Genomic DNA, 72,089 nt, shown 5'->3' on the forward strand with positions numbered 1-72,089 from the left:
GAAGGGAAGTTATAGCCAGGTGGGGGCTGGTCTCTTCTCCCAGGCACTCAGCAATAGAACAAGGGGGCACGGGCTTAAGCTCTGCCAGGGGAAATTTAAGTTGGATATCAGAAAAAAATTTTTTACAGAGAGAGTAATCAGGCATTGGAATGGGCTGCCCAGAGAGGTGGTGGATTCACCATCCCTAGAGATTTTTAAACACAGATTGGACGTGGCACTGGGTGCCATGATCTAGTAAATGAACTAGAGTTGGACCAAGGGTTGGACTCGATGATCTTGGAGGTCTTTTCCAACCCAATCGATTCTATGATTCTATGATTCTATGATTATTACATTTATTTGGCTTATTTTCTGAAGTTTCCATCCTAAAGACTCAGGTTACAGGCTGAACAAAATCAGTATAAAGATACACAAGAATATTTCATTAAAATCGAACTTGGATCAGTGATATTTCTTCAGAGGTTTATAGAAAAAATGTACCCCAATTTGATATACTGACAGAGATTGTGAAAGTAGTCAATGGAAACAGGTAACTCTTGGCTCTCCAAATATCAACAGGAGATTTCCTATTCTTTAATGCAATATTTTTGTGCTTCATTAAAAATTACCTTCTAAAAGGAGAATCACAAACACTGAAAGTGGATATGGCTTGCACAAGTAAAAGGTGGCGTTGATCACATTCAAAGAATTGGCCATAATTGTAGTCCGGTGTTGCTCTGAGGGTCCTGAACTTACAAGTCTCTGAAATGAGTAGAATGTGACAGAGTGTTTTGACAGAACACCACTGAAGTGACAAACCCATCACTGTGTGAGTAGTTCACAGATACTTTGCATGTTTATTCTTTGAGAAAATTTTCTTCTTCTTGGGTGGAAAAAGGACTTGAACAGCCTTGCTACAGTACGCATAAGCCAAGGTTATGCCTTGACATTTGGCAAGGAGTAAACAACAACAAAAGAGAAATTATTTAATAGATTCTTTAGGTGCCATTTATAATGGTCTGTTGACAGGAAAACAAGGAGAAAAGGAATACTGAGTTAGGATGGCTCCTCAGATTATTCATAATGATTCATACCTGAATTCAGTGCCTGGAGGAAACGTCAGGATAAAGGTTACATCGAAAAGGTAAACATAGTTCTGTAAGACATCCATAAATCTTCTCCCATGCTAAAAAGAGGATGACAATAGTAAACATAGCTCTGTAAGACATCCATAAATCTTCTCCCATGCTAAAAAGAGGATGACAATAAAGTAAGTGAACAAAATTCAATGCAAGTGCATGAGATCTAGCAGAAGGCTGAAAGGGAAGACAGAATGAACTAGCTTAGCAGTCCTCAATCTTTACTCACGCATAGGCTTAATAAACTTTGATGGAGAGTTTGGTGAAAACAGACCTGCTTGTTACAGTTAATAAAACTAAAACCAAAACCTGCAAAAGAAATAACTAGAAATGTTGAAATTGCCATCTTTATCTCAAACTAAGTTTCTTACATTTTGGACCAAGGCTTGGATCTGGTTTTTGTTCCATGTCTAATAGGTACAAGAGAGATGATTTAATCTATCAGCAGAGCTGATGTCTGATGGTAAAATAAGTCATATTATGGCCAATACGACATTTTGGGGCTGATTTTTTTGATTATTTTTTATTATTATTATTTTATCATAGATCAAAAACTTGTCTGCTTGAAGTACAAGTTTTTCTAATTTAAATAGCTCTGCTGGTGTGTGATCCCTCCTACATGTTTTTGCATGCATAAACCCAGTTGGTTTTGCAAACTGATATTGTGAACAGATGAGTTTCTGTGCATGCATTTATTAGTCAACCTGGGATTTATGTTTTGTGCTTATTATGTGAGTTTAGGTGTTTTGGGGGGTGTTTGTTTGTTTAGTTAGTTGGTTTACTTTGTTTTTCTCTCCTTTTAACTTGATAGGTGGAAGAAAGTCCCTGATAAGATTATTTCTTCCTAGCATCTTCGTAGAAGGTATACCTGGTAGTTGCTTGCTGGGTAAATAAAGAACTTTAAACATATGTTCTTAATGATAAGTGTACTGATTTAATGGATAGCAAAGTCTAGTAGGTAGAATTGATTTACATTTTTAGCTCCAGATAACTGTTAAGCCACAGGAGTTCATTGTGTTAAATCGTCAGTTTTTATGAGTGCATACTTTAAGAATAAGCTCCCTCTGGGAAGGAAAGCCCTATCTCTTTGAAGCTCTGGCATGCTGCTGAGCAACATTTAACAGACTGTTTTTTCCGATCAGGAAGCTTAATGATCTACCCTTTGGGGAAGAGCTGAAGTAAATTTCTGTATTCTTACTGGAGAGCAATTTTGTTACACTCAGAAGAAGAAAAATGAAATCTTTCATTGTCTCTTCTGTTGTTCGAAAGATGTTGACAGACACTCGGCAAATGGAACAAGTTTGAATTCTGGAGAGAAATGAGGGAAAATGCGCTCCCACTCTTTCACATATGCACGATCACATGTTTCTTTATAATTATTTGTGTTTCTATGTTGTGTGAAAGACCAGGACTCTGCAACATTAGGCACAGCATGCACCAAGGAAAATAAAAGGCATTTTTAGTCAGGGAAAAAATATAAACAGATCTGTAGGAGAGAAATAAGAAGACCTTACATGTTAATGTGATATGTTGTGGCATCAGCACACAGCAAGCTAAGCAATCCCAATACTTCAACTGGCTTTGAAGCAGAAGTAGTAGGCTTTTAGGAGGAAGGGAAAGGGAAATGATATAGATTTATGTATGATTACTCGAAGCTGTTCCCAGGGCTAAGGATTAGATTGGAGAAATCTGAAAATGTTTGCTTGAAAGTTTGCAACTGGGCAGTGAAGACTGACAGAAATGAAAGGATGTCATACCTGATGAAGTGAATATGATGGATTGGATGGAGTTAAACCATTAAGGTCTTCAAGAGTGAAGATGAGTCACTTGAATAATTTCAATGCAGTAGTTGTATGAACTTGTGTCAATCCCTGTATCTCACGCATGGCATCACAAAACCACTCACTTTTGTCGGCTTTAACAGACCAGTGCTTTTAAGTTGCAGTTTGGAGACTTGTGGTTTATGAGTCATCGATCACAGTACTGCAGAGGTCCTAGGGATAATGCTTTCCTCCATAAACACCCCAGAAATATTCCTGAACCTACTGATTTGCTATAGCCTTTACTAAATAGCCTTTGCTATAAAAGAAAGAAGCAATATTTCCAGTCCCCAGGAAACATGCTGAGTTGAGGCCTGTCTACCCTCACAAATACCAGCACAGGCAGCTGTGAGAATATACTTCTGCATCATTTATGCTACCAGTCTCCTTCCCATGCTCTAATTCTCAGGGACTTTTCTTTCTACGTGGGAAAAATGCTAACTTTCCACAGCTAACTCCTGATAGACACATTCACACATTACCATCCTTATCCTCCCCTCAATTCCTCTCATCACACCCTAGGGCATACACATGCACAGGTCCCAGAAGAGAAATAGATAAATTAATCTTGAGGTTTTAGATACATTTCTTTACTTTATCATATTAGCATTGAGTTATTCTCTGTTTTATTTTCATTCTGCCATGTCAATGACTTCTTCACAACTGCGAATAAAAGAGTTGTAGACACTGTTTTTGGCCTCTAAAACTATTTTAGATTTGGAATTGAAAACAAAATCAGTCGTGTGTCCAGCTGTCTGGTTCAAAGCCTATGGACAGCATATACTTTCCATTCAAGGCTGTCTGATACAGCTCTTCTATTTAAAGCTGATTGTCCATCATCAAATACTGTTCCAGCCAAAACCACAAGGAGGAGAAAGTGAGATGACACAGCCTAACCAGGGGCTCTTCACATGCTGTGTTTACACAGATGGGATGATTGCACAAGTCTTTGGATCAAAAGAAGGGGTGAGTGAGTAACCAAGAGAATAGAGGTGGTCTTCTGCCCAAATGTCCCTACATATTTGCATTGAGATGTCTCTGTCTTTCTGTCAGCAGTAGATTTTTCCTTACTTGGCTCTTGAGGAGGTGCTAAATCCTGGAAAATTTTATGAGATTTATCATTTGGATGCAAACTTCATTCTAATGGGGAGAATAGGTGGAGTGATAAAGCATTCAGAGCTGGAAAAGAGAGCTAAGTCAAGAAAGCCCCATAGCACACCATTTGTGATGCAGAAAACAGACACAGAATGATGTAGGAGGGGTTGCCATGGACTAGATTTTCTTTTTCTTGAGGGACCCACAAGGATGTTGTAGTCAGTGCTGAGTGGAAAGTGAGCAAGCAGAGGCCTAAAAATTATTCTCTGAGGACTGATCGAGGGGGAGGCAGGTCTGAGTGCTGATGACTTCAGCTAGAAATCTAGCTAAGGTTTTGGAGCCTCTAGGCTGACTGACATAGATTTCTATCCCAGCCTTGCTCTTAAATCCTTTCTGTGCAATCTGAGACTATTCATGATATGCAAAAGCGGAAGGCCTGGGTCTGTGTGTTGTAACTAAAAGGTAAGACATGATTTTACTGTGAGTCTTAAACACATCCTGGAAAACAAGATAAAAAAAGTGTGGTAAGAAACTAAGAGAAGTTTTGGAGCTAGCATGAGGACTGAATGAATCAGTTATAAACTTTGCATCTGGTCTCTGCAATATGCTGACCTTCAAGTTTAAAAAATTCGAACTTACTGCGTGGAGTATCATGAAAGACTGAATTGAGCACAAAGTCAGTTGGGAGGCTAATTTACCCTGTTTAACAGGTAAGATTGAATTGTTAACTCTTGAGCTCTTTGGGGGGCTTTGGCACTAGTATAGTTAAAATTGGGCTGGATGAAATTACAACATACAGAGCCAGAGTTGTCTAAACATAAGCAATTTATTATCCTAGTGTGTCAATGAGGAATACAACACAACAAACCAAAACCCTAACAGTATCTGAGTAATTTTTTGGCAAAATTTTTTGGGGGAGGTAGGATTGAAGATTACAAGAAATGTGACTCTCAGATTGAGGAAAAGGTGCAGTTGTTAACAGCCATGAAGAAAAGCAAAAGGAGGGTGAATTTTTAAATGGAGGAGAGGTTCAAATAAGATGAACAGTATCTGTCAGCAGACAGTCAAAAAACAGTGTATTGGACAATAACATTATAATTCGGAGGTGGGGAAGGGAATGGACAGCATGGGGTTTGTTGACATTCCATTCCCTGGGGAAACAGCCTGGAAGGATAAAAAGACTTTGGTGAAAATGGAACTTCTTACTGTGACAGTGGCAAGGTTCATAAAAACAAATGTGGGAAGACTATTGCCCCCTGGCTCAGAGAAAAATGCTCTGAGAGATCTTTATGCTTTTTCAAACTGGGGGTATAATCTGAAGAGGGTTTACAGCTGTGCTTGAAAGTTTGCCCAAGTAATAGGAAAGTCATGTCCTTTTTGGAAACTTGAAATTTTTTCCCAAACTAAAAAATCTGGCAGCACTCCCCAGTTACAGTGCAGTACTATCTCATTGGCAGGTAGGATGGAAACTCTGCAACAACTTTTGAGCAGAAAACTTTGCTTTTCACTGTGTCTCTATTGGACTTGGATCAAGTCTGAGAACATAGATTTAATTTCCTTAGCCAATAAATGGCCTGTAATATTAGTTTTACTCAATACTTCAGTGGTTTGAAGTAGGACTTTCTCTGGCTCCTCTGTCCATCTTTGGCTTGATTTCACTAGAGGAGCAGCATCACAAACCCCTTTACTTCAAGAACTGTGTTGCCAAATGGTAAGATAATAGGATATTGTGAGATGGGAAGGGGAAACACTATTAGCTTTGCAAGTGGATATGCTTGAAGTGTTTTGGTGGAGGCATGAGGCAGAATTATTTGTAACCATTCACATCTTCTCACCCCACTTTAATGACCTGAAGTAGAGACTCAGGTACCAGCAGTACTAACAGCTGGATGTGTCTTAGGTATCACAAGTGACAGCCAAGGTACATTTGGTACTGCTCCCCTTATAGTCTGATCATGTGCTATGCAGTCATATAGACATATTTTAAATATTCAAGGAAAGTTATTCAGAGTTTGGATGCAACAGGTGGTGGCTGACAGATGGAAAACTGATCAAGTAAGAAGTTTTAGGTCACACTTTTTCCAACTTTTCATTCAACAATCAAGGCTCAGATGTTTGACTTAAAATCCTAGCATATGAACTACCTTAGCACTCTATCCAAATAAAATTCTGAAGGGCTGCTTTTAGAAGAAATACTCTGGAAATTTCAACACCACATATTGACTAATCTCTAATTCATTCAACTGCATTTTTATCTGAGCCAAAAATTAAGTTTCAAGGATGATCAGCAGAAAGCCTGTATCCAGCACTTCACTTGTCTCCCTGGAAACACAGTGTTCCAGACAAAGGGAGTGCTGGGTCAGAAATCATTTTTTCTGTGAGATCCTGTTCAGCAAGATAGTTCAGTCCATGTAAATTGTACTGAAGTTTCTAATTTTCTTTATGGCAGGCATTCTGCAAAAATCCCTGATACAGAACCTTTGTTGAGATGAAGTTGTGGTGGTTGGTGGTCACTGGCCCCCATCCTCCTCTTTATCCTCCTTCTTCCATTTGCAGCCTGTGGAAGAGCCCCTGCTAAGCTGAGCGAAAGCTCTCAAAGCATTAACTTTCCCAACTTCCTCACCTTTCTTAAGTGAGTTTTTACATCTTCAGCCTTGAGCTGTGATCCAAGACCCTCTGTGCAGCTCTGTCTCCAGTTCTAAGTCAGCTTTTAGGTGCCAGAGGAAAGTACTGTTGCCCAATCCAGATGTGCAATCAACCTCACTGGAGACACTGGACAGGCAAAACTTTATTCTAAGGTCATCAACCACCTGGCTGATCTCTGTATTGATGTTAACAGTCTCTATAATCTTCCATGACAAAACATTTTTCATTCATCTTTTGTATAATATACTTGGGAAAAGCTTGGAACTTAGAGTTCTGCTTCCCTGGAAATAGATGTTAGGGATAGAAAGCAGGTCAGGATTAATTCCAGCTCACATGCAGGTGCTTACACATCCATACCATATGTAAACTTCAATATCTCTGTCTGAGGATGAGCATCACCTTAAGTATGAAAAACCCGTATACCTTTATGTCTGATTACTAAATAAATTTAGGGTTAGTGAAAATGAGGGCCATCGTTGATAAAAACAGAAAAATATTATTTAAAATCTATTGAACGTGGACATAGTGATACTCCAGTGTCTCAGCGAAACAGAGCAGATTAGAAGTGGGGTTTAAGGGAGCAACTCTTCTTTGTGCCTAAGTAATGATTCCCAAGAAACTGCTTTGTAGTCCAGGATCATACAACAGGTTTCTAAGGATAGAAACTTTAGGAATATGTTCCCTGAACTGCTGCATATGAGCAATAGAATTTCCATATGAAATCCTGTATGCAATGTGGTATGTCTTCTAGGAAAACATTCAAATATAATCAGACAGTTACTGTAGAATGAATTACAACAGTTGATGAGGTGTTTGTGATGGACTGAATGATATTAATGTCTTAAACATTGTCAAAATCATAGAAGGACTTTTGTCAAACTGCAAGGAAGCAACTGCCTACTGTGACCACAGAAACACCCCCCCTACCCCAATGCCTACTGATTGGAATTTGGACTGTGACTGGGAATTTGAAATACGACTATCGTTTAATCATTCCAGGTCTGAGCAGAGGTAAACAAGGATCAGGGAAGAATGTCTCTGTTTTAAGAGTCCACCCTAGCTGAGCTCAGTGGGTGGTGGGGGAGAAGGGTTTTGAGTGTGTGATGGTGAAATCTCTCCTCACCAAACCAAAGGAGTAAGCCCCTGGCCCCCAGGAAGACCACATGAACAGAGGACATGTACATGAGAGGTGGCTGAGAAGAGGTCATAAACCACCAAAGACCCCCAGAGTGTCCCCTGACTAGTTCCTGGGGCTTTCTACCACCAGAAGACTACATATGATCCAAGTGAGACAACAAACCTGGGGCCTGTTACAAGAGACTGCAAAGCTTCCCCCTCAAGGGGAGGTGCCAGGCATCTCCTGAATGTATATTAATCTATTGTACTCTATGTTCTTTGGGACACTGTCACTATGAAGAAGACAAGAAGAACCAGACTGAAGGGATGCCGCTGGGTACTATGGAGGGGTAATACGTTTTCTATTTTAATCTCTCTCTGTCACTCTTCTTCTCTCCTCCTTGCCCCCCACCCCTTTTTCCTTTCTCTCTCTCTGTCTCACATTTGCCATTAAAAAACCACCACACTATTGACTTTGGTGTCTGGTCTTTTTTGCACCTTCATTTGGGCAGAGGCATTTCTAATAATTTTAATAACCGGATCATAACAGATGTTGTAATCATGAATTACCTTCTTACATCAATGAGTAAAGCATTTTTCCTGAAAGCTTCTTTGTTTGCAACTTTCAGCCACTTGGTCTTTGCTGACCTAGTTGGAAAAGACCTCCAATATCATCAAGTCCAACCTTTGACCAAATACCACTATATCAACTAAACCATAGCGCTAAGGGACCACACCAAGTTGTTTCTTGAACACTCCCGAGGAAAGTGACTCTGCCACTCTCCTGAGCAACCTTTCAGTGAAGAAGTTCTTCCAGACATCCAACCTGAACCTCCCCTGGTACAGCTTGAGGCCATTTCCTCCTGTCATGCTGCTGGTTGCCTGAGAGAAGAGACTAACTCCCATTTTGCTACAACTTCCTTTCAGGTAATTGTAGAGAATGATAAGGTCACCTCTGAGCCTGCTTTTGTCCAGGCTGGACACCCCCAGCTTCCTCAGCTGCTCCTCAACATACACTCTAGACACTTCACCAGCTTCACTGCCTTCTCTAGACACACTCCAACACCTTAATGTCTTTCTTTAAGTGAGGGGCCCAGAACTGGACACAGTTTCAAGGTGTGGGAAAAAGTATTTGGTTTTTCATCACTTTTTTTAAATCCAGGTCTATGACTCATTTGTGATCATGTCACATGTTTCTTACCAGACTGGTCCTTTTGAGTGTGGTTCCTAGTAAAAAGATGCTCACATTCTTCAGTTTTTATCGTGAATCTCATGAACTTTTTTGGATATCTCTTGTCTTTGAAATTTCCACCTTGACTTCTGAAAACTGAACATAACATTCCTGTGGTAGATTTACTGCCCAAAGCAAACCTAACCCTACCCTCCTACCACGCCCAATCCCAGTATTTTTTTTATGACTCAACAGTTCTACAACAAAGGGTAAAATCATATTAATCTCAGAGAAAATCATCTGATAAGAAAAGATTTCAGTACTTGAATGGAAGAGTTTTATGATAAATAATACTTATGTTTAAGCTCCTTCAGTGCTACTGAGGTGGAAGTCAGACTACTGATGTACCGTGACAGTGCAAGGCCTTGTTTGACTTTAAATGTGAGTAATGTGAGCGAGGCCTTGTGGAGGTTTCCAAATTCGTTCCCCTTTTGGATTGATGGATACATATGTAGACGAGGTGGCATGAGAAACTACCTTCTCAGAAACTCCACTCAGGAAAGCCAAAAGACAGGTACTGTGTGAGCAGACGCACCCATGTGGGTGAATGCATTTACAGAGCCCTGTGTGAAGATGCCAACATACCATCATACAGTTGTATCCTACTGAAGCCACAGGGGAATACTAAGTGGGATATTCTCTCTTTAATAGGCTAGCAGGTGACTATTATATTTCCACTTTCTTTTACACATCTGGGACTTCTGTACACTAATGTTGTTCTGGTATGTAAGATAATAGAGAAGTCTTACATGGGATTTAAGTGCGTTGACTTAATGGTACCATTATAAAAAAAGGTATTTCTTTCCTCTAGACTTTTTTATTTTATGAACTATGTAATTCTAGGGACAAGTGTCTTGTTAAAGAAGACAAAAGAATTATGCTGTCATGTTAAACTATGTAACCTAGCTGAAAGGTGCTTTTGATCACTGACCATTATTAATTGACTCATTTGTAATGCTAACAAAGCATATCATCAGACCATAGTGTTTTCCATGTGGACAGTTCAAGCAGACACATTAGAAAAATAACACCAGTAATAGCAGAAGAATTTAGCCTACAGTGCAAAACATAGTCAGAGGTGGGAACATGCTGAAACCTATAACATAATATGTAAATGTCAGCACATAGTTGGAGTGGAAATGATTACCAAAAAAATACAGAATGGAATAATTGTAATGTAAAGCCTTGAAGCAATCCTTCCTATTTCAAGCATTCAGGAGGAAAAATAACTGCTGGATTTTAATCTTACTTCTCTGAAACCAAAACTGTTTAGGTAGCGATATAATTGCTTTCTAACTATTTCGGTCAATCAATAATATGTTGGGGTTTTTTTAATGGAAATGTATAACTGATAAATACTTTTTTTTTTTTTAGTTCAATGACAATCTCTGCAGAGATGGTTCAGAAATCAAAACACTAGTAGAGATCTTCTGGTCAAGGATCCAGAACAAATACCAAATACTAAAGAATTAAGCTGTAAAAATGGCAAGCACTATGGTTATGTCTTTGGTTTATAGATAAAGAAATAAATACCAAAGTCCATGCTTTTGATCCCTGGTTTGGCTCTGTCACCTGTACCTAACCCCACTGGTACCTCGGTGTTTGAAGTGGTGCCTGTATTTATATGTAGAGTTATTGCTCCAGGAATGAAAAGAACACTCAAATTGCACCAGGCAAGGTTTACAATGTATGCTAGGAAAACTTTCATCACCAAAAGGCCTGTGAAGCACTGGAACAGGCTGCCCAGGAAGGTGCTTGAATCACCATCCCTGGAGGTATTTGAAAGATGTGTGGATGTGGTGCTTAAGGACAAGGTTTGGTGGTGGACTTGGCAGTGCTGGATTAATGGACTCAATCTTAGAAGTTCTTTCAAACCTAGACAATTCTATGATTCTAGCCTTACAAGTTCACAGAAAGCCTCTGTCAGCAGTGCACCCAGGTTTGATTCCTCAGCCTCTGCTTTCACTGCAAAAACATTCTCAACCACTCTTACTATAAATATTTAGGTGCTGTTGAATCTAAATGGAAATCTCCCTGTCAAAGCATTGCTCTTCTCAGCCTTCCTGGATCCCTCTGAAGACTGTAGAGAGCTGTCAGCACAAGAACCCATGCAGACCCTCAGAGCATGTGGCAATTACAGCTCAATGCGGCTCGGGGCACAGACCTCTTAAGTCAGAGAGGGGCTTCAGCTGGGAAGGTACAGACCCAAGCTGAGTGTCCTTGTGCTGTTACACCTGCCAAATTTGTTTCAGTGCTCCTGTTTTGTTTTTTTTTTTTTTTGTTCTTGGCAGCACAGACAGGACACTGCTGAGAGCACTTTCAGAAGTATCAGGAGTTAAAACAAAGTAACTCTCAAAAGAAACTGGATGGCTAAGTGGAAAATAGCTTAGTCACTTGGAAAATTGTGGCTGATAGTTAGACAAAGAGATAGGAAAGTATATAACAATTTCAGAAACTAACTACTTAATTATAATTGTATGGATGTAAATAACTTAGCTGTCATAAATATTCCATTTTTTCTACTCTTCTGGAGTAAAATGACAAAAATTCAGTATTTAAAATGCACAGTTTCAACAGATGTGTATAATCTGTTTTCATCTGACAAAAGTTTTGCTAATTCTTAACCTCCCCTAGCAATACATATCCCCTACACAGGAAGTCTCATCTGCCTTATATCTACAGATACTGAAATTGCTTTATAGTATGCTAAAAGGCAGGTTAAATGCAATTTTCATTTTAAGGAGCAATGTTATTCAGACCCATGCTGAAATGCAAAAAATGTATTTTAGAGCTTCAATATCCTCAAGCATTTATAATGTAAGAAGAAATTACATTCTCTGTTACCAGAGGATCCAGGTCCCCCGGGCTGTTACGAATCAGAAAAGAAGCAGGACTATCAATCCAAGTTTTCTGAATTTATGTAATTTAAAAATCTTATCCACAGACTTTTATCTTAACAGACTGTATGGTTTGTGGTTTTATGTATTCCTGTCCTTTTTATAGAAGTACTCATGTCTTTTCCTAACAGAAATAAATACAGACATAACAGGGAAAACCCTGAAAACAAAAAATTGCAGTACAACAAATCAAATTGGTCTCTAAGTTCAACAACAAGTTTAAAAGTGCAGGTTTGCCTTTGTAACATATTATTATTCAGTTTTGAAATTCGCAGGTAAGCCTACAGCTGTAGAAGAGAATTAGGGTACAACCCCTGCATTGCTGAGTGATCTTCTGTTTGTTGCTGCATCTCACATGCATCCCCTGCAGAGATCAAGGCCAGTCTCTTGGGTAGGAGTATCACTACTGACTTCCAAGGACAGCCCAGCAGGCCATCTTTCCCAGCTTCTCCATGGACAGGCAAAGGCACCTTCCAACTGGCAGAAGTATAAGTCACAAATTGAAGAAGAAGAGAAGAATCCCTAACATTCCTTCTAGCAAATGGAAGAAAATGGAAGAGTTGAAAGAAAAAATACAGAAAAAAACCCATGTGTGGTGCAAAAGCTATTAAAACAGCACAAAGCAAAGATGAGGAGCTCAGAAACAAACAGTGAGCTAGCAAAGGGAGTGAAAGTCAGAATAATAATTTTTTTTTAAAAAGCGCAATAATGGCATAACAATGTGGAAGATGAGATGATCAGAACACAGCTCTTTTTGATGACTCTTGCCCTCTACAATGTGCTTGCTTTGGCAATTGAATTCTCCAGATGTTGTCTGGTCAAATTCTGAGTGTTAGTTGTTTAAAAATAATTATCATAAGGTATCGAGCTACACATGATGATGTATGGGAGACAGTCATAGGCAAGTAATGGTCATACCATAGAATATAAATAATTAGAGGCACATTTATATAAAGTTCCTTTGTGGTTATCCATCACATGCATGTGATTACCAAATGAACAAGTTGTACATCAGTGTACATCAGCATACATCAAATCATGAGTTATTAATTTAGCCTTTCTTGAAATAAAAAAAATGAAAATGTAGAAAACAGATGCTCAGAGAAGACATTAGAGAGCAATACTGGTGTCAGAGTATACGTCACAGACCTTTAAACAAGAGGAGAAAATCAACTCAAAATAGAAACAAGATATGTAACCCTGGGGAGCTTAGTTTATAAAAGATATTGAGGAGAGAGAACTAGTGCTCTAGCTATAAATGGTAACAACTCTATATTTGTATTACTGATGCAGAGAAATAGGTGACAATATATCTATTACAGCTATTATTACAGCAATATAACTGCTATAGACTATTAGAAAGGAATTTCACTGTTCTCATCTTATTTTCAGAGTGCTTTATTTCTCAGGCAAAAGGCTGTGAGATATTCCTGAAGGAATCCCTTTTAGTGCTAGATATTTAGGACTTATGAGGAGCAGGACAAATTTCATCCAGCTGGATCTGTTGAAGGAATATTTGTCACCATGTTTCTCAGTTCTGAAGGACAAGCAACTCAGTAGTGGAGCTATAAAAGCAGCCTATGAAGGTTTGCAAAGGCTCATGTGTCTTTGTGTACTTGACAATAATCTTAAGAGCATTGCAGCAGATGTGCTTTGGTGGAGCAGCGGCACCTAAAGTGTTGCAGAGATAGTTTTGGCTCAGTACAGGAACCTGGAAGCACTGAGCCTTCCCAGTAGCAGGTTAATCCACCACTGCTTTCTCAAAGTATGGCTTCATTCCATATCATCTCTGCACATGATGAAGACGTACTTCAGTCAACTAAGGTGCATTCATTCCCTCTCTTCTACCACTTGCCCTTAGGGAATTATATTTAACATCCAGTAAAATATCAGTAATTCCTAGTGATGTCTTCAGTGAGCTGTCAGAGCTAGAAAAGCTTGATCTCAGTCACAATAAAATTACTGAGAAGGGCATTATTAAAGCAGCTTTTGGCAATCTAATTAAAATGGAAAACTTGAGCTTGGCAGAGTATTTGTTCACTGGAGTACCTCAGAATTTGCACTCATCTTGGAAAGAGATCAGGCTTGACAAAAGTAGAGGAATTTAGGGAGGCAAGAGGTATTTCTGAAATTAGGAAAGCTCAGATTGATCTCTGAAATAAAAGAATATTCTACATAGTATGTGGAACATTTAAGGGCTTGCAAGGACCATTTCCCTTAGATTTAAGTCATAAAATGTCATCAGAAATTTTTTACCAACTTGCTGTCTCATCATAGTCCCTTTTTCTCTTTAAAACTTATATTAAGTCTATGCCACAGGAGTCTTTCTATGCAAGTCCCTATGTTGAGAGCCATCTTCTGGCATGGTTTAGTGAATAAGCAAATAACCTTGGATAGTGCTGGGGTATGTGCACTTAGAGGCCCTTAAGGCTCCCAGGAAATCCACTTTTATTAAAAATATAATGAGGATGGAAAGCAAATAGAGACATCAGAGTGGAATTTCCTTTAGGTTGGAAGAATGGATAGATGTTAGCTTTTGACCTCTGCTGATGCAATAATAAACAGTTTAAATAAATATATTTAATCAGGGGTACAAGACTAGGAGAATAACAGATTTATTTTAAAATATTGAGCAGTGCTGGTTGGAGTTTTTAAAAAAAATCTCTATACTCAGTCTCCTTGAGGTAACTAAAATAAAAATACTTTGATCTTTTAATTGTTCAGTGAAAACTCCATCATATTTACCATTCATGTTATGCAACTCACAGTTTTCTTCATATTTGCAGTTAAATATGACCTGTTTTTTTTAAGAAATCCTGAACATGTCAAAAAGGGAATTCCCATCATACCTAGATTGAGAGTCACTAGTAAATTCAGTGCTGTATTATGTCATTTCAGGGATTCATCAGAGTTTTTAAGTGGTCTATAATTTCTGTGTAATGTTGCAGCTTTTCTATTACAAAAATCCACTGCTAGGAAAAGGATAATATTAGTAAATATTTCAGACCTTTCCTGTGTTCACTTAGTGCTTATAAAAATTCAGATATATTTTTAGGTATTAGTTTCATATTCATTTTACACACATAACAACTTCAACACACATGTGTTCTCTCTGATCCTGTAGTCATTTAAGGTGCTAATAGTGATATAGCCTCCAGCCTCTGAGCACTTGAATGGGAGCACTGCACAGGGGCACCTACATTTAAAACAATGCTCTTTTCCAGCCAATCCAGAACTAGATTAGTACTTAAAAACTGATCACTTTCTAGAAGTCCCTGGAGTTAGTCAAGGTGAACATTGGCTAAGGTGTTTGTGAATCAGCATTTAAGGAAAACAATCCTTGTTTGATCCATATATCAGCTATCAGGTGGATATAAAGCCTTCCCCACCCAACTCCAATGGCTGTTGTTGCAAACTACATTCACAGTGCATTCCTGCTGCAGAGGTAGGTACAGACAAAAACCTGAAAATAGGACTCCAACCCGTGTGTCTGATATTTACTTCTCTGCCTTGCCTAGGTTTCCTCCATAGTGGTGGGGCAGGATGGATCCTGTGTGCCTGCTCCCCCATCTCTGGAGCCACCCTTCTGGTCCAACTCCAAACTGAAGTACCTTCAGCTCTGTTGAAACAGAGGAAGCACTTTTTCAGTTTTGTAGAAAGGAAAAAAGGATAAATCAACCAATTCAACAAACAAACAAACAAACAAAAAAGAAAAAGCCAGTAACAAAAAATCTTCTCTACTTTTAAAATTGCTATCAGCTCTTTTAATAGTTTAATAGATGGAGGAATTAGGGAAGGCAGAAATTGCAAACTGACAGTCTTCTGTGGTCTGGATGATCTGAGGTAGTTAGACTATGCTGTGCTTCATACAACAGCTCTAGGATTGCAGACCAGGAGAGGGAAAAAATGTAACCTGCATCTACCTGATAATATGCTTAGTGCTTATAAGGTTCTACAACTTCCAGGTGTGCACTGGCATGCAAATTAAGTAAAATCCCATCACCTCAACTTAGTAGCTGAATGGAACCAGAAAGCAGAAAGAAAAGCCTTAAAGTATGAAAGACTTCTTTGGTGAGGGGAAGAAACAGTAGCAAAAACCCCAACAACAAATAATACACACACCCCTGAAACACTTACCTCTTTTGACTAAATGAAAATTGTGGACACCACAGCCAGACCCTCAAGTTTCATGGGTCTTATACCACAGAAATGCAAATGGTCAACAAAGTTCACTGACAGTACTGATTAGCAGATGGGGGATATTTCATTATCTGTAAAGAATTGCACCATTTGTCATTAATCAATGACATGCCCTTTTAAACATGCTCTGTGCCTGTCTGCACAAGATATAGGACAGAGCATTGGTCATCGGAAGAACTGGTTAAACAGATACACCAAACTAGAGATTTACCAGTCTAAAGGGAAAACTAGTGGAAAAAGAAAACCAGGTAGCTTTTGGGTTGTAATTTAACAGCCTGAATGGAGTGTGGTTCCCCCTCAGATGTTCCCATCAGTTGGAATTTGGTTATTCCTGCAGTGTGGAGTCAGGTCAAACTCAAGTGCAGCTGACAGAGCTTTCAGCTGCCTCTTTGGATAGAGGCAGCATAATGGTATTGAATATCTTCTTTTGGCTTTCTTAGGGCCTCCCTAGCTACAATTTTCTTTCTTTTTGGTCCATTACTCATGGCCAGGCTTTGTGTATGAAAATTTGGGAAGAGCTCTACCCACATGGGTGTGTCCTTCGAGCCTGCACAGTGGATTTTTTAGGTGAGGCTCAGTGTGCATGAAACTGGCCCCAGCCTTTAACTCCTAAGTTTCATCTGCCAAGGCTGAGTGAGCTTGGACAGTGACAGTGAAGTCCTAAGGACTAGAACCTACAGCCCCTGGTATTCCCAGGAGGTCTCATCCAAGTACTAACTGGGGCTGACCCTGCTTGTCTTCCAAGATCTGACGGGATAGGGTGTCAGGGTGGCGTTTGACACAGATTCTCCTTTCTATCACACACATTAGAAGGAATGAGGAACTTCCTTACCAGTTTTTTTGAAAGAAAAACTTTGGGCCTTATTGTGTTTGATGTTTATAAACCTGAGAGGCTAATATGCAACTGACCTTCCCCATGAAAGCATCATGCAAGGAAGTTTCAACAGCCCTCATAGGCAGAAGTGCGAAAAAACAGGGAACATATGCTATTTTTCTAGTAAACTGCAGGATTTGGGGGAAGTCAGGGAGCACATTTGAGGCAACTCACATGCAGTGCCAGAGTCTATAAAGATTTTGTGGGTAGCCCAAGCCAAGAGAGCAGAAGCAGCATGCTATTTCAGCTGTTGTGAACAGCTAAACTTCTTCACCCCATTTCTGAGGAAGGACCTCTCTGTGGTTTAAATGGGCAGAGCTGCCTCTCCAAGGCACTGCTGTGGGTGATGGGAGTTTGCTTTATTTTGTTTTGTTGTTTGCTTATCCTCCTTCTCATCTTTGCATGTTTGAAATGGATAATTTCTCTTTGCCTGCATGGTACTGGAGAGTTAATGTGCAAGACAAGGGAAATCAAATCCTCCTTCCCAAACAGCAGGTGGTGGTACTGGGTTATACAGACTGCTTGAGAAACTGCTTACAGTTGTTGCTTCATTGTTGAATAACAGGCTGAAAAGGGATGCTAAGCAAATTTTTCTCCGTTTTTTCCCCTCCTTATTGAAAGGTGTTATTAATCCTCCAAAATTTTGCTGTCTGTCATATTTTTCTGAAAACTGATGAAGTAGCTTTGTGCTTCTTAACTTCTGTAGTAATTTGATTACATTTTTCAGTAATTTTCCAGGCCAGTGTTGTGGGGTGTGTATTTGATCTTCTCCAAGGTTCAAAATGTAATTATTTTCTCTATTTCTTTTTGTCTTTGTTTAAGTTCAGTTCAATTCTACTCTTTCTCTTGGTAATTAGAAATCCTGTGCTGTGTGGCTTATTTGTCAATGGCTGTTTCATGTAATTTGCAATACCAATCCTTTCAATATGAAACTTTGTACTAAATATTAAGGTAATAAACCAAATTCAAAAAGAGATTACTTTGTATTATTCAGTTACTTTTGAGTGACTGTTGCCATTACCTTTCTCACCAGTACCATTGTCTGAAATCATCACTGTAACATGAACGTGGTAAACAGTTAACATTGTATCATTTTGAAGCTATTCCTGAAGTATCACAGTAACCCAAACATTCAGAGCCTGCATGTGAACACTTCACCTTTCTTTTCCCCCCAATATGTGCAGGCTTTGCCCGAGTATATATTTTTTGGAAACCAATTTGTATAATATTTAAGTTTTTTAGGTTAGGATTTGGGTTTTGTTTTGTGTTTGCTTTTGGTTTTTGTTTGTTTTGTTTTATTTTATTTCTGACCTGGATCAGTAGCTAAATAAATATTTCTGTGGGTACAATAGCTGCACCAGTTACAAAGTAATCATGCTTTAATAGCCTAATAAAATAAAGTACATGTGACTTTATTCTGACCTTTTTTATTTCCAAAAGTTCCCTCTTGCCTGGGTAAAAGATGGTGAGGGAAATACATATATGCCAGTGCTATGCTGACATACCCTTGATGATAACAAAGCATACACAGGGAAACACCTCTGCAGTTCCATGTTCGTCCTCAGCTACTCATATCCAGTATGGCACAAGACTGAGGCAAAAAGGAAACACAGATCCCATTTTGTAAGATTTTGACAGACTCTTCCCCCATGTTGGACTGAAAAGTCCCTCTGCTGTGTTTCTGTTTAGAATATGACTGCAAATACAATAATCCAATATTTTATATAGTTTTGGCTTACCTGTATAAAATAGTATCATGCACAAAATAATCACAGAAAGTGGTTTTGTTAACAGCATAAGCTAACCCCAGCTTTCCCTGGGCTCAGTCATTCAAACAATTTCATTATTGCTTTGCCAAGAGGTTAGCAAAAAAAAAAAAAAGTTTGTGGAGGCTTCTGCGTAGTAGAGGGATATTTGCAAACGTTATGGGCAGGAAGGATGATCTTGTGACTCAGGCCCTGGAGTGTCCCAGATGTGCCACAGATTTCTCACACAGACTACTTAATCTTCTGGGGCCATATGTTGTGCTGGTATAAATCAGCACAGCTCCAATAAAGTTAGCTTAGCTTTCAGATTTTCTGCAGCCAGGCTCCTGACCCCTTGCAGATCAGTTGTCTCTGTAAAGTAGAGATATTAACACTTCCCTGCCTAGTACACTGCAAGAGGATCAGCTTAATAAAGCTCATTTTCCTTGCATGTAAATGGGTTTGTGAAGCTGCAGAAATGCCCTGGCAAAGAAGCTTGGCATTCCAAGTAGGTCTTAAAATGATTTGCTACAGAAATATTTTTTCTAGCAAGCCCTTGTTGAGTAGGACTTTGTCTGCAAAGATAATAAACCCCAAACCTCCCAACGTTGTCAATTGTTCATCATTCAAAGCAGGAAAGCAATCGTAGTTTGGTGGTCCTGCCTAAAGTGCTGCTGAGTGTGGACCACAACAGGAGGTACATTGTGGACTGAAATAGGGCAGAAATTTAGCAAGAAGCAGCCCTTCTGCAAGGCTGCTTTGGCTCCTCACTTTATCCATTTGGTTTGGGTTCCTCCAGTATATTAAGCTGGCAAAGCTCTTTTTAATATTAAGTAATACAAAGGAAACTCGATGTCTTTTTTGCAGCAGTTACTGAGCAATTAAGGACTTACTTCTTCAAAGGATTGTAAGCCTGTGGGTGGTCTCATTGATTTTGGAGCTACTTGTGTGTTTAAAACTGCGCATGCACTTGTGCATGTGCAGCTGAGCGCTCCTAGAACTGCTGCTGAGATTTCCATTTTAGAGTCACTTTACAGTCTCTAAAATTATTACTGGAACTGCGTCCTCCTCTGGGCATCACACACATTGGCTGTCTGCCTCTGTCTTCTGACTGATTTAGTGCCACGGCATAAGTGTAGAATCATGGCAATGTTTCCATTCAATCCACACCATACTGCACATTTTTCAGTATTTAACTGCTGCATCCTTTCCAGATTATGAAAAGAAATACTGAGATCAACTTTAAAAAATGCTTATTTAACATCAAGCAGGACAAAGGCATGAAAATATGTAGGCATTGAGTAAAACAAATGATCTAACAAGCCTTCCCTCAAAACAGAATTCCTCTGTGTGGTAAATGTCTTTAAATCAGAGCACATGGAATAGGCTGAACTGCAAGCAATGACAAAATTGTGGTTACACATTTTCAGCTGGTAATATCTGGTTTTATGCTTTCCAATGCCATGCTGGGGTTCTAAGAAAATATTTACAAGATGCAAATAAAATGTAAATGGTATCATGTTTCCATGAAGAAAAATGAATGAACAACATCCATGCAGCTCATACAGTTTTACATATTGCACCAATGTAGCCTTATGATCCTCTAGGACCATTTTTTTGCACAGAAAACCAATTACCTGAAACATACCACTGTTTCTTCTTCCCTTTTTTTTTAGAAGCAACATTCTGTTCAAAATTATTTTCCCTTGCAACACATGCCTTCAGATTTTATCTCTTTATCATCTAAACAAAACCTGTTTTCTGGGATGACTTTCCATTTCCACAGGTGTTTGTTATCTGTTCCACATTTTCTTCTGACAACATGGAAAAAAAAATCATATATGCTTGCTTAGTAGCTGTTGCCTGACCCAATACTAAAGCTTTTCTGAATGCAGAAATGTGTTGTGTGGCTGCTGTAATATCTCTATACCCCAAGGGTCTGCTGCTGCTTTCTTTTTTTACAGCCATGAAAAGTCACATGCTTGGCAGTCAGCACAGAGGAAAATTCAATTCAGAGTCAGATGAAAGATGTGACCTATTTAAAAAAAAAAGTGAAAAAAGTGCAATTATTAGGCATTGTACCTCATTATCTGGCCAATCCAATTATTTGTTTGCCATGTGCTGGCTTGTGGATTATTAGTGCTTTATTACTGTTTCTCCTAAATGGAAGCACACATTGTACACAGGTAATAAAACAGGTCTCAGAGCAGCCACATGGACTCAGTGGTACTTTTCTTGATTTAAGGTTTGTCTTCCTGCAAATGATAGATACCTATCCTTCACCTTTTGGCACCTCAAATCTGCTCCTCCCATCCCACCACCGCTACTAGAAAAGAAGGTCAGTTCATGCAAGTGAATTGATATATTCTAGGTTCTGACACAGCCACTACAGCAAGCACACAAGTGCCAACAGTGTGTGAATTTGTTCATCTTACTTTACCTTTATTAATGTAGAAATGGAAAACTACACACTGGGAATATGCAGGCCTTCAAATTATGTATACAGTGTACTTGTATATCTGTCTACCTGAGCTGTCTTAAAAGCATGATTTTACAGAGACACCTAAAATTTCTTGAGACATTTCAAATCTTTGATAGTGCTTTGTGTACTTATTAAAATACTTGTCATTTATGAACCCAGACAGTAATAATAATTCATAATACTTTTGGAGCAATATGTGTAATTAGATAGGAAGATTTTCAGGGCAAACACTGTGTTTTACTGCTGGTTATAATTACGTAGCAGGCTTTGATTGCCTTATCTATTGAAATAGATCATCTGTCTCTTGACCCTTCTGCAATCAAAGTCAGATAAACAGCGTGCTACATTTCTGCTGTGCTTGCAGTGCCCAGGCAGTTGTGCACATCTAGGGGTGTGCTGGCAGTAGCCAGACCAACACTGGCCCCACCATGCATTCCCACTTGGACACCCCATGTATTCCCACTCTGAGACACAGTTGGTGAAGCCTGAGCAGCATAGCCCTCTGGAGGTTGCATGGCCACTAGAATAAGTTCATATCATTGTGCTGAAGGGGTTTCTGTAGCCAACTACAGGTTTCTAAGATATTTTAAACAACTTCTAGAGGGTTTTTTGTTGTTTTTATGGTTTTGTTTGTTTTTAAATCAAAAAAGATATTTTTTCATTAATGTATTCATAAAATCAGTGACAACAATGGGAGGGACAACAAGGGAAGCAGCAGGCTGGTGTTCAGCTGAGTCATGGAGATTGTCAGGCTTCAACACAACTAACATGCTTTATGAGTTCATCTGGTTTCTGTACATCTGCACTTTGAGTCTTGCAAACAAGTCTGTGTAGCTATCCAAAAAGATGGCTCTTGTGAACAATCCACATTGTTTAGAACACAAGAAGCACATTGTTTCTATTGGTTGTACTTTCTTTGTCCACATATTAGTGTAATAGTCTCCTAATACACTCTGGAAAACAGCAAAACTTTTCTTCCCTATCAGTAAAGATGACTATTGAGAGAGCTTGCCTGACCTCAATAATAGCTCTGTTTTGTTCTCCATTTCATGCTTGTACTATTTTAAAGGTAAGGTTAGAGGGGAACACCCTCCTGGTCTTGTTTTGTCTCAGCCTCTTGTGACCAGTGAAAGAATAGTCCTACAGACCGGGGCCAAAAAACCTTTTCACACAGTGTGATGAGTACCCAAGCTCCAGTGGTGCCAGCCAAGGATGATAACACACGGTGTCGCACCTCTGGGTACTTGGCAGCACCCCAGGGATTCAAAGCTATAGGAAACCCCAGCTCCACCACAACTTTGCTTCTCCAGTGTCATGAGGCACTCGGAGTACAGCTGACCCTATGGCCTCTTCCTTCATCCATGGCATTGCCAAGTGCAAACAGGAAGCTCGGATAGTGTTTCTGGTCTAATCTTTGTACAAGTGTGTTATATCGAGCCTCCTGTGTGTGCTGTTGGTCAGAAGGGAGGAAGAAGTGAGATCTTATAATACCACTGATCTAATCCTGCAGCCTTTACACCAGTGGGATTGCAAGTTTGCAGGTGTGGGAACTGAGCAAGGCTGGTTCAGATTTAGAGCAGACAGGAGAAAGACAGTGAAAGACCATATTTTGTGAGGGCAGTTTAGCTGCCAGTGGCAACTTGGGTCTCCCCTCTGTAAAGCACATCAGGAAAACTTCCATTTCATCCTGCAACAGCAGTGTCAGTCTCTCAAAATGCAATGCTTTTTTCAAATGTGTTTTGTTTGCTTGTTCCCTTACAAAACTCCCGTATTTTCCAGAGCTTGTTTTTACATCTGTAGAAACCAGGCACAGACACTGACTTGCAGACTTTAGGAAAGTCTCGCTGCTGAGTAGCCTGTACATACAGCACACTCTCCGATGGCCCAGATAAATAACAGGAGGGTTTTGCCGTGCAAAAGGAGCTGTGAAACACTCCAACTCAGCCATATCCATCCCGTCTGGGAGTGAGGAGGCGCCTGTGCAGCCCTGCTCCCTCCCGCGCCCTGTCGCAGAGCCAGGGGAGCCAGGCGGACCCAGGGGCTGAGCCAGCACTGATGAGGAGAGCCAGGAGCCGAGCAGCCCTCTGCCAGCTTACGTGGCTATGGAAAATGGAAAGTCCTGTTTACTTTTGGCTGTGATGGGGCTTTCATGTTTCTAATGAGACAAATTTTGCCTTGCTTTAACTTTCTTGATAAGTCCACATGGACATGTTTTTCATCCTAAAAATAAACAATTTAAGAAAGCTAAACAAACAGAAGGGAGAGAAAGAACTCCTTCCTGTTCTCACAGCTAATCTCTGCAAAATTTAAACATGCTTATCAGCCAGCTGTGCTTCATTATTATCTTTTGCTTCCATCTTTTGTCCCAGTCTGCAGCGGATGCAGGCTGTCTGGTTTGTGTCATCCAGCAGTTTGCACTGACTGATTCTGATAAAGTAGCCATGAGCTTCTTAGGAGCTAGGGAGTGGGGAAGGAAAGTAGAAGGTTTGGAAAAGGAACCATGATAACAAACGGCCTGCTGCTGAGAGCAGAGACATCATAAAACACATCCTCACTTTGGCACTGAGGATCAAGAGGTATTCCTACCTAGGTGAAAAAAACCAATGCCTTTCAGCTTTGCTCAAGTATTAGTCCTGTCATTAGGCTAAAAATGGATGATCTATGATATGCAAGGGTCTTGGAGACTGGCCACATCTGGTTATATGAGTCATGCCAAAGTGTTTTGAGTTTCAATGGAGAAATGAAATCCCAAACAAGTGATTGATTGCTCGGTGTTTCTACCAGCCTGGCAGTGGCTGGTGGGGTTCCTTGGTGGTTCACATGTGAATTGATGAAAAGAAAATGGGGCACTAGGCAGGGATGTGTGGGAAAAATGGCTCTTTTCCACACTCTAGCAATATTCAGGTGGGGATTGGGTGATGATCTCACTGTGACTGTAAGCTGACTGTGTGTTGATTATTCTTGCTTGCTGCAAAAAGCAGAATAGACCAATTCTGTAAGTGGTTTAACGTATAACATGGTCCTGTCAAGAATGTGAGGAGGTACAACGGTGTGCCATAGCACTTTTGTTCCGCTCTATCACTGCCTCTACCCAAGACTCACACACATGTGCACTGATTCTGCTGTGCCATGCTTGCTTGGAAGAGAAAGTAGTTGCACACATAAGCAGACTCTTGATTTTCAGAGAACAAAACAAAGCCGATAAAATTTCATAAAAGAGTTATGTGACCAGCTGGAGTTCAGGACTATGCCTTGGATGCAGGGTGGTGTAGGTGAAGTCTGTTTTGGAGGAGGACATAAAACCTACATAGTCTGGTCTGCTCAGACTGGAATTTAGTGGGAGAGGGCAGGATTGTAGGGGGAGCCCACCTCTATCTATAAACACACCAGTGTTTTTCAGTTTCAGTGTGCAAGGCAGCACCGCTGGTGGAGCCACTGGCCCAGCCACAGGACAGCTCCAGCCACAAAGGGGCGATGTTGAGGCTCGCAACGGCATCGGTGGCACTGGTAGCTAATTTGGGGGGCTCCTGGGGGAAAATTGGCAGACCAGTTCAGACTTTCTCAAGCCACAGGGCAGTTCACAGGCATGCTGAAGGTTTCATGTGCACTAGCCTAGCATTTTAGTAAAGTCGGGCCAGTTTGTGGCTTTGAACAGAAAAACCGCATCCTGGTTTGCAGCTGCAGGAGTGTCTGAAGATGGAATGGGGAGGGGGTTCTTTGTTATGTTGTTGTTGTTGTTGTTTGGGTTTTTGTTGTTGTTTTGTTTGTTTGTTTGTTTTTAACCTAGATTATTCCCCTTGCATTTCATGGTTAAACAAAACCAGATCTTGAAAGGAGATGCAGAGGAGGAAGCAATAACATGGATGTTGATCAAAAGAAGAGAGAATCCTTGCTTAAAACCCAGGACTGCACAGCTGTGGTGTATGGGAGCACAGGCAGTTGGGAGGCTGGCGACCAGAAGAAACCAGTCCCTAGCTGAGCATCTCCTGGACCATGAGCACTGTGGAGTTATCTCCAAATGCTGGTTCTGAGGCCATCCTCCCTGTTTCCACACCCCTGGCATTTGTCTCAGCATCTTAGTGTCCAGGTTGACAGTCCAGGAGTCAGGTTAAAATTAAAAGTATTTGTATCCACATGCTCTTGCAGGAAGGGGTGTCAAGCCAGTCTCAGAAAGCTTTTAATTTGATTTGATGTGCTTTTTTTCCCCCTCCTGTGGCTTTGCAGATGACTTTTTCAGGGCTACAGCTGTCCAGTTTTACCAACACCGTGACTTTTCATATCAACATCCTTCCATATATTTTATAGTAGGCTTTGTAGTCACCACATGCCACAAAAATATTGTTGACTACTTGCAACATTCAAACAAGCTAGAACGTATTCATCATCCTATTCTGGGAAGGCCAACAGAATGAAAAGGTCACAAAAAACCTTACAAAAATGCACTGTTTTGAAGCATGTCTTACCACTGCTTTGGATAGAAAGGGATTGTAAATATACCATATAGCAGAGACTGGAAAAAATTGTGCATGAAATGACAGAGGAAGATGCCTGATAAATTACTGGCCACGTTATAACTTCATGATATAAATGTGATGCTTTTTTATATATTCTTTCTGAGAAATGTTCTATACATTCAGCTCTTGAGAGCTTGTAAACTATCACTTTACACATGAGTTTGCAGCTAAAAAATAATTAGAAAAGGTTCTGTAATTAAACATTCAGTTTTACAAATCCTCCACAACATATCAAACCCCTATTTCCATCATACTGCCAGCAGACTTAAAACACAAGCTTGTCATCTCATCATGCATGAGGAACTCTGTTCTCTTGTAACAGCTGTTAGCAGAATTGAGGGGTGGTCATGTTTATCTTAAGAATTTTTGGCAGGGCTTGCTCCTAAAATTTAGGTTCAAATATTCCTATATCTCAAAATGAGTGTCTGGTTAGGGGGAAGGACTGGCTGTATGAAAGTGAGTGATTGTGCTGTAAAAGTAGTGAACCCATCTCAGGGACCACTGCAAGGTAATGCACTGGGTAGCTGGGAAATTAAGTGAAATTAGAAACCCAATGACAAAATAACCAGGCCTGGAAGTAGCTGCCAAGGAACAGAACTTTTGGAAAGGTGTGTTGTGCAGCTGTCAGGAAGCCAAGATCTCTTTATTGGTCACCTGGTAGATGTTGGGAAAGTCCAACAATTAGAACAGGTAGGGATAGATATTGTTGTTATGTTGCAGGTGCTTCATGTCTATGGACATGTATTCCATCTGTCTGATTCAAAGTTCACTGAAATAGTCAGAGAAAATGTATCCTCATCCTCCCTTTTGCCATGATCTTAGTATGAGGAGGGTTGAAAAATTATCTCTTACTGCTGTCTACAGACATGAAAACACTGTTTGTTCATGGTAGTCAAAGTGAGAGGCTGCCTACATTTCTTGCCTTCTAAGCACAGCATAAGTAACATGCACTTTCTCACGAAAGGGAAATTAAGTAGATGTTATTTCTTTATGCCTCTCTGGATAGCAGTATCACCTTTGTCTGGGAGAGAAGGCAAAAGACAAAAGCAAGAAAAGACAAGAAAGAGCATAAGAAGAAAAATTGTTGTGGAAGTGCTGAGTGTCCTGGTAGGGTTGCATGCTGAGACAGGCTGATAGAAGTCTAGAGAAGAAAAGGGTAAATGAAATCCACCATTACCAAGAAGGCTTTCTTGTCACAGACTGATCCAAGTAGTAAACAAATACAGCCAGACCTGCAGATGAACATTTCTTAAGGGTGTGCTGGTCTTCAGCAGCACATTGCCTGCTTCTTCAGCTGCCTGCAGGTTAGAGGAGAATGTTTTCTGGGGAACAGCCGCAGACATTCCTGTGGGAGAACAGAAATACAGAGAGTTCTCCTTGCAGCTCAGCATTGCTGCTTGCCTGGGTCAACTAGGAATTTGCACCAAAAAGAAAGGACTTTCTGACAGGTGGCAGATTAGCTAGTAGCCAGAGCCAAACCTCTGTTCTGTGGTGTTCATGGGGTCCCGAAACTTCAGAGGCTGGACAGTGCAATGTTTTCCTGAAGCCAATTGTTTGAAAATCTAACAAAAAAGTATGACTATGGTATAAAATGTATGCACTCCAGAAATATTTAGGAGGTTGCAACATACTTTTAGCATCTTTCTGTAATGCCTATTCCCCTACAGTGTTCAAAGCTTTTCCCTCAACATCTCACTGATGGGGAGTTGCTTCAAGAAACTTTTTGTCCACCACAGAACACAGAATAACATCTACAATTTCTCAAAAGAAAAGAAAAATATGTCTGCCTTCCCAAGTGACAGTTTTTGTTTACTCTATTCAGAGCAGTCTGAAATCTCTTGAGGAAACAAAACCTAAGTGGCTTGTTGACATTTGTTTAGACTTTACAGAAGGCCTAAACTTTTCTCTCCAGCATACCAGTTTTCCCTAGCTGTCTTTTTTTTTCTTTTTCCTGGAATTTCATCGCAAAACAGACAGCAAGTGGAAATGACAGCATCCTCTGAGGTGCCTGGCAAACTTCATGTCCAAGAGGGACTAAGAGCAGTCCTGGACAGACTTCTTGGAGAGCTCAGTCCAAATAGCTGTCTCAGACTCCTAGGGTATACTTCACAGAACCACAGAATCACAGGATTGATCAGTTTAGAAGGGACCATAGTGGGTCATCTGATCCAATCTCCCTGTTCAAGCTGAGTTATTTTAGAGCACCTGGCACAGGATTTCATCCAGATGGTTCTTGAATATCTGCAGTGAGGGAGACTCTAAAACCTCTCTAGACAGTCTGTTCCAGCACATGGTCACCCATACAGTACAATTCTTCTTCATGTTCAGGTGGAACTTACTGTGCATCAGTTTCTGCCTGTTATCTCTTGTTTTATTGGTTGGCATCACTGAAGAGAGCCTGACCCCATCCTCTTGACATCCTCCCTTCAGGTACTTATATACATGGACGAAGTAGCTTCAGAGTATTCCTTTTTTCTGGTTGAAAAATGAGCTGTCTCTGAGGTGGCAGGAGGATGGCGGTGCTGCAGATCACAGCTGTCCACAAACCTCAGAGCCAGAGCTTTTCATATCGGTGCAGCAAGAGGGAAGTGAGGGCTGGTGGATGATAGGACCTTGTCTCGTCATGCAGTCAGAACATTGTCTAGACATGAATTTGAAGAGTGCTCTGCCAGCACAGGCTAACCACTGCCTGTCTGGGAAGGACTATGCACATTTTTAAGAAGGAGCTGGTTTATTCTTACTTTGTCATGTCATATATGGGAGGCAGCAGGATAGCACAGTATAGCCTAATTGCTTACATCTGGATCCCTGCTGAAAAGTTACAGTGGTGTGCATGCAGTTTCAGTGGAAGAAGCATGATTTATCGAGCTGTTCTTGGAAGCAGTAGAAAGTTACAAAGTACAAAGCAGATATACTCCAAAAAGTAACTACAGCCCAGAGCTCCTCTCCACCCTTTTGTTCCATGCACATGAGCACACGTACATACAGGCATAACTGGAGTGCCAGAGGAGCATTGCTTTCAGAGCTTTTTTATTAAAATGACAGGAACAAAGCCTTGTGTAAAGACTATGATAGCCACAGATACTGTTTACTCCTCAGAACCATGTAGTTCTGAATCTTGACATTTCAATGGAAAGGAAATAAACCACATCACACTTACTGTTTCTACTACAGTAATAATTGTGTTGATTACCTCTAGCACATTATTTTCTACCAGACTGCCCCTGTGAAACCAGCCACAGAGGAAGGCATCAGCTTCCTCCCAGGAGCTGCTGTTCTCACTTGCATTGATTCCACAGTGCTGCAAAGCCTTGCACAGCCCTTGTGCCCAGTGCAGCTGTCCCATACAAACTGAGCAGCTTTTGGAGGAAAGGAGTACTTGTCCCTTTGTGCAACTTGTGCATAAAATTCTGCACATTTTCTTTGTTTGTCTGGGGAACTGAGGGGGCTGAACATCTCAGGGACATCTGTTTTGTTTATGAATGAGTGTGTTAAAAACTGTAATTTGAATGTGTGTGCTAACTTTGAAGATTGTCTTTGGGAACAAGAGATTCCCTTCCACCAAAGCTTCCATATATGAATGTATGCTCCTCCCTTTCTTCCTTCTCACGGCCCTGTAATATAAACTTTTCCTTGTGATTAATTCAGTAATCACATAAATGTCTTTAGATACATACCACATCCACTCTTAGGTCAAGATTTTACTTTGGTTACACTTTGAGAACACTGGTTCTCATTGTCTATTAAAAAAAAAAAAAAAGGAAGGACAGTAAATTACAAAACTGAGAAGGAAGACAGTAATTGAGTCAAAACATACAACAGTTCCAGAAATGGTTCTGACATTAATTTATATAGATATCCTATTTTTTCCCTCCTCTGGTGTTTGCCCCAGTAATCAATAAATCAGTCCCAGATACCATCCAACCACACATTCTCTTCATTCTGAAATCCAATTAACAATCATAAACTACAAAACCCCTCCCTTCCTCTTGACTTCTCCCATCTTGTCTTTCCCCACCCATGATTGTCTCTGCTCACATTAGTAATTGACCAGCTGCCAGATTTATCTTATGCCAGATTAATATTTTCCATCTAAGATTCTGGGAGGAAAGTTTTGCCTATAAATTCTGCATAAGATCATAATTACATCAACCATACTTCTAGATAGGTTACTTCTCTTTGTTTCCTGTAGACAAATCCTGCCAAAAATCTTTCAGCTCTACCACACACAAAACCAGATTTTTATTCCATTTTGTTTGAAATTACTTGTATACAAAAATCAACACACCATCTGAATGTTGTTTTTTTGTTGTTGTTGTTGGTTTTGGTTTTTGTTGTTGGTTTTTGTTTTTTTGTTTGTTTTTTTTTTTAATAACTGTCTGTAGTGTTTTCTGGGTTTGTTTTACTTTAACTTGCTTATTTGCCAGTAGGCCCTAGCTGGAATGGATAATAGACAGCTACTTATTTTATTGTAAGTTCTTGTAGTGAAATAGAAAACCATTGACTTGGGTTGCTGTGTAGGGGACCCTTCCTCTTGCACAGAATTCACATATTTTTGGAAAAAATAAAAAAAAAGTTAATTCAACATTTTATCTAAGTTTGCACAGAATGATATTTACACTGCAAAATTGTATCTAGAGATGAAAAAAATGGTGTTAAATGCAATTTAAAAGCCCTCTAATCTTCTCTTAGCAGTATTGCACCCTTAATCTTCCTGTGGGATGGGAAGGGGAGGGAGGGTCGTGGCTGTTTGTGGCCAGACAGAACACATGAGTCGAATACATGAGTCATAGTACCACCATACTGACAGGTGTCCTACCGTCGGTCAGGAGAGGGCACCCAGGGCCATGTCAGTGAGGCCTTGTGGGTGGGAGGGTAGATGTAACCCACCTGGAGCTCTTATTCCATTTCTAGGTAACAATGGATCTGGACATTCTAGAACAGATGTCACTGGTGAAAACCCAACTGAACATTTAATTGCTGCTTTTATCTTTTCTGCAGCTTTTGGTCTCATTGAGAAAGTGTGGTCTCCCTGATACCTCCCTACTGTTTCTTTTCTTTTCCCCCTCTTTCCTTTCTCCATTTCTTTCTTTTGTTTGTTTTGTGTGTGCATGTGTGAGTCTGGCTCCTTTGTTAACTCTCCTTCGCTTCTTCCCTTGCTTCAGCAATTTGTTTCTTGGCACCTGAAAATAGTTGCAAAAATAGGACATGGAAATATGCCATGTGACTAGTATAAGGATGAATGTACTGGAAGTGTAGGAGTGGCTGCAAAGCCTAATCACTGTTTAGATATAGCTAGAGACACTAACAGAGGTGACTGCATGACAAGGAATCAGTGGCACCAAGGGATCAAACTCAATGATCATAGAATCATAGAATGTTAAGGGTTGGAAGGGAGGGACCTTAAAGATCACCTAGGCCCAACCTCCCCAGCCGTGGTCATGGACACCTCCCACTAGACCGGGTTGCTCAAGGCCTTATCCAACCTGGCCTTGAACACTTCCAGGCATCCACAGCCTCCCTGGTCAATCTGTTCCACTATCTCACCCCCTTCAGCAGTGAAGTCAAGAATTTTTTCCCAATATGTAGCCTAAATTTCCTCTTTCAATTCGCACCCATTACACCTTGTTCTATCACTACAGTTCCTGATGAAGAGCCTCTCTCTGGCTTCTCTGTAGGCCCCCTTCAGACACTAGAAGGTTGCAATGAGGTCTCCCCACGGTCTTCTTTTCTACAGGCTGAACATTCTCAACTTTCTTAGCCTGTCTTCATAGGAGAGAGGTTCCAGTCTTCTTATTGACTTCATGGCATTCCACTGGACTTGCTCCAATAGTTTCATGCCATTCTTGTCTTGGAGTCATCAGAACTCAGTACTCCAGGTTACTCTAGCAGATCCAGTTATGGTAGCAGATCTATCCACTCTTCTTTCATTTTCTTTTGGACCATCAGTTTTAGTCAGTTTATGCCAAACTAAAACCTCATAATTAGCATTGCTAACAGTGACATGTAATTAAAGATACAATTGCTATGGACAGTATTCCAGAATTAGTAGTTTTCAGTGCTTATAGGGTCTCCAGGGCACTGGATCCTTTAAGCAGAATCAAAGAGAATGTTAGTCCCCCTTTTTTGGTAATATAACAGTTTTCCAGCCACAGGCATTCTTGGCACTTACATGATGATTATCGTCCAAGGGAAGAAACTCTGCCTCTGACCAGCACAGTTACTGTATGCAGTACTCCCAGATGGTGTTTACTTCAAATGTGTCTTCCTTGTGAATGTGTCCCATTTGGCAATAGGTAGAGCAGCAGAGGTAAGTCCATGTGACACTCATCTAGTAACAGAAAATAGAGAAGACTTCACAGTCTTCTGAGTTCTGGCCAAGAGAAACAGATAATCAAGACTGTGAGGCTGGAAACCACATTGTCCCTTGCCTGACAAAAATGAAAATCAAATTAGGAGCTTTGTAAGCTTGTTTCACTTGAGTCACTCACAGAAACCATTTAACAGTATCAGGCCTGAATGCTGCTCTTGGACAGAGTATTGAGGAGCTAAGTATGGATCAGCATATCTAAAAGAAACAAAATCTTTTAATCAGTAAGAATATTTTTATCAATTTTTATCAATTGTTGTTAAGTGTTGCAGGGACTTTTTTTCAGCATTATTTATTCCTTTCCCCCTTATGGGAAAAACCAAAGCAAAGCAAAGCAAGCCAAAAAAGCCCTTTTTCTGTCCAGTGTTATAAGATTGAAAGAATTTGCTTCCTGGAGTAGAATAATTTTCAGTTCTTATATCCTTCCAGATATCACATTCCACAAATTTGAGAACAATCAAATTGAATTACTGATATTTATTCAACAAGCCACAAAAATGCTTGGACCTTTCAACTGCTAGTATTGAAATGAGTGTGACTCCTGTCTCAGTGCTGATTGTGAAAATGGTGACGTTTTTTAAAAATAAAAAGTAACATTCCGGATACTCCCATCTTGATCTGGATAAAGAAAAAATATAATAATAATAAAAATAATTGCTTGCTTCAGTAAAAGCTTCAGTTAAAAATAAGCCTTCACTTCCTTACCACTAATGGCAACTGAAAAGCTCCTAAACTGTCTTCACTCTAGTTGGGTTTGTTGATTTTTTAACTTTCTTTTATTGCTACTGTTATTATTAATAATATTAATATTGTTATTTAATTGGTAAAATCTTCTGGGAAGTGGAATTTTATCTGAAAAAAGGAATATTACTGCCATGCTTTTCAGTTGGATGGAATTTCTAATAAATCTAATATGAAACAGAGAAACAGAGAGATTTATCCTAAAATTGCCTGTGGTTTTGGGGTGGAGGTCATTATAGTATTTGGCCGGTATGTGGTAAAACAGGCTTGCCCAATCAGGCAGAGTAAGGTCTTGAACTATAGCTTTATACACCCAATTACACCATCCAGACTTTGGCTTCAGTTGTCTAATGCAATTAATGTTTGGTTACTGATATAAAGTTAATCCATTTCAAAAACCCAAAAAACTAGAAGTTTGATACCATAACTAGAACCTAATAAACCAAGGAATAATGTGCATGGAGAGGGACTATCCAGCTACAGAGCAGGAGCGGTGAGAACCACTTGTCTCCTATGAGTTTGTTTCTGTACCTATTAAAAATACTCTTTTGGTTCCCAAACAGTTAGAGACAGTGCATGCATTAGTGGTGAGATGGCTGGTGTGAAGTTAAAAAGGCAAACAATGAGAAACTTCAGGATAGTTTATATTTTGAGTCTGAGGGTATAAATTGTTAATCACAATGGGTAATGTTTAGACAAAGTACCTGACTTTATGGCAGGTCCAAGCATAGGTAAGATAAAACTAACAAAGTGTTTGTGAAAATCTCTATATGCTTCTTTGTATTTTTGCAGTAAATAAAAGAGTTAACAGTAGTGCTTCCATTGTTCAAGGTGCACTGAATTAATTTTTCTTTATTATAAACAGCAAGTTTTATATGTAGTTTCCAAAAGAGAGCAGTTCAGCACTTTCATGAGCTTCAGACAAAATCCCGAGCAGCTCTTTCATCAAAACAGAATATGCATTATTCCATGAACTTCTCCCTGTCATGGCAGATATGTCAGCATATATATATGTACAGCAGTATTATACACTTGCAATTTATATTTCCATAAGAAGTAATGTTATTTAATCTTCTTGCAAGAAAAGCTGGTAGAGTCATAAATTTCTTCCATTTATTGTCATTCCTTAGGAGAAGAAGCTATCAAGCAACCAGTGAAAGAAGGATAGAAGCCTTTTAGGCAGTGTTACCTGAGCAGTTGTGCTCATTTTTCCTGCTGAGGTACTTTTGCACAGCCTGTCCCAGCATCTCTTTGGGTGCTCAGCACTCTTCTACTTGGTACGGGGCAAAAAAGGAGAAAATAAGGAACAGAGTAAATCTCATTTCTTCTGTAGCAGCCGTGATATTCTCAGCTTCCAGCATTTCTTACCAGATACATAGGATTCTCTAGACTTATTTTGCCTGAATATAATATTAGGAACTTACGAACTTGGAAGCATAAATTTTATTTTTCAATACCTCTTCCTTCCATCTACTTTCTCCTATCGCATAGGTATGCCTGGACAGCAATCTTAATACAGAATTTCCTTGCACAGGAGACTAGATTATTAGCCGTATGAAGTGTCCCCTAAAAAGGAGACTGTAGCCTGTTGTGCAGATATTTCAGAGCTTCTTTCATGGGTATTTTAGTAATTGAATTAAAGGCCTTGAACGAAACAGAAGGATTACACAAAAAATAGTAAGAAACGGTATATAAAGACCAAAAAAACATTTGACAAAAATTATTACATTACAACAGCTATGGACCCAGGCATACCAAGGGGGATCATAATATCCTTGGGCTTTTCATTAGACTTTTACTAAGGTCTCAAAGGAACTTTTCAGAATTCATTGTAACACTAGTGTTCCTGCTTTGCTAATCTGAGGTCTGGAGTATAAGACTTGCAAGGAAATAGTGGATGGAGAAAGAGAAAAGATTTATGTTCTTTGATTTTGGTGTTCTCTCTTCTGAGTTTTTTAAAGGAAGAATTTATTGTTATGTTTAAAAAAAAAAAAACAAACTCTATCTTCTGAGTTTAAAAGTCCTTCTGCTACTCCTGCAATCTTATTTCAAGAAAATGACACAGACCCACCTCACTGTCTGGCTAAAAAAATTAGTGACAGCAACAACAGCAACAACATTAACAAAAATACTAAACACTCATGGTCAGTATTTTCCTCTATCTTTTCAGGTACTTTGAAAACAGGAAAATACTGATTTTTTTTCTGATTATAAAAGTACCAAAGTTATTTTATTTTCATCACCTACATAGCTCAGCACATTTGAGAAATGAAAACAAGAAAAAGCAACTGTAAAAATAGTGAAAAGTTGGGATTTAGTTGTCATGGTTACTTCTTTTTCATGTCTTAGAAAACCACAAAAGGATTCTTTGGTCTCAGTTAGTCTAATGAAGTGATAAATTAGTTGTCATTACCCAGTCCTCTGGAAGTTCTTTGGGCAAATGGAAAACACCTATAAAGCCAAATATTTTTTATGTGTGGGTAAAAGTGTTTATTGTGACTGGGAATAAAAGATAGATGCAACACTCTAAAAGGTGTTGGATTTGTGTTTTTTTTGAGTTTTATTTTCTCTAATTTGAGACCACTGATGTTGTCCGTTAATTTTTGTTGTTAGTTCAAAAGACCTTTTGAGTGCTTTATGATGCCTGATTCAACAATAATCCCACAGACTCACACAGGAGTGTCTCACAACACTAATGACTAGTCAGTGATATTTAAGTAATCATGATATAAATGTGTTAGAAGAACTCTGTGCTACTTTGCTATCTCTATCACTCTTCAGTTATTTTCATGACATTTTAATCTGATATTCTGTAAATAGACCTGGGAGAATTACTTTGTAGAAGAGATATCACACAGAAAAATATATCAATACAAGAAAATTCTTCAGGGTATTTTAGATAATCATTTCTGAGGATATTGCAGTGGGTGAACCTTTTTTCTCAATTTTCTTAAATCTTATGTATTTTTGTATTTTCAGTGGATGCACAAAGAACCACAGGATAACTTTAAAAGCCCTGTCTTGATGCAAGCATCTAAAAATCTTTTGAATGCCCAAAACTAACCCTTTAACTCTTTTGACATGCCCTCTGTATTTTCTAAGTACAATTCGCTTTTGTCTTCTGATTCAGCCATTGCCACCTTTCCAGTAAGTTCCAATAATCTATTACTTTAAACTTTGAAAGCTTATTTATCATATTGGAGTCAATGAAAATGATTCTCTAGTATCTGTTTATGCAGTAAACAGTGAAGACAAAATACCTAGCTAGAAATATAGTAGGTTTTCTTTTAAAGTTATACAAACTCTTACGTTGTGTTCTTTGCTGCTCTTATACAAAAGTCTGTGGAGAAGCTCCTACACTGAATTTTCAGTGGGGCATTATTATCTGAATTACTGTTGTTTTCATATCAGTCATTCTTGGTATATTTTGATTATGAGACTTCTAATGGTAAGCAAGGTGTCCTTCTCCAGGCTGATACCACTACATGGCGCAAAGAACTGTTTGAGGATGACCTTTGACTCCAGTTCCTTCTGTTCACAATGTAGACTCAAATGCAAAAATTGTCACACAAAGTTGTGTTGCAGTAATAACCTTAACAGACTTTTAACAGGCTACAAGAGCATACAGACAATGTTTGAAGCAGAGCTTTTTATGGCAACCTCACTTAATTCATCGTTTATGGAAGGAAAATTAAAGCTATGTTTCCACTGAGTTCAGGCAAGGTTTCTGGAAATATGTGCTTGTAAACAAAATTGCAAAGATTCTTCCGACCTGCTTCTGCTTTCAGTCTTGATTAAACTCTAAGGGTCAATTATCTGAAAATCAGGGGAAACTTCAGAGTCAGAAGTTGATCAGGTTCCAGAAAGAGAAGAAATCCAAATGGGAAAAAGAGAACGGATAAGGCAGAACCGGTAATGTTGACAAATAAGTTGGCAATCTTAATGTAGTCTGTCAAGTTAGGACAGGGAAGTTGTGAAGTAATAGGAACATAAATTATTTGTCATAATACAACCTGACATGTATTTCAAATCAATGGAAAGTTTAACAATAATCACATTTTATCCACATTTTTTCTGTAATGAAAAAATGCTGAGGCCATTTTGTCTTCCTCTTGGATAAAGGGGTACATCTCTCTAGTTGATTCATCTAGACATTATGTACATGTAGTGTGAAAGTTCTGGATGAAATATTTTGATCATCCATCTTTAAATGACACACGGAAGAAAAAAATTTTTGTATGAATGCAAGGAATTTACTGGAACACACCATAGAGTAAATGTGGAATGAAAGGATAAGACTATCCCTCTTCAGTACATGTATTAAACATTGAGTTTAAAGTGTTAGAGCCAGCTTATATTCTGATTCATACTGACACAATGCTTATAGATTCAGGCAGCAGATTCTGGGGTATATCTGGCAGCATAGTTGGGTCAGTGTATATGACTAAGACTACTAGATGCTCTGGCTTTATCTCTGCAAGTAAAGTAAACTAGGCCAGGCTCCTAGCTAAATGTCTGCAAGAGGTGCTCATTCCTACTGCTTGTTTGGCAGTCTTTGGGACACGGTTTTGACCTGAGCTTGCCTGAACCTGTCCAAGAATATGAGAGCCTGTGGGACAGCATAGGCCAATCCTTTTCTCAGTAGATAGTCTGCATGAATCTATAGTGTTCAGACAGTGGGGCCTTAACAGTATAAATGACTGCAACATATTTTCCAGGTAGAAAGAGCAAGCTATGGCCCATTTGAACAGATCAGCCTCTATAGCTAGCGTTGTCTTGGAGTATTTTGTGTAGAGGCAGAAACTAAAGAATGAAAGGTAAGTTATGTGGAGAAGAAATGGAGACCAGTAGGGATTTGGAGAGGGCTGTGGGGTGTGGATATTTGTGATGCAGAAGAGTATAACTGTAGTTCATTACCTTCTTTTGGAACCTAGCAATACAAGAGTGTAGAGAAAAGAGCAATATGTGGGGGAAAACTAAGATGGAAGTACAAAAGTGGCCTTTTAGCAGTATCAAGAGCCCTTCTGTTTAATTCCAGAGGGGATCACAGGAACTTAGGAAGGAATAGAGCCCACACGATATTCTGTGCTCACCCTCTAGACCCAGTTTGTAGCTGGCAGAAATCAGTGTAGACATGAGTACTATTCTCACCTGTACCTGGAATTTCAGTTTCAGATAAGTATAATACCTTTCTCTGTTATCAGGATCTGATTCTGTCTCCTGCAGTTAATGGTGAAGATACCATTGATTTCAGTGGGAAAGAGCCAATCACAGACACTCAGTAGTCTGGTTGTCTGACCACCCTTATGCTTAGGTAAACTGAAGTCTCAGTTATGTCTTTAATAAAAATAGATATAACATGATCTTGTGGGTTACAAAAGCTAACCAGAAGCACTGATCTAGTATTGTTGTAGGAACTATAATACCCCTAATGAGTTTCATACACTACTTATTTTCTGGATTTGAGGTAATAAATTCAAAATTCACTAGTTGTGTTTTTGTCATGTTGCTTGTGGTAGTGTGTGCAAATGGCATGCAAACAGGCAACTTGTCAAAGGTCCAGAATCTAATTTTTTTGAAGAGTTAGTTAGACTTTCCTTGAAATATTTTCTGTCTCTCTCCTGCTGATCTACACTTACCAGCAGAGGTGCTAAATTCTGGATTGACCCTTCTAGTTTATTCCTGAGCTCTGTTTGATGGGGAACTAAACACTGCTGGCATGTTCAGTATTATAACACAGAAAGGGTACACCAAATCCAGAAGTGCTAATGAAAACATCAAAAATGTTCAGTGAGTCAAAGTAACAATATTCCAGAAATTGGAAATCCCATCGGATGAAGTCAGTGACATGGAATGTATGTCATGAGACATAGAATGCTTGATGAAAATAAAGAGGGTTTAAGGAAGTTATTGAAGACAGTGGATTGAAATATTTCAGTCTCCCAGTCAGGAAGTCTGAGAGAGAATAGTCAGGTGTACTGGAGCCTCAGGGATCTTAATAAGCATTGAAGGAGGGGAACAAGTTTATGCAGTTAATAGGTGGCTTTCAAACATCTGTTTTTACCAGTGATAATTCAGTTGAGATGTTTCCCAAGACATACTGTTTTGAGGGAAAAGCAGGAGATCAATGAGGTGCAAAAGAAGAATGATGGAAAAAGTTAACAAATTGAGAAGAAAAAATAGTGATATACAACTAGTAATTTTGAAAAGACCCAGCAGTGGATTTCCCGAGCTACAGACAATAGCAATACAAGCTGCATAATATCAGCTGCTACACTAGGAAATTGGATCATACCAAGTAATTTATTTACATTATAAGTCCTAGAGGATAATATTTTAAAAGAAAAAAAATATATTTCTTAATTAGGAGATTAAAAAATCAGAATTTAAAATAACTCTGTAATACAGTCATATAATTTTTAACTATAATTTTCATTTCCCCTTTAATGTATAAACAGTAGCCAATCCTGTATTGAATTTGCAACTGACAGTCCTTGGGCTTTTATCTGTTAGTCTGAAGTTTTTGATCCCACATATGGGGTATTTTTCATTTTTTTTCATATGTCTGTAGCATCTTCGATGCAGGAGAAAAAAAGAAGAGTGGAAGAAATGAATGGGCAGAGCAGTTCATTAGAGAGATTATATCTGCATTTGGGCACATCTCATAGAAATCTGGATTAACCTTCAACAAATGAGAGTGGAAACTTTCATTTTGTTCCAAGACTAATAAAATGTTCTGGATAGTAATGTGTATCATTTAACAGCACAGCCTCCTTCTTACTCACATTGTCTGTGTATTAAATTACTCCCCAGGGAACACATTCCTTCACATTTTTTCTCCATCAAAGCCAGATTGCTGCTATGCCACGTAAACTGAGGCAGTACTTGAAGTGAAAGAGCTGATGGCTCATTGTTATATAAACTCTGCTGATGAGTTCAGAAGTGGTGGGTTTACTGAGTTTCTCAGTTCTGTCTGTTCAGCAAGGGGGATTTCAGTGACCAGCTGCTGCACTTGTGGCATGCCCTGAGATGGCTGACTCCGGTGTCCAGAGTCACAGAGCCGAGCTCTGCATGCTGCTGTGCTCTGACCTCCCAGCCCGCGCACAGAGCAGTCCAGGGCTTTTTTCAAGTCAGTTTGCAGGCTATCTCAACTTCATTACAGACTGTGAGATAGGGTAGGTGGGGAGGAGCATAGAGTGAGATGTAGGGTGTCTGCCCAAAGTTGTGAGTGGTAATGGTAGTACTTTGCAGAGGATCCTCTGGCTAATGCTGGGCCATTGCCTTTTATGAGACTGCAGGAGGATATTTCCTGTCTCATCCTTTTCCTTCTCTGTTTCATGTTATTCCTTTACATGGTGCTTGTCCAGAGAAGTACCATGTTATAAAACTCCCTATTCAACAACCTCTAGTCCAGATCACTACACTTGGATACCTTAGCCTTGCTAAGAGACCCTTTGTTTTGGTTGTTTTGTTTTGTTTTGTTTTGTTTTCCCATCAAATAGTGCGGGCATTGTGGAAGAAGGTAGTTGTTTTGTTTTTTTTTTTGTTTGTTTGTTTTTTTTTCCTCTTTTTTTTTTCAGGGCTATAATTTTCTTATTCTGATTAATTTCACTGTCAGAATTCTGTTCCTAATGTGAGATTTTAGGCTTCCATTAATGAAATAGGATAGTCAGTATCTTGGCAAGATATGGAGAAAGCCTCAAAACCGATGAAAAGAGACCCCATGCCCACAGCTTCTCTTTTTCCTTGAATCTTCCTGGGGACTGTAAAGAAGTTAGCAGGGACTCCTGACACAAGATGAGGGAAAACAGATATGAAAGACACTTTACTAAACCTATATTAAAAGCCTGGAAAAAAGTTATTACTAAGTAAATTTTACTAAGTAAAACAACAAATTTGTTTTTTCTTTCCTTCCACTTTGAAAAACTATTGAACAGCATGGTCCAAGACACATTGAAGGGCAATATGCATCCTGTCTTCTGTAACTTGCTTCAATTTCTGTGTGTAGTTTAACCATCCTTCCCCTTGGGACTTCTCTAGGAGGCTCACACAAGAATTTCAGGTGCCAAAAACATTAGGTCCAAATAAATGCTTTCAAATCTAAATTGATTAGTATCTTCCTCCCAGCTGCCTTACTGCTACTGTTTTTAATGCCCAGCACTGATCTCAGTCCAAATCAACAGAGGATACCATATATCCTATTTTAACTTGAGGAAAAAAAAAGTTAGAGCAGAAAAGTGCTTTGATAACAGTTTGACAGTAGCCAATAAGCAACAGCCAGCAAAAAGCATCTGGACAAACATCAAACTGCTTAATGCAGTGAAAAAGAAGTCTTGTCTGCCCTTGTTTTCCCTAACTGCTTTTTAAAGTTAGTAATCTTCTTATTTTATCCTGGTACTTTTCTCTACCTTTTGATCCCAAGAAACTAGTGTATTATAAACTACGAATGCTCTAACTGCACAGTATAACTCTAGTTTCAGCTCTGTAGATTGTGGTTAAATATCACATGTACTTGTCCAGAGCCCAAAGTATTATAAAATGCTTTATAATAAGTATTTTTGGCACTGCATAAAGCAATAGCAAATTACAATGCACGCTGTTCCAGTAAACACGCTTTCATCTGCCCAATGCACACTTATTGTGAATTTTCTAACACCAAGACATTGAGAGAGTACTGGTTATTTAATTCCTTTGTAACTTAAATTCTGCTCTGTGTTTATCACAATGTCAGACAAATGTCCAAGAAAAGAAAATAGTAGACATAGTATGGACAAGAAAGATCAAAAGCAGAAAAAAACCCAACTTGCTGGGTTTGATATTTGGGAATCTGATCTCATAGGAAAGTCAAACCAGCACTGTAAGGGTAGACTTAGTATAGTGCAAAACCAGCAATGCTTTTAGAATGTCCATGGAAAAAAACTGATACAGACTTAGGTTGAAAAAGTATTTTCATGTACCCCTAAGTAGAAACTCTCTAGGATCTCAGATGAGCTGTTAGGAGCCATGTTGGGAAAGTTAGTAAGAAACTATCAGGTATTTCTGAATCTGGATAGTTATAGAAAATTATGAATGTATAGCTTCACCTCCTTACCCTTTGCAGCCCATCCGCTGTTGGATTAGATACATATAGGACTAAATACACAAGGAGTTATGACAGAAGTCAACTGGTGAAGAAAATTCTGTTTGAATTAGAAGACTAACATGTAGGACTTTTTTCAGTTAGAGAAAATTTGGAGAGGTGGAGACCTTGGACAGAAGTCTCCTCCCTCAGAGTCAATATCCCTGGTTTCTCCAACATAGAGAGAAACTGAATATGCCTGGATGTAAGTGAAAAAATAACTCTACTAAGAAAAATGCTAATAACAATCCTGATAAACCAAGGTTAAACCACCCGATGAGGAAAACTTCCCAAACCCTGCCCACTGGACGGACCAAATCGAGATGGTGGGCCAGCTTCCCCCACCTGAAGAAAACCCAAGTGGCCACAGGACAGAGACAAGATGGTTGCCTTTCCACGTGGTTCATCTCCCCCATGCCTGGAAAACCTAGCAGGAGAAGTTGTAGAGTCAGCACTGGCAGGAAACAGCAGATAGATGGGATTCAATATCAGCAGATGCTGATATCATGGTGCTTGGGTGAGGCTGCAGTGCTGGTACAGGCAGTCAGAGTCCAGATTCATGAGGTGGAAGCCCTAGATGACTAAGGAAAGTCTCGTGTAGTGATGGAAGAAAACCCAGTGTTAAGTGAAGTCTTAATGTGACCTTTTATTGGGCTGCGGCTAGGGGAGATGCCCCTGATACCTCCCCTGCAGCAGGAAGGAGTTCTATGCTGGATGATGTAATACTGGATCACAGGATATTTATTTCAGTAGTCTTTAACATCTTATAAGATGTTACAGCTGCCTGTTACATCAGCACAGGTGGATTCATTATGGCTCATCAGCAGAGATGAATATCTTCAGCCTGTATGTGAATTGTTCCGCTACTTCCCCTGAGGGTAGTTACAGTTGCTGAGTCATTTGTGTAAGGACAAGGACACTACCCTGCCTAGCAGGATTAACCTCTCTCCTTGTCTTCAACACCCATCTTGTAGCCTGAGGTGGCTGGTGTGCACGCCCTCAGCACCTGGGTGGCCACTGTGCACATTGTTAGCAAAGCACACTGCTGATTGAGCCATCAACACCAATAATCCAGTCTCTTACAGCACGTGGTTGAATGTTTGACTCCATAGTCACTAGCAGTTCAGTCTCTTTAAAAAAGACAAAACACAAAAAAGGCATATTTAGAAGAGAACAGAAAAGAGGGATACCAGAATTTTTGTGTAACCTAGGGGAGAGATGAATGACATCTGCCTCAAAACTTCCTTGTCTAGATTTCATAAACATTGTGAAATGATCTGTGGTCTCTATTGCTAAAAGAATGTACCCAAAGGCCTTTGTTAAAAAATCTGCTTGCCTACCCTGCTCTTTGCCCCCTGCCCCTGAAATTGCCAATAATTGTGGTCAAAAATCATAACAGACTGCAACAAGAAGAAAAATAAGAGAAAAATAGAGGTGTAAAGTCCATGCAATATGCAACCTTCTGGTTACTGTTCTTTCAGAGTGATCCTTAGTATAACTTATATTGTATTTTGTCTTCAACATGTCCAAAACTTACTTTAAAAATAGGATGCAGCTCTTAGATCATACATCAAAAGAACTTACATATGAAATTTGTAGGACTGAGGCTTCCAAGAGACCATCAAGTATTGCATGTTTATGTTAATATCATGAAACCTAGCAATTCTTGAAAACTGTGATGGTGATTTCAAATATTACTTTTAGGAATCCCAAAGGGAAATTTGTTAGAAGGGCATGAGGGGCCCTATTGGAATGTGAGCTGATTTGTCAAATGAAAACTCCAATAATATGCCCAGCTAATTTGAAATGTGACATTAAGTTTCCTTGCCCTAACAGTGTTGTCAGAAAACCTCTTTGTCAAACAAGACATTTTTTCAGGTCAGAAAATATCTGTTTGCTGTCACTAAGTCTTTCCACAGGAATGCACTATTTAAACAAAATTTGTTAGGAAAGCATTTTTAGGTTCAGAATAGAATTGTCGATTAAGTGTGAAAGAGAAAAGCAGAGAGAGCCCCCATACTGCCTCAGTTGCCTTGTGTTTAGAGCACACACTGCAATGCAAGAGTCCCATGCTAGTCTCAGGGGTAGTTCCAAGTGATACTTGAACTTGGCTTTTTCAGATGAGAGGTGACAGCCTCAGCTCTCCAGAAAGTGACTATTTTGGGACACAGTGATTTCTCCTATTGTTCTTTGCATAAGGAGAAAAATTATGAAGTCTTAGGACCATTATGAAACCTCCAAAAATGCAGTTCCACTCAGCTGTATTTCTGAGTTTGCAAATTCCAAAATGCAAAAAGTAAGCTGATTGACTCAAATGGCAACATTTGAACATGCTTTTTTTTTTCCTGGAAACAGAGGAAAATTCAAAATCCAAGTCTTGCTATTCATGACAACAATCAAAGATTATAATATCTGTAAAGTTTAAGAAGTTTTAGGATATTTTTTGAATGTCTGAAGACAAAGCAGAGCCCATTATCTAAGCAGGTCTCAGGATTCTGAAAGACTGTTTGACAGATAAATCTGTCTTCATTATAGAGAGTAACATAAAGCACAGGTTTGAAATAGGGCTTAAATACAGTATATTCATGTTCTGGAAAATTGTTCCAAGAAAAGATGTGCAAGGGACTTTTGTTTTTTTAAGACAGCTGAGTGTAAACTAACTTCACAGAAAAATGTTCTGAAGTAGCAGCCTCACATTATCCTTAAGTAAAAATACTCATTCAGATACCATTTTTATTGTAGCTATACTATATAGCCTAACTATATATATGTAAAGGATGGAAACCCTGAACAGGCAAGTTGTATAATTACTGCCTTCCTTTTATAAATTGGTGAAGTCCTGGTTCTTATCACTGATGGTGAGCAGCATATGGAAGAAACAATATGTGGATGGATGTGGGACTTGGATCCAAGGTATTGATGTTAAAATGGTGAATATTCCTCACAGCTTAACACTGCAGTGCTGGTTTGGATGGCAAGGTGGGGGAAAGGACAGGTTTTAAAGGGTTTCCAGTACTTTAGGGATGTGGTTTATGGATCTTAGTTTTCCAGCCTCAGCTATCCACCTGTGCTTCTTCTGTGATCCGTGGAAAGAAATTCTCTAATCACATGATGCCAGAATCATCTTAATATAGGTCTGTATGATTAGCAGGGCGAATCACTTCCTTTAACAACTTAGCCCTCTCTATGCACTAGAACGTTTGGATACATAACTGATTAATTTATATGCATAACTTACAGATCAAGGAAGTGAGGATGAAATGAAAGTCTTTTCCTCTTAGCATTGTTACTTCTAATTGTGTAACTTGGGACCATGGTATCTTGGTCTTTGTGAAAAGTAATGATGCATAAAAAATTTTCAAAATCCCCATATGGATTTTCTTCTTCTGTTTTGGGGACAACTCAAGTGTTAAAGTGAAGCAATCCCTTGGGTTCATTGTGAATCTTCAAGTTTTTTATTCTATACTTTATAGACAAAGGAATTTGCATTTTCATCTTTCTGGATTTGATACAGGGAGACAAGTTCTGTAAATGGGTGAAAGTCCAGATTCCCAGAAATTTTGTGGAAACATTAAGATCTTTGTAGCTATAAACTCAGAGTGACACCAGCTGGGAAATTTCATTTAAAATTTGACTTACAATTAAAGCTTAACTTATACCAATCAGAATATTTTTTGTGTGTGATTTCTTTGCACAGTTTGAACTTTGCACTCACTGATTGTACCACACTATTACCTTTATATAAGTAAAATCCCCAGAGATTATCTTCACAGTCAATCCTTAAAATTTATAAATGTGCACCTTTAATTTCCAGTAACTGAGACCTGGAACATCTACAAGTAACATGTAGGCATTATTGAGTCTAAAACATCTTCAATGGTAATCACAAGAGGAAATAAAAATGAGGTTACTCTCTTTTAAAGTTGTTGCAATATCTGAACCAAGATGCCAATCAAATATCCCCTGCATGAGGACTAGTTCCCCTTATTTTCACTCCTAGCAAATGCAAAATGAACATCTTCTTGAAAAGCTGTGGTGCAAATGTCCGCTGCAGGCATTTGAATACTGCTAAACACCAAAAAGGCCAGTCTGGCATACAGACTTATTACTATGAATGCAAAATATGAAATCTCATTCAGAGAAGTGGACTTTTTGCTGGGGCAGTTCCTCAGTCATGTTTGACTATGATGGAACTCAGATTTTATTCAGTCCTTGTGAAACAGTATCTCCTTTTGATACACAGAGAAGTGTTTTGTTGCTAGTAGTTTCCTCTGTTTCAAATTACATGGACTGGCTGTTAATAAGCAGCATGTAACAGTCCTAGGAAGTATGAACTTTACTGAATTTTTCTGGATATTTTACTTTCATTACTAAGTGACCATTATTAAAATTCTAAGCAATTTAAAATACAGTAAAAAGAGGGGGTGATACCTCCTTGATTTCTACATGTGTCTGTATGGAATTATCATGGCTTGGCTTCACGAATGAAGATTTGTGAAGGGCTCTACCCACGTGGGTGTGTCCTTTGAGCTTGCGTAGTGGATTTTTTAGGTGAGGCACAGGGTGTGCAGAACTGGCCCCACCCTTTAACTCCTGAGGTTCATCTTCCATGGCCGAGCGAGCTTGGGCAGTGACAGTGAAAACCTCAGGACTAGAACCTACAGCCCCTGGTATTCCCAGGAGGTCTCACATCGAAGTACTAACCGGGGCTGACCCTGCTTAGCTCCTGAGATCTGACAGGATAAAATGAACCTAAACCTCATATTGACAGCCATTTTTTCATAATATATTTATATATTATAATCTAATGAATTTTTAATTTTCCTTCGCTTCCTATTTTTTAATAAGTATGTGGAAGCTACATGAACTTTTTTCTGGCAGTTTTAGGGGCATTTAAAACAGCCATGAAGCATGGGAGTTGAAAAATCAAAATCCTACATCCTGTACCCAGTCCTTGCACTGCAAGCAACATGACTGTTGTAAAAGGAAGTGCACCTTTTTACCTTAAAGGTCGTAGGAGGTACCATGTCAAATAAACGGCTAAGTTTTGAGTATGTCTAGTTATTACATGTATTCTCACGGAGATACAAAATTCAAGAGCTCTGATGTTTTGCTGCGTGCATGGGGGATTCGCAGTGCTGGGGCCCAACTGCACATTAAAATTGGATGGTTTAAAATCCATTCCTTCTTGACATACCTTTCAAGTCTGAACATATTGGAAGCCCTGAGGGTTCTGAATATGACCTTCTCTGGAAGCAGTCTGTGAGATTATCTCTCAAAGCATAACTGGTCTGTCTCCTGTTAAGCTACATATTAGTGATGCCATCAGACTCTATTTGGAAAAGCACAAATAATCTGCAAGCCTAAACTCAAATATGACTGATTAAAAATTGCTTTAAATTCCTTATGTTTCCTTCCTCTTTATTTAGAGCCCTTCATACAAACTGCTTCCAAAAAGAATTCTCTGTGTTAATATAATTGTGAGTTGTATTGCAGAGTTTTTTACAACTGTGGAGAGACTTTAGGCTTTCCCTTATGTACAGTGGATGTCTCAATATCACAGTGAGGAAAAGAAGCTCATTTTCCCGAAAATTTGTACTGTGCAATTTTGATCAGAGAAATCTGCTTCATAACACTGACAGTGGTAGAAGAACAGTTGTTAGGAAATAGGATTCAGCAATTAATTCAAAGAAATGTGAAGTAGAAGCTTTCTTCTTGCTCACATCCTGTGATTAACTGCCAAGATCAATTCATGGAGCTTTCTTTTAAATTGAACTTATTCAGAAGTCCACTATACAAACAGCACAGAAAGAATGAACAGTCAGACTTTATTAGTTACATCACAGTTCCTGTTTGCATTTAGAGAGGAAGTCTGTGGCTGTCAGAACCAGAAAAAGAGGAAAATTTGTCTACATTTGACTACTACAATTAGCCAGTGTCTGGACCAAAATGGGGTGAATTTGAACCAAATATTTATCAAGACTCCTCCCTTTCAGTCATGGTAGTAAAAATGGAAGTTCCTGTGTGGTTGCTGTCCATGTGCCCTGTCATCTTGTTACCTGCTTTGGGATGGACCTACTCTGAAAGTTTTGCTTCTACAATGGCAGCAGCTGATTCAAACACTGAAGCAGACATAGGAAAATTGCATGTCATGTATTCCACTGTTACACTGTAAAAACCTAAAATGTTCCTTGGATTATTTGCTACTTCATTTGTATCAGAATACGTGACTAAATGACACCAAGGATCATCCTTCCAAAGACCTGCTTTATGAGAATCTTTGGGCTAATACTTTTATCCTGAATAGTTAAATCCTGAAAAGATCAGACTTTATTGGAGGGTTACACCTGAATAGCTATCATAGAAATGGCAATGGAGGAGTAAGGAAAAAGTAAAATTTGGACACAAGATTATAACATGTCATGATTTTGGAGATCAACTGGGACTTCCAAACTGAAAAACAACCCAAATTCCTCTCTGGATTTTAATTCAGCTCATTTCTCGTACTAGAAGAAATCCTGTATAGCATTATTTTAAAAGATGCTTCATGCAATATAAAGCATAATGACTTCGTGATCCTAGCAGAACATCATGCATCTGTTGTTACTCAGTTTTCGCAGCAAGCTGTATTCTGTCTCATGAGACTAAGGGGTCTGGATGCTATTTGTTGGAATTTCTAAAACCAGAAAGGAGTTTATCCTTCTCTGCAGTTGAAGCTATACTGGAAAAAAGTTACTAATAAATCATACTTATAAAATGGGTGGAGTTGAGGATCTGCCTCAGCCCTGTTTCAGTCAAAACCTCAAATACAACTTTCTGTTGGTCATGCCCCTAGAAAATCAGATGGCTCTTATATAACTTTCGTAGCCATTTATAGCCACCTTTGACAAAGGTATCAAGTAGAAAAAGGTACATTCCTCGTAGTTCTGCATAAGCAGAAAAAGGAAGTAATAATAACACAGTAATAATTTCTGCAATTATAGGAATAACAGCTCAGTTCCCTTTCAAAATAGAAACAAAAAATGCATCTTTTGGAACAGAATAAAAAAAAAAAAAGCCTGGAGACTTCCAGAGACACCCACATAGTTATTGACAGTCACTGGCCAGAAACTTTCTGATACGTTTTTCATAATGTTCTTATAATTTGGAACATGTGACAGAGCAAATGAATGACTGCACTGGAGAAAGAGGACAATCAGCACTTGGCACAGTTTACTTTGCCTCAGGGATTTCTAGAGAATCAGTCTTTCATTTTAGCATGAGCACAAACCCAGGCTTTTTTAACAATCTATAACTTTTGTGGTTGGTTGCTAGAAATGCCGCTTAAAAAGGAGCTTGGAAACATAGTACACAGCTGCACTTCCAAAAGCTACATCAGGATTTGGATTGCTCATTTTCCTGGAGCAGGGAAGAGGAAGAGAGAAAAATAATTAAAGTGAATATTTTATACCTTGCATTTTTTCTCTGCAGTAATAAAAGATTCTAGATCAAAGAGGTTCTTTGTTAGCAGTATCCAAGTCAAGCCTGAACTAAAGACAAATCCAAATGGTGTCCTTTTGATCTTTTTCTGTTTTATTCTTGAAACCACTCCCTTAATGCCCTTCATACCTTCTATCATGTGAGCTTTAGACTTCTCCCACTATCAAACAGGGGCTGATTAACCCCCCTTGGGGCCAAAATCATCAGCATTATCTTTGAAGGGAGGGTTTGCATGCTGAGCAACCTTCCCCACTCTTCCTTGTGTAAAAAACCAGCACTCTGGAGAAACAATCAGCAGCCTTTAACTCTATAACATGATCTATGGAGATTACACCAATAGGCTGGACAAGAACTTGTTTTCAATATTTTTGTGGATTACTGGTAGACTTTCTTTATCTGCACCAGTAGTTCTGTGATTTGGCTGCTTGAAGGGAGTTAAATCGCACCAGTGATCAGGATCTTTCTCTGCTCTGAACTTTATTTAAGGTACGTATAATTGACTGAGGAATGTTTGTTGTTTTCATATTAAAAACCAAACCAAACCCAAATCAATGTTATGTGAGCAATTTAACTGCAGAAGTCTTTAATGTTTACTGCAGTTGTAATTAGTGTTTCAGCAAACACTTTCAAATATCCAAATAATATGTGAAGGCAGATAGTAGGCAGTGGAGGAACTTCACAACCAGGGGTTTTGGTTCCTATGTAGAACCTCTGAAAAGAGATGCCACAGCACCATGGCTGCTTGGTGTTACTGAAAATTCCTCGGGGTTTAGCCCTGCAAAAGATATGTGGTGAAAACTTATTGGTTTAGTTTTATTTCTAGTTTGCCATTTAACAGGAAGTGTTCAAGAGTATTCTAAACTTGTCAGTCTGATTTGAGAGCAATACTGGAGGTGGCTTTCTGGAAGTAGCTCAGGTACCACAACTATAAAATCAGAATATTGGGGCCAGCTCCTTTGCAAGTGTACAAATACTTTAAAAACTTCTATGCAGAACTGCCTTTATCAGATATATTTGTGTGACCCAATAAACAAGCAGAACCACTGCTTTTAGATATCCCTGCAATATGTGACAAAATGCAATTGGCAAACAGGCCAGAACCAGCTGAAGAGCTGTTTTTAATTAACCTCAGTGCAAGATGATAATGGAAGTACATTTCTCTATTCCTGTTGAATGAAGATGCACTGATTCAGCAGTAGTTGAACCCTAAACACTTTGTAAACCTCTTCTGGAAGGAACTGCAGGAAGTGCCAGCAAAGTCATCTGTGAGTCATTAAAAAGAAAGAGAGAGAATTCTGTTGAAGCTGATTTTCCCAGTCGCAGATTACAAAGGGAAGGCAGTGATAGTGGCTGGTAATTTTAAGTGTCCTACTTGGCGTAAGCAGGCCATGTTGTGAGTTTTATGCAAGTAGTTGTTATGGGACAATAGGCTAGTCTGATGTGGTCTAAGATTTTTTAATCAAAGATGCTCTTTTCTAACAGCTCTTTTACCCATTACAGTAGAACTGGTTTTATAGTGTTTATGCCAGAAAAGCAGGACTGCATTTATGTTTCTGTTTCTGCTTTGTGTCTGCCAGAGCCCTCAAGTGCTTTGTTATAGTATGTAGCCAGTTTTGTAGTAACTAAGGTGGAGAACTCCTTACCTTGCAAGCTTTTCTTTTATGTATGACCATAACCATAAACTCTGCTGGTCTTGTCTAGAATTGTTCATGATGCAGGATTGGTTTTGTGAACACTGGTAGGCAGAGTATCGCAGCAAGTATCTGCCCATGAGCCATGAGTTATATGAATTTAATCACTCAAGGGAACATACTTGAGTTGCTGATTCCATGTCACACCCAAGCAATGTAAATCTGACCCTTGCTCTTGACTGAAATCTGAGAAACATCTGCAGGCATTTCACTAAAACAGCTCTGCTGATGGGGGTGTGTGTGCATGGAAGAAATGTAATCAGAGTTTACTGTCTAACTAGAAGCTGGTTGTGAAAAGAAAGTGGAAGAGGGGAAGTGATGGAGGAATACCAATCATCACCTTTGTGAAAGAAGGAGGAACTGTAGCGACATAAAGGAGAATAAATTGAAAAAAAAAAGGTAGGAAAACAGTTAAAGGGTAAAGGAGGGCTCTGGGAATACAGGTCAGCAGAAGGAGGAAGAAAGCAGGCAAGGGAGGTAGGGGGATGTCAGATGTGTCTGGAACAAAAGATCACTTTGCTTTTCCTTCCCAGATATGTTCTGGGTTACAGAGCCTGGTCACAGGTCAACAGCACCCTCCTCTTTTTTCCCGTTTTGTCAAAAATTTGGCTAGGTAGGAAGCAAAGAGAAAAGAATCATATGGATTTAATGTTTAGAAAAGGAGGTCATTCAAATTTAGGGCATGGACAACGTGTAGAGTGCTGATGGCCTAGATGGCATATCCTGAGCAGAGAAAGGGCTTGGAGATGCATGGGTCAGAGAGATCAAGCAGAGGAGAAAACTGACTGAAAAATGGTTCACTTCAGTGGTATCCTAGACATGACCTGCTTGAATGACAGCTCCATAACCCAGGAAAATATCAAAACTTGTTAATTGCTGACAGTAGTTGCAGCATGAATCACAAATGCCACCCTTGGTGAAGTAACAAGTGCAATTGTGCCACAAAGCATGAAGTACCCCTTGCAAATGCTGAGCAGGACACTTGACTTAGCAAGTGAAGTGTTGGGATAGATTGAATAGGAACCTCTGAGACCATCTGTGTTTTCAGTTTTCTGCTTTCAGACTTAAGTTTTCTTTACATCATGCAATTGAAATTGCCTAGAGAGATGGAGAGAGAGAGAGAGGAACCTGGTGGGGAGAGATTATTTTTTACAATAGTAAATATGGTGGTTCCAGAGACCCATGATATATTCACTACCTACCAGTGTGAAACTATCCAGAGTGCTAAATCCATTTGCACATGAGAACTTTTTAAATGATACCAAGCTGTGAAAACTCCTTCTGAAATTTCTGGTGCTTATCTTGCAATATTTGACATTATTTTGTTATTTCTGGTGTGTAGATAATAGATGCTTAGTTCTGGATTTCAAAGTTAAGCCTGTAAGCTGGTCTATGGTTCCCTGCTAAACAGACAGTCAGAAAATAAGACTTATGTGGAAAAGCTGCAAGACCTGGGTTTGTTTAGTCTGTAAATGAGGAGCTGAGAAGGCAAATGATAACAGGTATGCCAAGACAGCTACACAGAAAACAGTGACTGATTCGGTTCCTGGACCACGGGGAATAGAACATGAAGAAACTGGCTCATTTTGCATCAAGAGAGATTTAGATCAGTCATTAACTGAGCACTCAAATGGTTATTTAGAGAAATTGCAGAATCCTTTCTAACACCTAAGATATGTCCTTTCAAATGCACAGATATTTGTATGGCATAGGTATTCTTGAAACTGCCCCTGAGCAGAAGGATGAGCTGGACAGACATCTGCCTTGTTAAGGCACTTTCCAACCACCTACTTCTATGATGTTTCCCCAAAAAATATAATTGGGACAGCCCCTGAAACATGTCAATACTGGAAGAAGATGTCACTCTACCTGACATTAAGCAGAGATTGAGCAGTTAAAAGGTGAAGGGTTTAGAGGCCATGACACTCAGAGCAGCCAAGATGGTCATCAGAGGAAGCACCAGCAGCACAGCAGCTTAGCTGCCCAGGATACATGGTGTAGGTGAAGTTTGCTATAGCTCTGCCAAGAGCAGGGTGAGGTTGCCTTGAAGTCCCGTGGGCTGCTTTAGCCCACATAGGCTATTGCTTCCTCTGTTGCATCCATTTACTGCAGGAGCTGTGTACAGCCAATCAAATAGGGAAAAGTAAGAAGGAGGAAAAAGACCAGTCTTTCCTTGTCTTGGCTGTCCAATAAGTCTGATCAAAGTTCCCAACAGTAAGTCTGATGCCAGAGGAAACAAACCCCTTCCCTATTCCTGCTCTGGCACTGTAGCTGTCCAAGCCTTCTCACATGTCATTCTCCTCATCCTGCAAAGATTTCACTTTGAACATTCCACCATTCCTTCACTTTCTGAGATCCTGTGGGGTGTCTGTGGAACAACTCCAGACATTTTCTTTTCATTAATTCTCTCGATCCTATCTGTATTGAAGTCCTCAGGTTTTTCCTCCTATGGATAGTGCTGTGCTTTGTTGTCACAGTAACATGTTACGGAGTGCTATAGGAGACACACACTGTGTAAAAGCAGAATAAAGACTCAAACAATATTGTGGTGCAGAAGTTTAGTGGAAGTTTCTTGAAACTCCTTTTCTTTATTTTTTCCTGTGCTAATGATGACTTCATTTCCTGATCTTGTATAGAAGTGGAAATTCCAAAATGCTCATGGAAAAGTTTTACTTGTGGTCTATGACCAAGACGTAGGCATAAAGTACTGGAAACATTATGAGACCATTCTACCCATCAGCTTGGCAAAGAGTAACAATATTTATTTATTGTCTAGACCAGCTCAAGCATTTAAGTGGTAAGCACCAAGGCTTCTCAGATATTTATTTATAGGATATTTTTTCTATTTTGTAAACAAGAGAGTTCATATTTGTGACTGCCAGCATATCATTCCGTACTCTCTATTGGTTCAGCGTGCCCTTAACAAACCACTAAATATACAGCGTCCAAATTTCTGAACTAGTTTTGTTTTCACCGGGGTGCTGTTAGCAGCCTCATTGCACTATTAGCTCAATCATCTAGTCTACACCAAGAGATGAAAACAGATGGTTTCCTTCTGTCCCAGGAGTTACTTTTTTCTGCTTTCTCTTGAACTTCTTATTGATGAGCTTCAGAATCATCATGGTGGTGATATTGTCTTGTCTACTTCCCTGCTTTAAAATGTTCCTGATTTTTTGATTAATGGGAAGCCTTGGTCAGTTCTTAATTTGATCGCAATATGTTGAAACCATGAATTGATTTTTCTGGTGTTTATTTTTCTTTTGTACTTGCCTTACCTCTGCTGCATTATTTTTGCTTTTTAATGTATATTTTTCTCAAATAACAGTATCTTTCTCTAATGAAAGTACATCACAATTTTGCCATTTTCTGCAAAGGAATGAAGATTTCATATTTACCTTGAAACTTTATAAAGTTAGACTGATTTTGCAATAGGTAGACCCTATACCCTTATCATCATATTATGCAGCCTTCATATGACTTTTTTATTTTCTGAATTATATTTATGTATTTCCCTACATCTTCATTTGTCTTTCTTAGTTCTGAGTCAGATCCATTTTAATATTCAATTCAACACCTATTTGCTTAATTCAGTCTGTCTGTATTGCTAAAACAGAGGTTTCTTGGAGAGGTGCTCAGTGAGGTTCTGGTATATCCATCCTTAGAGTTATTCAAAATCTGCCTGGGCACAACTCTGAACAGCTTGCTTTTGATGGAGGCAGACTAGGTGATCCCACAGGTTCCTGTCAACTTCAACCACCCTGTGATTCTGTGAAAATATGGGTATTTTCCTTTCCCTCCTGACAAGACTTTATGTTCTCTCTCTTTTCTAGAACTCTGTTGGGTGTTCACTGCAACTTCACTTGATAGTTTGATTTTTTTTACCCACAATAAAGACAGTATGATTTCATGAGATGGAAATTTCTGTAACACAGCATGGTCTATTTACAAGCCATATTTGCATTCAAAAGAAAAAGGAGATGGAGACTGAATCCTTGCCCACATTTTCCAAGTCTTCAGTCTGTGTCTTTTAGAACATTCTCAGAGCCACACTTGTTTTTCTTACTGTTTGCAGTCTAATTTCTATCTGCTTCTGACAAAGCAGCCAATTTCAACCAAAAATTGACCCAGTTCTGTACTCTCCTCAGTTTGTGGAAACAGTTACTCAGCCTCTGCTGAGATGTTTCATACACTGGAGCTCTGGCTTTGAGAGTGCCAGTTGTCTTATTCTGGGAAGGAGCTCCATGGTTTCTTCCATTTGTCCATAAACTAGCTCAATTGCTAGCACTCTCAGCTTATCTTTGTGATTACTGTATGAAAAATTTAGGCTGACAGATGTAAAATTAATTTAACTCTGAGAGCTAAATTCATAGTGCTTTATGTTACAATGAAAAAGGTCATTTCAACTCCTGCACAGCTGATGAATGAATACCACTTCTGACCCCCGAAAGCAAACACTCCTCCACAACAAGCCATTAAAAAAAAAAAACCAACAAAACACCCAAAACACAAAAGACAGCTTAGGGCCTGATTTTTGTTCAGATTTCATTGTGTGAATTAAAAAATTGCACACACATTTCAGAGATAGAGAGAAAAAAATGTGATAATTAAATATTCTAACTTGGCAATCAAGGTTCTTAAAACCATGCTGAGTGTCAACAGTCACAAGTTCTTTTGGACTGATATTGCAGCATCTATCCCAGTGGAAATAGCTGTCATTATAGGCATTGTATTCAATCATGAAAGGAAGAAAAGAGCTCTGAAAAAAAATTGATTCTTTCTCTGGAAAATTGCAGAGATTTCCTTTCCTCCCAAACTGAGTTGCACTAGCAAAACCACAGTTAGCTCAAAAGAAAACCCATTTTCTGGAAGCAAATCTTGCATTTTGAGTAACACCAGACTGACACATCACCGCAAGGTTTTCCAAGCAGAAAGAAAATGCACTTTGAAATTACTTCATACTTCTTTTCCACCACATACAACATATGTTTTTGTCTCCACTAAGAACATCAAAATTAACCTGTTATACTAATGGGAAATATTTATGCAGGCTTCACATCCCAAGGATTTTTTGCAATTAGCCTATTTTCCAGAGTAGACATGAGATACATTTTTCTTCTTTCCAACCTAAGTCTCTACAATATGTAAAACATCACTAGAGGTTCCTTCCTTTCTTCAAGCAGACTTACCCTGCCTCTCTACATTAGTTTGGCTATTCCAGCACTTTTAAAGCACTCCACATGTTGATGAATAAACCGTCATTTCCCACTTGTAATGAGATTACTCAGTCCCTGGGAGCAGATTTATTAGCTACAGTTATTTCATGTCTAATCACAGCCTTACTTTCCTCAGAGAAAATGAACAGGCATGGATTGCATTTGAGAGCTTGGGGTCCTAAATATTTGGGTTACATTTATGTAGACTTTGCTAAATGGAAGGATACCAAAAAGGAAACAATAAAAGAGGGAGGGCTTTATACAAACCTGAGCTAATAATGGACTTTCTGCATATGTTTTAGACCTTTTACAAAGGCTGAAAACACCTTCACCATATATTTGTCCAGCAACGATGTCATCTGTTATGAATAAATGTGGGTGGGAACAGAAAAGTGCAATGGAGGGAATATGTTACAACAGTGGAATAAACAGGCCTTTTAGTAACTGTGTGGTGAGAGAGAGACTGTGTGAGGTAGAAACCACATTTTTACCAGATGGCATAGGCAGCAGTCCTGAAGGAGAAGGGATATGATGGGGCCCAGCTGTTAACTCTTGGTCTCCCAAGTATCAATCTGACCCCAGACCCATGCAAAAGAGAGTTTTGGGAAAACTAAAATTCAGCTCATCTTCCTCCTTTCCTACCCATCCTCCAGGGTGAAATTCAGCAGCAAGATCTGGCCAGAAACTTCAGCTACAAGGCAGCTCCAGATGTAGCCTAAGGAGAGTTCTGTGAGAATTTGGAGACATTCCTACTTAAGGGAGATTTGGACCTGTAAATTACCATGGACTCACCTCCTTCTAAGCCACAGCTGCCTCTCATCTTACACTGTTTTATTATTCCCTATTTCTTTCAATGTCCCTTTTCTCCTTTAACTTAGTATCTATTTAGTGTTTTCCTCCAAAGTATTGCCCTCCTCCATGACACTACCACCAGTCTGAGATCTACTCCAGGGGTAATGTTTGTGATGTCAAACCCATTTAGGACTCTATCATGTCTGTTTAGAGTAGATGCTTTTAGTGGAAAGCTGCAGCTGTGATTCTTCCAGGGCTGCCTTGTAGGTTTATGCTAATGTGTAGTCATTTTCCATTGTTAACACATAAATAAACAAGGAAATGAGGAATCAATAAACAAGACAGTTAATCTTTTCTTTTCTTTTTTTTTTTTTTCCCTGATCCAGAATCCCCTTTGGTGTCTTACTGGATGGCTAGTGCAGTTAGCTGTGATGAAATAATGGAAAATAGGATTTTGCAAGTCCATTTCTTAACATGAGATTTCACTTTTCGTCATTTCCCTTCTCTTAATAAATGTGTCATTGCAGTTTTTGGAAGTTAGTATAAAATTATAGTATAAGTAAATATAAAATATTTCAGAATCTCTTACTGGTTGGGAAGAAGTGGTATATTTGAATATAAGCAAATGAACTGTAAATATTTTTTAACCATGGTAACCTCATTTTGGTGATGACTTCACTCCTTTAAAACAGTTTAGTGACCTCCTCAGTTTTCAAAGAAAGGTTATATTAGCCAAAAGAACCAGACAATGCTATTGGGATTTATAGAGCTCACTGGCTGACATCTCTGTCACACAGGGCCTCAGTTGCTAAGTTACGTGGGAAGAGCAGTATAGCACTTCACTGCTATAATAGCACAGAATTATGGTGACTGGTATATATGATAGAATCATAGAATATGCTGAGTTGGAAGGGACTCACCAGGATCACTGAGTCCAAGCTCTGGCCCTATGCAGGACACCCCAAGAATCACACCATGTGATACTATCACATTGATTCAATACATTAGTATATTTGAGATTGTGGACAGTTCTAGGATTTCTGCTAGATCCCAAAACATCACATATTTTTGTTTTCCAAATAAAGGCCAGACACCTAATTCAGCACAGGTGGAGAATGTTTGAAAGAAAGATGCTTTTATGCATCTTAAGAATCAGAAAAGCCTCAAGCCTACACTATTGTGGGTAGATACCTGGAGTACTGTGCTACCCTGAAGTTCATTTCTGGACTATGAGATGCCTACACGTTGAGTACTTAACATGGCTTTGGCAATGCAGCACGTACAAGTACCTTGTGTAAATTTTGAGGGCACTTCACAGAAGTTGCTAAGCATACAATAGGAAGGAAGGAAGGAAGGAAGGAAGGAAGGAAGGAAGGAAGGAAGGAAGGAAGGAAGGAAGGAAGGAAGGAAGGAAGGAAGGAAGGAAGGAAGGAAGGAAGGAAGGAAGGAAGGAAGGAAGGAAGGAAGGAAGGAAGGAAGGAAGGAAGGAAGGAAGGAAGGAAGGAAGGATGAGCACAAGAACTGGAATACTGCATTGCTTTGTTCACTTGTCTCTCTCTTCACATTAAAGGATAGTTAGAATCTTAAATAACGGAATTTGCATCCCTTAATTTTCTGAGCTATCTTGTTTTTAGTCTCACAACTTCTGAAAATCTCAAACTACAGCAAGCAACTTTAACATGTTATTATCTTTCAAAAACCAAACTATGATCAGATTGTCCCTACGCAGCATTTATGGTGACATCCTTCCACTTGCAGCATGTTAAACCTAAAGGCAATGTAATTATTAGAATTAACTTTAGTTACATCCTCCAGCCATCACGTAGGAAATAAACATAGTATCTTTCAAATCTCATAAACCTTACTTAAAATCATTTTCCCTGTAGAAACACATCCACTTTTAGGGCATGATTTGTTTCTAACATCTACAAAATTAAGAGAAAACTGTTCAAAATTATCCTGAGGCTGTGAATGAGAAATTTAGGTTTTGTACTTGTGGACATGGCAGATGGGCATTCCAGAGATTACTGAAAACAAAATTTGATATTTGAGTGACAGATGATTTGTGCACTAATACAAAGAACGTGGACTGAGCTGGTGGTATGTATGCTTTATCAGCAGCTGTAAAACACATTCTCTCTTTGGCTTTGGAAAAACAAACAGAAAAAGGTTATCTTATTCTTTTAATTAGCCGCGACAACTTGTAGAGAGTATTGCAGAAGTTTGCTCTGTGCCAAAAAACTTCATGGGGCATGTGGGGTCTGTGCTTTGAGGAGTTTGCACAGAAATAGACATGACTAAGGGAACAAGTCTATAGATTCATGAAATGGTGGCTACAGCTGCAAAACAAGCATGGGAACTTCCCACTCCTTGTGTATTGCCTTTGATAATTTCTGACCTGTACTCTCTCCTCAGTTATAGAGTTACAACTGGTCTTAGTGTCGTCAAATATTTTACTGAAATTACCACAAATAGCATTTCAGAAAAGAGAATGTGCTTTGTATCTTCAGTCTGAATATAACAGTGGTCTTGGAAATGCAGAGAAGTGACTAAAGGGGAAATTCACACTAGTTTTCCTGTCATGGGCAGAACTCTATAAGACTGTAGAGAAAAGGTCTAAAATTACTAAAAAGATTTCTCAAAATTAAGATCACGTGAAAACTCAACTTAGAAAAAGGGTTTTCCAGTGTCTCTGTGAAATCCAGTCTGGATTCAAGATTCCGTGATTTCTGGGACATTGATTAAAGCTTTTCCCAAGCAAAAAGACTGAGTTGAAGCCACTCTGGTATCTCAGGAAACCATTTTGTAGTGTCTTGGGGAATCCATGAGGGGTTGCAGTGAGTGCAAGTACCACTGAACACATCATACACCTTCTCAAGGTAGATGGGGTCCCTTTTCTGCACTTTGTTGAAAGTGTACAGTCAGCTCCTGGATGCTAAATAGAAACCAGTATCTCCTCCACACCTAGGATAGTGTCTTCACTGCCTTCCCAAAAGAAGTGGTAGGACCCACATTACCACTTCTGTGGATCATAATGCTAGGCTGAGTTTGGGAATCTTGTGTCAGGAACATATATCAATCCACTATTATTTAAGATGCATACTATAAGCTACTATAATAGAATAATTAGAATTCTGTATGTCTAATTGTGGGAGAATGTGATTCCTGTGAAGCCTGGAAGCAGTACTATCGCAAATGTATTTATGAAGACGGTGGTGAAGAGGGGAAATGAAAATCTGAAGACTTTAATCGTTAGGCTGTTATGGAAGTTTAGTTTAGGTTGTGTTTATTGTACATTTTTGTGTTATAGAAGTTCTGTGTACCACCCCCACCCCCCCTTTTTTTCCCCTCATAGCCTTTTCCTGGTTTGTCCTCCATATTGACTTCCCACTCAGGCCATTTTCCCACCTTCACCCTGAACCCTGCCCCCTCATTGGTCAGTTTTCCCGCCTTTGGTAACTGTTGTCCCATTGGCTTCCCCCTTCCCCTGGTTACACACTAGACCCAGATCTGGAAACTTCCCCTCAGATCCCATAAAAACCTGAGTTTCCCTCAATAAATTGCTTTTTATGCCTTTGTCACCATTGTGTGTGGAGTGTGTTTGAAGCCAGACTGTCGGTCAATGGCCGTCATCTAATAATTCTCTCTTAACTAAAGAGTTTAAATATTTCAGTTTTATAAGAGCAATTATTTGGCAAACCTATTTGTTGGAATTTCTATGTAAGCTTTTTTTTGCAAAAATTTTACTTCTGGATATAGTTTTGAAAGAGTTGAGAAAGCTTTTGGCCTGGCATTTTTTCCTCTACCCTACGGCTCACAAAATAGTATGAAGTGCATTTTAAAATGTGATTACTTAAATGTTATTCAGTAGTTTAAGCAGTTACCTGTATGCTTGTGGCAACATAGTCACGGCTACACAAGGGGGGAAAAAAGAAACCATGGTAACAATATTACTCAGAAAAAAAAATAGTTTGGAATAATGAGTTTAGAATGGAATAGTATTACAGAAATTATGCAGTTTATATATAGTCCAATAATCTATCTGCCAGCAAGAAGCTTTGCCTAAATCTTTTCAGATTTATGTGGCTACTACCCTTAAAAAGCAAAAAAACATTTTAAAAAGAGTGAGAGGGAAGAAAAAGTCTAGCATTTTATTAGTTACAACAAGAACAATGTCCTCATATTTGCTTCACTTAATCCTTAAAGAAAAGTTTGTTTTGGGATACTTGGAAATATATTTCAAAATTACTCCTTGGATACAAAGGCAGTACAAATAGACTGGACATTTTTTCAGGCATTTGCATTTTAAAGTAATGTTCGAAACTTAAATCAGTGATTTTAGAGAACTCTTTTTGGTAAAACATGTTAAGAAAGTAATCAAACCGGCAGGAAGACTGAATATTGTCAAGCAAACTAATATCCTGCTCCTTCAATCCATTTAGCAATAATGGCACTCTAGCCAATAGGAGAGGAAATAGTATTTGATGGTACAATAAGTTTTAATTTAATTTAAAATTCAACAAGTAAAATAATGTGTGGTTGTCTGCCTGTTTGTGAATATTTTTCTCATTTTCTCTCTTCTGTTTTTCCAATTTTTTGTAAACTCCCCGCAACCATTGTTTGAAAACATTTTAATGAAGTTTTAAAGACAGAATAAACATCTCTGGCACTGAATGCAACATGCTTTATGTGATATATGTTCTTTAAGCATACCTCTTGTAACCATTTCCATACTGGTATGTGTGAAAATAGACTACATTTTCAGGGAGGGATTATTTATGCTCTTTATATATACTTGCTTTTGCTTAATTTGATACACCTCACTTAAACAGGTAGCATCCAAAAGCCTTGTGAACAAAGCTGGTAGTAGTAAGAGCTTAGCCTTGGAAATTCTTGTCTTTTAGCATCTAACAACTATTCACATTTAATATGATTTTTGAGTGTGAGGCTTTGAGGCTTAGCATAGCACAACAGAGGGTTTCTGATGACTGTAGAGGACCCACTTCTCCACTAACAGCTCTCATAATTTCTTTATACTTTTAGAAGGTGTCAGTCTGGCACATAGTAGACCCTACTTCTTACCCCTCTTCTTCTTCTTTCTTCTTCTCTTCATCCTCTTCCTCCTCCTCCTCATGTCACAGTAATACGTTCCTGGATCGGCTGAAGGATCAACAATGTGTTTCTGTGTCAGTGATTTGCTCCTTCTACTACCAATGTCCCTTCTTAGATGAAGGTTTTTAACAGAGGGAGTCCAAATTCAGGCTTGAGTAGACAAAATTTTTCTAGTTCAAGATGAAGTAAAGAAGAATTCTTCAGACATTGTTTTACGCCTTTGTAAGTTGGGTCGTTTGGGTTTTTTTGCTGCTTTTTGTTTGTTTGCTCTGTTTTGGTTTGTTGTTTTTTTTTTTGTATTTTCACTTGAAATACTAGTCCTGCCTTTAATTCTCAATGATTTTCCACCAAAAACCTGATTCCTTTGGAAAACTTACAGTTCAGCAAGTGTGCATAACTAAAGAGTAGAAAAAATGATGTTCTTAAAAACAGCAACAGATACCTCCCTGTCTTCAGTATAAAAAACTCTGTAAACAGCTGTTTGATGACAGTGCAGCATCTAAACCACAGTACTATTTAGCGTTTTCAAGAGTTGAAATGCTGTATAAGTAGTGAGAACAGTACATTTTTCCTTTGGCTTTCAATAATACTGGGTTTACAAAGAACTTGTGCCTGTGCTGGTGGTTTTACTGGTCTGCCTGTCTTCATGCCTGTCTTGAAATCTGACTGCCGCTAATATGCAGGAGTCACTTGAAAATTTCATTTGAAACAAACCTTTTGTCTAAAGATATGATATTACTTCTTAGAATAATTTTTTCATATGCTTATCAAATTACAGATTATCAGACAATCCTCTCACTTCTAAGTAATTCAAAACAATTAATATAATACTCATGCTATTGAGGCACAAAATGCCTTTATACTTCATCAGAAAGCACTTTAAACCAATAAACAGACAGGGAGAACATTCATAATTAGGGCTGTCAATTTGTCCTCAGTTCAGATAGTTTTTAAATTAAATGCTATGGGTTTTTATCTGAAAAGAAAAAGAAATTGTTATGAAATTAAATATGAAACCTGAAATAGTTGGAAAAGAAACCAAAGTTGACCCTTTTGAAGTTTTGGGTTAAGGGGACTTGTATAGTAGCTGTCACTGCTCCTGGCATTCCCTTCCTTCTGTAGACACAAAAATTCCCTTGGCCTTACTCTGACAGGAGTACTTTTGCTGTGACAATAGTTTCTTAATAAGTTTGGTTGGTTGGTTTTCCCACAGGAATGCAACTTTACTCTCTTTTTGAGGCCCAAACTCAGTCTCCTGTGTTTGGATAGCAATAATATCATCTTAACTCCTTTTTTGATAAGGAAGAAATTGAAACTCTGATCATTATACTCACTTGGAACATGGCAACAACACCAAGAACTATTTTACTACATTAACTACTATAAAGCCTCTAACTTACCTGAAATAAGGAAAAATGTTGGCCTTAAAGAGGCAATATTCATGTGAAGTGTGCTCAGTTTCAAGAAAGTGATTTGAGACGGCCAGCAAAGCTCCACCAAAGGTGAGTCCTGCCTGACCAATTGAGTAGCCTTTTATGATGGAGCGATGGCATCAGTGGACAAGAGAAGGGCTAGAGGTGACATTTATCTGGGCTTCTGTAAAGCCTTTGACATGATCCCCCCCCAACATGCTTCTCTCTAATCTGGAGAGTGAAGGATTTCATGGCTGGACTGTAACATGGATAAAAAAATTAGTTGGATGGTCACATCCAGAGGGTGGTGGTCAATGGTTCAGAGGCCCAATGGACATCAGTGACAAGTGGTGTCTCTCAGAATTGGGACTGGTGTTGTTTACTATCTTCTTTTACGACATAGATGAAGGCATCAAGTGTACCCTCAGCAGATTCACAGATGACACCAAGCTGATTGGTGCTATTGACACACCTAAAGGATTAGATGCCATCCATAGGGACCTGGACAAGCTCAAGAAGTGGGCCAATGGGAATCTCTTGAGATTTAACAAGAGCAAGGGCAAGGTGCTGCACCTGGGTTGGGGCAACTCTCTGTATTAATCCAGGCTGGGGGGGTAAACAGATCAAGAGCAACCCTGCCAAGAAGGATTTGGGGATGCTGGTGGATGAGATGCTGGACATGATTCAGAAATGTGCACTAGTGGCCCAGAAAGCCACTTGTGTCCTGGGCTGAATAAAAAGCAGCATGGGCAGCAGGTTGAGGGAGGTGGTTCTGCCCCTCTGCTCTGCTCTGGTGAGACCCCACCTGCAGTGCTGTGTCCAGCTCTGGGATCCCCAGCACAGGAAGAACATTGATCGGTTGGAGCAAGTCCAGACGAGGCCATCAAGTTAATTAGAGGGATGGAGAACCTCTTCTATGAGGAAAGGCTGGGAGAATTGGGATTTTTCAGCCTGGTAAAGAGCAAGTTTCAGGGTGACTTAATTGTGGCCTTCCAGTACCTGAAGGGAGCCTACAAGAAAGGCAGGGACTATTTACATGGGCATGTAGTGGCAGGACAAGGGGGAAGGGCATCAAACTGAAAGAAGGCAGGTTTAGATTAGACATTAGGAAGAAATTCTCTGCTGTGAGGGTAGTGAGACACTAGAACAGATTAACCAGAGGAGTTGTGGATGCCCCATCCCTGAAAGTGTTCAAGGCCAGGCTGGACATAGCTCTTGAGCAACTTGGTCTAGTGAAAGATGTCTTTGCCCATGACATAGGTGTTGGAACTAGATGATATGAAGGTCCCTTTCAACCCAAACCACTCTGTGATTCTATGATTATGTGAAGCTGAATAGGTTGCAGTGCCCTTATTTTTTGATTTGAATTTTTTCATATCTAGTTTCTCTTTTCCTATTGTTGATGATTTAAATTGTCCCATTTCCCATTTTAACACCAAACAATGGAAAGCTGTCTGAGTATGCATTGGAAAAGTCAAAATCATAACATTATGCATTTAGTGACAGAGCCGTGAAATACTAATCAGTATCAAAACTGTGTGTCATCAAGGATGAAAAGCTCACTTCCTACAGCAGCAGGCCCAAAAATGACAAGATGGGGTAGAGCCCTACACTAGAGGAGGAACCATGGGCCCCTGCTTGTACCCACATAGTCAAAACAACCTCCCACTGGAAAATAGGACAATGGAACCTCTCCATACTTCTGCCTTCAATTTAAATTCACTTTTTCTACTTGTACAGTTTCCTGACTACAGTTATATTTATACTCTCTTATACATAAATTACTTTATTCTACTAAATATTGAAGCCACTGTCATAGTAGAAGGTATGTTTTATGACTGTAGCAGAGAGGAATAAAATTGCCTTTCATTTGCTTTCTGTTAATAATTCCCTATTTTTTTAGATTTTTAGATTATAGGCAGTATGCAGAATGATAACATAATTATACTTAGTAAACCCAAACATTGTTTAGTAACTCAAACCCTTTCCTTTTTTGCCTGTTTACAAATTATGTGTATGTAGGTTCAGTAGAATTAGAAGCAAAACATATCCAAAGGCTTATAAATATAGTGTATTTGCAGTGCCAAAGGTGTTAAGACAGCCACTTATCATCAGGCAAATAATATATTTCATGAAATCAAAAATAATTTCCAGTCTTCAATTTACTTTTCCACATTTTTCATGTGTTAATTTTTCAGATTGCCTGTGAAATAAGCAATAATTCTGAAATTGCTGTAGAAAAGCAGTTGCCACCCAATAAAAATAAATGCAGAAGCTTCCAAATTGCCTGCTTCTACTGAATTAGTCTCTAGCCCTTTGGGAATGCAGCTTGCACTTTACTGCAGATGTGAAGTGACTCCAGACTGCACGACATGGTGACTCAGACCCTGGTTGTGCCTTGTGTCTCAAGCAGCCACCTGCCAGTGCAGCTGTGAGGGCATCATCTTCATTTCATCCACCTTCTGCTGGTGCAGCCTCGGTTCAGGTAGCCTCAGAAAGGCCTGTATGCCCCACAGATAAATGTACCCCCTGCGTGTGCTGCTGAGGGGTGCCCCAGCACAGGGCATCAGCATTGCTCCTGAGAGCAGCCCCCATTTGAACCTTGGACCAGACTTCTTCATCCAGTCCTTGCACAGCCAGGAAATCGATTTTCTTGGAAGACCCCTGGCTCTTATATTTTCAACTTTCATAATTTTACCAGTTGAAAGAAACTTTTTTTTTTTAAATCACGACTAGCATTTTTTTTAAATAAAATGTCTCAGTAGTAAGATACATCTTGACAGTTCAGATCTATACCAGCAGCACACAGCTGGCATATGTACATGTTAAAGATGTAAATTGAATTCTTCACTCAGAGCATCCTTTTTAAACCTACATTGATGTGCACTTCTTTTTATTGAACTAGCATACATATGGAATTAGTTCAAATGAATATCTGAATGTTACCTTCAGTAACTTCTCAGAAATTTACTCAGCAGAAATTGCAACAAACTTCAATATATTTTAAAATCACTGAGACTGAACAATTCAAAGGGAGAAATGATCCATTTTTGAAAGACAAGTTATATGCCAAGAATGTTACTTGAGTTTAATACTGTTTCCTATTTGCTGGCTTAGTCAATATCCCTGTATTTCCATGAGTGCTGCTAAGTGCAAATAAAACACATATTTCAAAAAAGTCATGTACATGGATGTAAAAGGTTGAAATGTCACCTAATATATATCATTTTAATATGGCTCCTGAAGATCTGAAATGACAGATATGCCTTGTATTCTTGCTACCAGATACACACCTGATAAAAAACACTTCTAATCAAAAATCCCAAAGTTTTGCAACATTAATTTTTCTATTGTTTCAGCTTTTTATGTGGCAAAAATATATTTGCTGTCATAAAAAACTTATTCCTCTTGATATTTAGAAGTAGTCCTAGTACATTGAAAATCAATAAGTGAAAATATAAATCTGCCAAGAAGCCTGTGCATTCTGTCTGGATAATTCACCCATTTCACCATACATAACTGGTACTCTGCTTATTCTGATACTCTGGATGTACAGTAATAAAACTCAGAAGCAACGAACAGAGAGCAGTATATTACATGTTATTTCCAAAATACTCCCTACATGAAGAATGTCAGACCAATCCCAGGCCAAGGAAAGATTAAGTACTAGATATTTGAGCTGGGAAATGTGAAATGATTTCTTATCGTTAGTGGAGAAAAATGCAGTCTGGACAAAATCCATATGAGGGAAATTAGTGGTCATTCTAAATGTGTTCTGCAGAAGTAAAATACAAATCTTTATTAGAGAGTATGTGAGACAGCATTTCTCTTTTTCAGTACATGAAATATCTGCTTACTCTTCCTGTAATGTTTTATTCATACATGATCTCACAGTAGCTTAAATTTTCAAATACCATTCCCAAAATATATACTTATATCCAGATATGTGGTGTCATTTTAGAAGTACTGAATTTTCCCACACCTTCCACTAACCAAACACAACTGACCTAATGCACAAAATTGACCTATTTATTTATGGTTCTATCCAACATCCACTGAAATTAAGAAAAAAAATCCCTTGTGTGCAGTAAGAGGAAGGAGTTTAACAGTAAAGAATCCACTCAAATAAAAGTTTTTGAAAAGAATTTTTAAAATGAAAAAAGCAGAATTTGGTAAAAAATGTTTGAGTTAGAGGAAAATTTTTATTTCTGATTATTGTGATTTATTTTGGAAAATGTATTTCCTACAGTAATTTTTTGCTGTTAAGGAACAGTGGCAAAAAAAATTACAATATTTGTTATTCAGAGTATCACACACAAATTTTCCTTGCAAAGTATTTGGGACAAAAAAGAGATGTTATTTTTCAGTGTTCTACCATAAGGCAAAAGAGGTGTTTCTGAAGAATGATGAAAACAGCCTTGAGCAAATGCACAATAATAATAATACCATTCAAATTATTTTAATTTCTCAGCCTATTAAAGCAGGCAGTTTTCTCACGGTCTCTCATATAATCTGTTTTGCTTCTGTCTGAACCACATGTGACTGAGAATGATATTTATTTTACTTTTACATCATATTGGGAAATGTTCATTGCTCTCTTTTTATAAGCATTTAGAACTTCCTGCTGTTTGTGAGGGAAAAAACGATTTTTTTTTAAACTATGTGAAAAGCAGAATGACTTTGGAGGGAAAAAAATCACTTTTTGAAGAAATTGCTTCAAATAAAAAAATGTTAAATAAATGAAATATATATTTGAGAAACAAATCCTATGAGAAAAATCATTAAATGCATATCTGCTAATTTATGAATGCCCATGAGCCTTGTGCTTCCCATGGGGCCCATCCTAGATAAGCTACACAAGCTTTCCAACATGCCTGTGACAGCCTTTACTCTTCTGTTTGTATCGTACTCTGTGTAACTCTAGAACTATACCAGGGTAACCTAGCTGAAATGTCGAGCCAAAACGCTGCAGCAGTCAGTGAGCAGTCAGATTCCTTTCAGTGGCCTCTCTGAGACATACAAGCTTGAAAGGAGTCTAGTGCTTAATAACATTATTCCACTTTTTAAATTCAGAAATTTGAAATATAGAATGTGCCTTGTAACAATACAAGTTCCTTTTCCTAGAAGTGACTAAAGAAATTTCTCAGCATGAGAGAAAGTAGAAAGAGGTATTAACCCACAGGAGTGTTCAAACATTCATGTTTTTAATATCTTATTAGTGAATAATGACAAAAGATGTCAGAAAAACATATGTGCTAGAGGAGAAAAACTTTAAGTGATTCAGTCTGGAAAACAATAGGTGTAGCTTGGATTTTAATCTTTCTCCATCTAGCACTCTCTTTCCTCATTTTTCTGTCTTTTTTTTAAATTTTAATTTCATCTTCTGATTTATTTAGTATTTTAATTTATTCACAGTCAATTATATTTGTGATGTGTTCTTTTCAAAAGAGATGCTGGTCCCAGCTTTATTAATTTACAGCTATATGTGCTAAAGTATAAACTTTTCAGATATTCAAGGAATACTTTTTTTTGTGTAGTGTACTACCTCACATTTAGTGGCATTTCATATAAAATATAATGAATGTATGTAGTTTGCCTTTTCCATATTGTGCTCTAAGAACAGCTTTCAATATCCGGATTGCAAATAGTCTCTTTCAATGCCAGAAAAAAGTGGTGCTGTCTCTATATGACTCTACAGGCCTGTTGAGCTGCAATTTTAAAGTTGCCTGGCTATTCTTTCATGCCTACAGATTACATAATCGTGTGTCTCAGCATTAATATGTTCCCTCAGTAGATGATTCATGTGAAATTTACTGCTACAAAACTTGTACCCACGTTTTCCTTGTACAAGTGAAGAGGAAAACCCAGCTCATGGCATTGAAAATTTACTCCATAATTTCTTATTTCAGACACATTAATAGGTAAGAATCTTTTATTTGCACCAAATTAAAAAGATAAAGAGATTTCTCTGAAATGATATGTGCTTCCCATTAAATACTTCAAATAATTTCTGCAGGGATAAAAATAACTAAATCTGTCCAATTTAAATGATTCTGTAAACTCAGTTATAATAGGTTGGACATAACCTTATATTAAATTTTAGTCTGCAATATTTACACTAGGCAAACTGAAGAAATCCAAGCTTTCAATCCCGCAAGGAAAACAATAATCTTTGTGCATAACTTATTTGTTGTGAAGTCTCAGAAAAACCTGCCACTCTAGGCATTTGAAGTAGATGTCCAGTGTCATTCATTCTCTCTTAGTGTTCAGTAATAGCATCCACATCATATGTACAATTTTCTTGCTGATCTCTTATTCTGCCTCCAAGACACACACAATGGAGTTTGGCTCCAATCTGATCAGAGCTGATTTCCTGGCTTCTGCTTGTGTTTTTTGATGTGCCCACTCAAACAGCACACAAAAACAATGGCAACTGAAATATATTACTATGCCCAGTTAAGAATAGTTTTTAGAGCTTTGACACCGATATTCACTGTCAAACCTGAAGGGGATATTTAGACATTGCTTTCAACTCACATCTGTTGATTCAGCTAAGAAAAGTCAATAATTCAAGATGGTCACTATCCACAAGGTTTTAGCCAGAAGATGATGTGCCAGCTATTCCTTCTTGTTTCAGAATATGTAGTCAACTTTGGTTTTAGAGGAGTCATTTGTTTGGGAACTGCTTCATTGGCTTCTGATGTGGGAGAATTGCTTACTAAGTGTAGATCGTATTTCAGTACTGTAAGTCTGGTAGATAAAGATTGCAAGGGAGGGCCAAGCATTCAAATAATCTTTCTCAAAATTCTTTTAAATATGCTAATAATTCCATCAAGATGCAGAAATCTTTGGCAAGCTTAAGAATGCTTTTCATGGAAAGTCAGTGTCACCATTTTCCACAAAAAGGTGAATACAAGCTGCAAGATGTGATGATGTCATCTCAGATAATTTGCAATTTTTACATGGTATGTTGTGTTTGTATCGGATAAAAAGGTGGAGATTTGCTCCTTTTCAGGGATATTGGGTGTGGCAAGAAATATTTCTATAGGTACATCAGTGATCAAAGGGAAAGTCTGAGCCCTCTCCCGAAGGAAATGAAAGACCTGGTTACCTGGGACATGAAGAAGGTTGAGGCACTCAATTATATTTTTTTGCCTGTCTTCATTAGAAAGTGCTCCAGCCACAGCACACAAGTTGCAAAATTCAAAGGTGGGGGACTGAGAGAATGAAGACCTTTAAGATATGATCAGGTTTGAGAACATACAAGGAACACAAAGGTGCACAAGTCCATGGGACTTGATGAGATACAACCACAGGTCCTGAGAGAACTAGCAGATGAAGTGCCTAAGCAACTATTCATCATGTTTGAGAAACTGTGGCAGTCTGGTGTAGTTATCACTGACTTGTTAAGAAGAAAATATATCCCTCATTTGTAAAAAGGGAAATGAAGAAGACACTGGGAACTACAGGCTGGTCATTCTTACCCTGGTGTCAGGGAAGATGATGGAACTGATCCTCCTACAAACTTTGCTAAGGCACATGGGAAATAAGGACATGACTGGTGGCAGCCAATATGTCTTCACTAAAGGCAAATCATGCCTGATAATTCTGGTGACCTTCTACAATGGGGAAACAGTGTTGGTGGATAAGGGAACAAGAACTGATATTACCTACCTGGAGTTGTGCAAAGCATGGCATTGTCCTGCACAACATCCTTCTCTCTAAACCGGAGTGGTGTAGATTTGATAAGTGGACGGCTTTGTGAATAAGAAATTGTCTGAATGGTGGTGCTCAGAGTTGTGGTCAACAGCTCCATGTCCAAGTGGAGACCAGTGACGAGCAATGTTCCTCAGGGGCTGATACTGGAACAAGCACTGCTTTACGACTTTGTTGGTGACATGGACACAATGGGATTGAATGCACCCTCAGAAAATTTGCTGATAACACCAGTCTATGAGAGGTGGCTTGTGTGAACCTCAGGATCAACAAGGCCATGGGCAAGGTCCTGCATGTGGGTTGGGGCATTCCTAAGCTTAGATGCAGACTGGGCAGAGAATGGATTGAGAGTGGTGCTGAGGAGAAGGGCTTGAGATTGTTGATGGATGAGGATCTCAGCATGAGTTGGCAATGTGCACTCACAGCCCAGAAAGCCAACTGTGTCTTGGGCTGTATCAAAAGAAGTGTGGCTGACAGGTCAAGGAAAGACATGGATCAGTTGGAGTCAGTCCAAAGGAAGGACATGAAGATGGCCGCAGGGCTGGAACACTTCTATGAAGACAGGCTGAGATTTGAGGTTGTTCAACCTGGAGAAGAGAAGGCTGTTCAACCTGGAGAAGAGAAGGCTCCAGGAAGACTTTAAAGCACTCTTCCAGTACCTGAAAGGAGGCTACAAGAGCACTGAAAAGGTACTTTTTTACAAGGGC

The sequence above is a fragment of the Pithys albifrons genome, chromosome 3, assembly GCF_047495875.1.
Source record: "Pithys albifrons albifrons isolate INPA30051 chromosome 3, PitAlb_v1, whole genome shotgun sequence".
NCBI lineage: Eukaryota > Metazoa > Chordata > Aves > Passeriformes > Thamnophilidae > Pithys > Pithys albifrons.